At 42.4% G+C, this 72,089-nt stretch overlaps 1 protein-coding gene across 2 annotated transcripts; it reads right to left on the bottom strand.

The window, feature by feature from the left end:
• Positions 1-35,078: 35,078 nt before the first annotated feature.
• SLC18A1 (solute carrier family 18 member A1) lies at positions 35,079-59,108 on the bottom strand (the record flags this gene model as incomplete). Of its 2 annotated transcripts, XM_081076661.1 has the most annotated exons (16): positions 35,079-35,492; positions 36,280-36,413; positions 36,608-36,727; positions 36,992-37,055; positions 38,542-38,593; positions 39,507-39,585; positions 46,035-46,130; positions 46,212-46,272; positions 48,070-48,113; positions 48,353-48,442; positions 50,024-50,116; positions 51,009-51,092; positions 54,520-54,578; positions 55,191-55,551; positions 56,841-57,052; positions 58,850-59,108. In XM_081076661.1, 15 exons carry the CDS (start codon positions 56,962-56,964, stop codon positions 35,379-35,381), a joined length of 1,575 nt encoding a protein of 524 aa, XP_080932787.1. In that variant the 3' UTR covers positions 35,079-35,378. The 2 variants fall into 2 exon arrangements, with proteins under 2 accessions (XP_080932787.1, XP_080932788.1); XM_081076662.1 differs by lacking the exons at positions 36,280-36,413; positions 58,850-59,108 and having other exon boundaries at positions 35,281-35,492; positions 56,841-56,964.
• Between the last annotated feature and the right edge of the window lie 12,981 nt (positions 59,109-72,089).

Raw genomic sequence — 72,089 nt, 5'->3', positions numbered from 1 at the left:
CCACTATACAAAAATCTGTTGCATCTCTATTAGCTTCAAAAATTGTAAAATAAAATATCAAAATTTCATTTAAAATCGAATTTAAAAGCTTAGGAATAAATGAATAAAAGATGTATAAGAGCTCTACATTTAAAACTAGATCTCTCTGAGAGAAATCAAATAAAATATAAATAAATTGAGATATATGTCATGTTTATGGATTGGAAGACTCAATATTGTAAAGTTTATTCCTAAATTAACCTGTAAATTCAAGGTCATCATCGTCATAATCTTACTGTGCTGTTTCACACAAACTGACAAATTGATTGTAAACTTTCCATGGAAATGCTAAGGAGGTAGCATATCCAAACACTTTTGAAAAAGAAGAGTAAAGTTGGAGGACTCATATTACCTGATATTAAGACTTACTATAAAGTTACAGTAATCAAAATAGTGTGGTCTTTGCATAGGAAGAGACAAATTGATTTATTGAACTGAATAGAGGGTCTAAAATTAAGAGCCACCCTTTATGGTCATTTGATTTTCCACAAAGGCTCTAAAGAAATCCAGTGCAAAAAGAAAAAAAAAAAATGTAATGGTGGTGGAACAACTAGATATCCATATTGAAAAAAAAAATAAAAAGAACCTCTACTCCTGTGTCACACAACACATAAAAAATAAATCCAACAGAGTCTTAGAACTCAATATAAAAGCTGAAATGATAAGGTTTCTAGAAAAAAAACCATAGGAGAGTATCTTTGCAACTTGGGGATTAAAAGAACACATTTTGAGATAGCACCCAGAGATTAATAGCTACACAAAAAATAGGTAGCTAGACTTATTCAAAATTTAAAGTTAGTGGTCATCAAACCATACCTTTAAGAAAAAGAGTGGGAAAGGTACAGACTGGGAGGGAATATTTGCAAAATATATATTTGACAAAGGACTTGTATCTGCAATATAGACTTATAAAAACTTCTCCAACTCAATAATAAAAAGACAAAATATCAAATTAAAAAAAATGGGCCAAATATTTAAATAGACATTTAACAAAGGGTGATATGCAATTGACCAATAAGCCCATGGGAAAATGCTCAGCAACATTAGTCATCAGGTAAATGCAAATAAAACCACAATGAGGTAGCATTACCCAGCCTCCAGAACGGCAAACATTAAAAGGGGTGACAACCTCAAAACTGGCAAGTATGTGGAGTAACTGAAATTCTCATGCAATGTTGGTGAGGGTGATAAAATGATATAAGCACTTTGGAAAAGGCACTCTTAGTGTCTAATAAAACTATACTACAGTATGACCCAGCAGTTCTACTCCTAGGTATTTATACAAGAGGCTGAAAACATATGTGCAGAGAAAGATTTATATAAGAATGTTCATAGCAGTCTTATTCATAACAGCCAAAAATGGGATAAAGCTTAGTGTTCATCAACAAGAGAATGAATAAACAAACTATGGTGTATTTATACAACGTAATACTACTGGAATACTACTCACACAAAAAGATGAATAAATCTTAAAAACCATCATGTACGTGTACTGTATAAAGGAGACAAAATGTTTGGTTGTAGGGCTGGGAGCAGGGACTGACTGGGCAGAGGAATGAAGAAACTTCCCAGATCTGGAATGATGATGATGTTTTGTATCTTGACAGGCGTTTGGAGAATATATATAATTATATGATATATATATATATATATATATATATATATATATCAAAACTCATCAAATGATGTACTAAAAATGTGTACATTTCACTGTATATAAATTTTTACGTAAGGAAAAAGTTAAATAAGTATTGAAATATCAATAAGTAATGAACTCTTGTTGATGATATACACCCCAAGTGTTAGGTAAAGTAGACTGAGGTCTGAAACTTTAAAATATATCACAAAAGTAAAGGAGATGAATTGATGGATGGATATTGGATAGTATGTGAAGAAGACAATGTAGCAAAATGTTAATTGTAGAATCTGCATAGTAGGTATTTGAGTGTTCATGGTATAATTATTTTAATTATTCTTTATGTTTGAAAATTTTCATAATTAAGTAATTGGAACAAAAAGTCTTTGCTGCTGAAGTCCTAGAGAAAATGACTCTTGGTTGGATTTCTAGATATGAAGTGTATGCTTACATAGATTAGTTATAAATATTGCATCCCAGAGAATTTTTTTTAATTGTTGATAATGTAATTACTGCGCTATCTCAGTAGAAAGGAGCCTCATGAGACTGGGTAAATTTTCTACACCTTATTATATGACACAATATATGATCCAGTAACATTAGTTTGATCCAATTTGAATTTTCGAGGTATATCCCATGACATTTTACCTTAGATAGACTGGTTGAATATCTAGAATAAAATAATGTTAGTCACAGATTTATATAATCAGATTTATGTTTTAAAAGTCTTTAGAAATATTCAGGTGGAAATGTTAGCTGGTTTTAGTTTCTAGTTTCTCTGGTTTTAGTCTTAAATTAAAAATAAATACATACTTTTTAACTGTATGCCTCAGAAACATTTCCCTTGAATTTATTTCTTACATTTACCAAATTCAGTACCATATTTTCAACAATAGGAAAGTATTAGAACTGAGTGAGATCTTGTGATTTAATTTAAGTTGCTTAATTCTACCTTGGAATTAAAGGAAAATATATATCTTCTAACTTGGGGAGAAAAAAAAAGCTAGCACAAAGAAACCAATCATGGCAAAGGAGAGTGTACCACAAAGTAGAGATTTCTTCTCTTTCCCCTTTTTTAGCCATATTTGTTTTACACTAAAAAAAAAAAAAAAATCCCCAGGAAAGAACAGTAAGTGGAATTTCATATACGACAATGAAATATACATTGCTAGTCAATTTGGACATATGGAAAAAAGTGTTTCATTTTGAGGCAAAGAAGATATGAGGATTTCATAAAAACTTACCAGAAGCATTCCTGTCCCTGAGAGTGGCTAGGAAGAAACCTGTGACCCCAACTCAAACAGTCTTCAGTGTCTTGGGAAACAGGCTGTATCAGTTAATAAACATTTTCACTGAACTCTACCAGGCCATGAAAACGTAGGCACTCCCTGAGGCTACTTTATTAACCAAGGTTTACTATCCCTCTAGCTGGACTTTTAATTAGGATATGTTCAAAGAGAATATGTACCTCTAAAGGGAAAAAAAATAAAATACCCTTCTGAAGAATCAAGAAGGAAACAGGAAACAGATGAAGTTATTTACTTTTTCTATCACACACCCTTCTGTAAATACCACTAATATATACAGCTCTGAGCAAGCAAAGATTGTCCTGGGCTGACACACACTTGAGATTCAACAGGTGGTTTATATGAGTGACGTCACTGAACACAGGTCAGTTTCTGTAGCCTTCTTTAACAATAGGCCCGGCTGAACTAATTAGAGTTTAGTAAACAATTAACTTTTCTATCACTGTTTATCTTGGGATTTTATAGCTAGTTTGCCTTGGTTTTCATTGTTGTATTTTAAGTAGCCCTTTCGTTTACTCCACCAGGAGACCTCATTCCTTTACTTTCTCCTTTTCATTATTATTATTATTATTTTGTCTTAAAAGCATTAATTCATTAAGGAGTAAGAGCAACACTTGTGGAAAGACTTTCGCAATATATAAATGTTTCTAAACTGAGGCCTTTGAACAGAGGGAGTTTTTATAAGGGGCCCGCTAAGCTCACATCTACAACAGAGTATAAGTTGAAAATTCTTGGTCATGTATACTCACCAGTCTTTTAAATGCATGAAGATGCTGTTAATTAGTTATTTTAAGAAAAAAAGCATTTGGGGCAACTGATGTTCTGAGCAACATGTTTTGGCATGTGGTGCTTAGCATTCCTTTTCTTCCTCTTTCATGGCTGTACCATTCCAAGCAGATGACTGTCTAAATCTCCATAGACCAAGACTAAGCATCTCCTTGCATTTTAGTTCTATACCTCCAAAGATTAGCTTTATAGTTTTATAAAAAACTGTTGGTTCCTTAAACTCACTATTTTTTTTTTTTAGAACATGCTATTTTCTCTTCAATTCAATCCTTCTGTGCTGTCCAGTGCAATAGTTGCCAGTCACATGGGACTACTGAGAATTTGAAATGTGGCTAGTCCGAATTAACTATGAAATACACAATGGATTTTTACATTGAAATTGTATTTTGAATTAAAACATAATATTAAAATTCACTTTTACCATTTTCTTTTGCTTTCTTGTGTGTGGCTACTAGATAAGTTAAAATTACTTATGTGCCTCTCATATTGTTACTGAATAGCACTACTGTAGACTTCCCTGTATCTCCCTCACCCAGGATCAAAACCTGATGCCATCTTGAATTTCTCTCTTCAAACCCAAGACTTTTCTCCTGGTTTCTCTCAGATTCAACCTGTCTTGTAATGTATGTTGCTGGAACTCAGCACTGTGATCATCACGCCTGGGCAATTTGTCCCAATACTCTCATTCTTTCCCTTACTATTTCAACTCTAGCTCTGACATCCATTGATATATTCAAAGGGTGTTCTTCTGACGTTCTTCTGGAGCTCTTGCGATGTGTATATAATATATGTGCACGTGGAAGTACATTTTTATATATTCTTACTTAATGGATCTATCAATAGATTTTTCCACGTAAAAAGTTTCTCTTCCATCTGATAGCTGTCGACTTTTCTCCATTCTTCCTTTTTAATATCTTTCCCTGTCCCCCTCTCTGCCCATACTAGGGCGCATATTTGGTAAAAAGCATAACAACTGCTCCTGTATTCCTATTTGTGGCTTTCATCCCAAGCTGAAGGAAGGTGGTACCTCATTTAGTTGTGATGGTGATTGACCTGGAGACACCTGAGTTGGTGCCTAATGTTTACGGATCTAAAGAGAATGGCATGGGTGGGTTAGTCAGGACATACAAAGTGAGAAATCATGTCCCATCATATTTAATCTTAAATTACAAAGTTGAAATGAAAGTTTAAGTTAAAAAAGTACACACACATATACAGTATATTTTTTTAAATGCTCAAGTTTGTAAAATTTGGAGTGTACGAAAGTCTATCTCCTAAAACACGAGAAATACCACATTGGTGTCTGAAAAAGCAAGAGAGGTTGAGATAGAGAAACTTGGAGCCCTCTTATAGCCCATATTCTATGGGATTCTAATATTAACCTCTTCGACAAATGCTCCGAACAAATAGGAGTATATGGGATATTCCTCAATTTGATAAAGGGCATTTATAAAAACCGAGAGCCAACATCATACTTAAAGATGAGATACTGAATGCTTTTCCCCTAAGGTAATTCAGCCACTTCTTTTCAACCATATACTGAGGTTCTAGCCATTGCAACAGTGTGTGTCCTTCATAACATTTCCACATAGGTGTTCCCTTATTTTACATGAGCTTTGCATTGTTGAGGGATACATGCCTTCTTGAGATTGTCCACTCCATCTTTGTAGAATTCTGACTGTTAAAAAAGATCAACTTAAATCAAATTTTGTCTTCCTGAAATTTCTACCAACAGAGTTTATTTTTATGCTTTTAGGTACACAGACCATTCCTACTTCCTCTTCCAGTGGAGAGCAATTAGGACTTTGGAGGACAGCTTCACCATTCCATCTAAGACTTCAGTTTTCTAGTTCCTTTATCTGCTTGTGCTTTATGTCATGAACACAAATCCCCTCAGAATCCTGGTTGTTTTCATTTAAATCATTTCTAGTTTGTTAAGAGTCCACCTAGGAAATGTGGTGTCCAGAAGTGTATGCCCCATCTATGTGGGTTCTGCTTAGACACAACAGGAATTTTGCCTCTTCATTCTAGGTAATGTTTGTTTTTTTTTCCCCTCCTCCTTAAACAGAAATATTCTTACTATGAACTAATATCCTGAGTCTCTTTCATTCCTGCTGCAGACAAACCAGACCTTCCTATCCTGCCCTAGTAAAACTAGTTTCTTTGGAAGTAAGTGTAGGTCCTTACATTTCTTTCTTCTAAATTCTATTTTAGTATTTTTTACATAATGTCAGAGCCATCTAATCCTTTCACTGTCTCTCACAGCTTTGTGTCTTTCACAGATTTGATAAGCATATTGTTTTCTCTATCAAGTTCCTGAGAAAACTGTTGAAAAGCCTGGGCTGACTTAGTGACTTTTTCTAATGATTATAGAGGCTGCAATGTTTAAATTTAGTGGTATCCCAGATATAGTTATCATTTGAGTTCCAGCACTGACTCAGTCTATGAAGCTATGACAATTGAGTGCATTTTAGGAAATGCTCGAGTTATTTAGAGCCTATGTGGTAAAGACACAAAAGTTAATTAGCACCCTTTTTATTTTTCTGTTATTCAGATTCATTTAGTGGATACATTTAGCTATATATAATTATATATAAATTTTCAGTATTAGTTTATATAAACATTAATATAAAAATTTTGGATTTACAATTGGATCACAGTATGGACCTTTGTCTTTACATATATATTATATTACATGTGTATTGTATGTAATATATAATATATGTTATAGTGTAATATGTGTTATATATAATTGTATTTTAAATTTATTTATTTACTTTTATTTTCTCCCTGTATCTAGGTTTTTGTTTTTGTTTTCCTGTAGCTCTCTTTTTGTGTGTGTATGTGTTCAGCTTTTAGTCATCTGACACATAGGTTTTAGTTTCTGTCTCTTGCTAATAACTCAGCATTGTAGATGGTTTAGGGGAAAGTGGATGGTGAAGGGACCCGGAGGCCTTTCTTTTAGGCAGCAAGCTTTCACCGCAAGGCTTCCCAACCAGGGACCCATGTTTGTACCTAGAGAGTGACAGCAGTCTCTCTCTCGATGATACAGCCAGCCCCCGAGTCCAAATTGCCAGTCCCACTCCCCCCACTTTTTTTTTTTGTCTGCTAACTGTCCCCAGCGGTTGTTTATGTATCCTTTATATGTTTGCAGGATAAACTCCTGATGGTCCCTAGTGGCTCTGTCTGTGGGTGGTGGCCTCCTTCTCGAGGGTGTCTCCATTGTCCTATAAAGATTCTAGATCCACTTCCAAGGAGACTGCTCGTGGCCTTATCAGTCGTTTTGAGGCTCTGTGTTTTGAGCGTAAGGCCCCCTGATTGCTGGTAAGCAGCACTCTGTGGACAGTATCCCAGGACTTTAGGTGCCTGATCTCCTCAGGGCTCTTAGGCAGAGATAAAGGATAAAGAAGGCAGTGCTCCTTCTTTGTTTCCTTTTTTGTTAAGCATTGTGCCGCCTGTGTCCAAGAATGAGATCTTTCATCCCTTACCGGATCCGGGGACAACCTGCAACAGTAAGAAAGTGAGCAAGGACACAAAGTTTAAGTCCAAACAACACCTTTCACAGGGTGCCATCATTTCGGAGGTGGATGTCCTCACACTGACCTTGAGTTCTGAATTTAGGATGAGAGTTAACAGGGACACCCAGCCAATGCAATCAACAGCACTGGCAGCCACAGCAGACGCCCACACCAGCTAGCAGGGTGGCTTCCCAGCCTGCCACTGCCACCTCGTGGAACCAGTTAGTAAGGCACGAACAATCTAGCGACACCCTAGTCCGTCATCCACGGGGCCACGTTTTGTGATTTCAGTTATCTGACCTGCGGTCAACTGTGATCTGAAACTATTACATGGAAATGTCCAGAAATAAACAGTTCGTAAGTTTTAGATTGCATGCCATTCTGAGGAGCATAATGAAATTCCATGCCATCCTGCTCCATCCCACTCAGGAGGTGAATCATCTGTGTGTCTTGAGTATCCACACTGTATACGCTCCCAGCCTATTAGACACATAGTGGGCTTGTAGGTTAACAGATGGACTGTCATGATATCGCAGTGCTCATGTTCATGTAACCCTTATTTTACTTAATAATGGCCCCAAAGCACAAGAGTAGTGATGCTGGCAATTTGGATACGTCAAAGACAAGTCTTAAAGTACTTCCTTTCAGTGAAAAGACACATATATATATAGGAAAAACCCATTGTATATATAGGATTCAGTACTATCCATGGTTTCAGGTATCCACTGGGGGTCTTGGAATGTATCTCCCATGGATAAAGGGGGACTCTTGTATCTCATTGCATTTCTGAGGCTAAACCATCCTGCTCACTGCACCAATTGTTTTAAATCAAGGTTTTATTATTATTTAGATATCACAAGACCAACAGATCAGCAGACAAATGCCACTGAAATGATAGTTTGTGATACCCAGAGATCCCAAGAGAAGGAGCAACCATACCACAGAAGGCCACATGAGGAAGCACCAGGTCAGTTAGATGGCAGAGGAAGTGGGTAAAATGTGGGCAAGAGCTTTATGATGCGCTACGTTTCTATGTGTCTCTCACACGGACATTTGTCATTGGATTTAGGGCCCACCCAGATAATCCAGGGTGCTCTTCTCATCTCAAGATCTTTACATTAATGACATTTGCAAAGACTTTTATAAATGTGGTAACATTCACATGCTCTAGGCATTTGACGTAGACATATGTTTTTTCTTTTTTTGAGGGGCCACCATTCAACCCACTGCAACTACCTTTTAAATACATCGCAAATTTGACCAGATCTCACCATCTCCCTTGCTACCACCTTGGTCCCAGATGCCATCATCTCTTCCTGGACAAGTGCAAAACCTTACTGGTCTCTCTGCCTCCACTCTTGCCCCTTGAAGGGGTTCAGAACAAACATTCCCAAAATATGCCACTTTGGCAGGAGGTCTATTTTGAGCTAAAGGAAATCAAGACCCAGAAGACTCAGGAAAAGGTCTTTACCTCCCTTTTAACTGCCTGAAACAAATATAAATTTCCCTACTTGTGGAGGAAATCTGCAATAATCAAGGAAATTTGCTTTGGAAAGGGGCCTGTACCAGGAAGAGAGCTGTTAGGAGAGATAACCTGTTTACCTAAGAGACTTATCTGCATAACAGGGCAACCTTTGTTTACAGAACATTTCCTCCTCTGCCTTCCTGTGAAAGTCCTTCTTCCTCTTTACAGCCCCAGACCTCTATCTTTTTTTTAGCTCAGGGTCGTATATTAGCTGTGATTGCCTGACTGAGTCTCCTATTTGTATGGGGCTCCCATGCATGCACATGATTAAATTCTTCTCCTGCTACTCTGTCTTATATAATCTTAATTGTTAGACCAGTCACAGAATCTAGAAGGGCAGAAGGTAAAATATTTCCTCCCCTACCCAACCTTAACCACATACAGAGGGTGCCAAAAAAAAAAAAAATGCATACACATTTTAAGAAAGGAAAAAACTATTAAAATTGTAATACTCAATATATACCAATAACAAAAGATGAATACAAGTCACATTTGACTCCTGCAATTACAAAAGGTGCTCAAAGTGGTGACCATCAGAGTACTTTTAATACAGCTTTTTCCTTTCTTAAAATGCGTATACATTTTTTGGCACCCTCTATATTCTCCAAAACATAGCCAAGATCATCCTTTTAAAACCTAAGTCAAATCATGTCTCTGTTCAGCTCAGAAATTCCACAGGCTCCCCTCTCTTGAGAAATAAAATAAAACGCAGAAGGCTTATCCCGACTTCCATTATTTGGCCTCTGGATTCCTCTCCAGCTTTTGTTCTCTGCAACTTTCTCCTGTGACTCAGCCTCTCCAGCTTGCTTGCTGTACTCCCAGCAAGCCAAGAATGTTCCCCGGCCTCCCCACGTGCCCTCCCCTCCAACTGGACCTCTCTTCTTCAATATGTGTCCCTGGCTCCTCCCCTCCCCTCATCCAGGTCTCTACTTACTCAGATCTCATCTCTTCATAAAAGCCTTCCCTGAATACCTTACCTAAAACAATATCCACTCTAATTCTCTATCCTGTGACTCTTTCTGAGCACTTATGAGTATGACATGGTCCTGGCACACGTGTTCTTTGTCTGTATTCCCCAAAGGCAAGCTTTCCTCTGTAACCGGCATAATAGGGCATAGAACAGTGCCTGGCCCCCAGTAGACATTTAAGGAATACTTCTTGTTGGAAAGAATACATGGATGAATGCATGCATGCATGAATGAGTCCACTGAAGGTTTTTCTAATTAGACTCACATTATCTTTTGTCAGAGTATCCCCAGTGGCTGCCCCATTTCTGAACTAAAGCCCACATAAAAGCACCACCTATATTCAAGGGAGCAAGGAGCACATTCAAAAAATAATTTTTATTGAAGTATTCTTTTCTTGTTTTGGCCCAGATATGTTTTTTGGATCACAGGTCTTTTGGAATGTATTTGCAGGAAAATTTTTTGCTGTAAATAGAGCTATCCTGAGAGTGTGCCAAATCACGGTATCTGTCCTGGGCTCCAAGGAATCCAGGAAAACAGAGCTGATGGGTAAACGAAGTGGTTTTGTCAATTTCACATAAGTCTTTGAAGACATAACAATGTCTTACACTGACTGATCTGCTGAAAGAAAAAGTGTTTTCAGACACATCCTCTTCTAACTTTTCCCTTAACCTCCTTATGCTCTTACCGTGTGCTAGGCACTGTTTAAAGTACTTTACATGTGTTGCTGTATTCATCATGTAAATTTAATCATGTCGGTTTCCGTTAGAGAAAAAGGGTGAAATGTTCCCACTTCCCTCCTGTCCCCTACTGGTTGATCTGACAGAGAGCACAGGTCAAGCTCCCTGGGCTTCCCTTGCCAACCACACAGCTGTTAGAGTAGCTTAGGGGAAGGTCCAAGGAGCTCTCCTGCTTCTGTCAAGACCCCTCCCCCTCCCCCACACCCGCAGCCTCACCCCCACAATCTGCCCAAGACCACCAGCGCTAATCTCCTCATGCCCTAAAACTCCTGATCACTTCTCACTGCCAGATCCCTTGCCCAAATGACCCTCATACCAGTCTGGCCCAATGCCCTCTGCAGCTTATCGCCACTCATCAGGAAATGCCATTTAGTCTTAAACTCTTCCTGAACCTTACCTTCACTTTCTTGGTCTAATTGTGGTTTTTAACCCTGGCTGCACATTAGAATTGCCTGTAATGCTTTACAAACTTTTTTTAATTTAAAAATCATCCCCTCTCTCCTAATAATTCAGTCAGAATTTGGGGGGATAAGGTGAAGTTGAGGCGCTTTTTAAAAACTTCAATTAGAAAGGGGTTTCTTAAAGGATATTAGGTAGTGTACAGGGTCTCCAGGAGAGCCAGAGCACTGGCCAGGTCAGCTGGGTAGTCAGAGCAAATCTCAGCCCTCCTTCCCAGGGGCTGCCCTGGAAAGGGGGATATCTCCACTGCCATCTTCACCAGAAAATGGAGTCCACTCACTGCATGCTCCCCTGTGGCCCCAAGTGCCAGTAGGAGTCTTTTTGTGTGTGTAAGTAACGTGCAGTAAAATTGACTTGTTTGGGTATACGATTGTATGAGTTTTAACTCTTGTACACAAAACTGTTCCATCATCCCAAATAACTCAAGGATCCCTCTGTCGTCACACCCTCCTCCCATTGCCAGCCCCTGGCAACCACACATCCATTTCCCATCACTATCAATGTGCCTTTTGGGCAATGCGACATAAATGGAATCATATAGTATGCAATTTCCTGAAACTGCATTCGTTCACTCAACATGATGCCCCTGAGATCAATCCAAGTTGTTACATAGTTGCTTGCTCCTTTTTATTTCTGAGCAGACCACTGCTCATTGCATGGGTGCCCCAGTTTACTTATCTAGTCATCTGTTGAAGGATATTTAGATTGTTTCTGGTCTTTGTTTACCAGGGATGGAACTGCTATAAGCATTCATGTCTAGGTTTTGGTGTGAATATAAATTTCCATTTCCTTGGAGTGGGATTGCTGGGTCATAGGATAATAATCTACCGAACTGTTTCCAATCGCCACAGAAGCCCGTGGTGGTTTCAGTTGCTCTACATTCCTTGCAGAAGTTGGTGTTTTCAGTATGTTTGGTTCTTATCTTGTGATCAGAACTTGGGTTTTAATTGAGGTATAATTGACATATTACATATTTCAGGTGTATAAGGTAATGATTTGATATATTTGTATATATTGCAAAATGATCACCACAATAAGTCTAGTTAATGTCCATCACCATACATAGTTACAGGTTCTGTTCTTGTGATGAAAACTTTTAAGATCGACTCTCTTAGCAAATTTCAAATATACCATACAGTATTGTTAACTGTAGTCACCATGCTATACATTGTATCCCCATGAGTTATTTCTTTTATAACTGGAAGGTTGTACCTTTTGACTCCCTTCATCCATTCCCCCCCACACACTCCCCCTCTGGCAACCACCAATTTGTTCTCTATATCTATGAACTTGTGTTTTGTTTTGTTTTGTCATTATACTTAATCTCAGTCATTCTCATAGGTATGTAGTGGTATCTTATTGTGGTTTTAGTTTGTATTTCTCATTGATATCTTTTCATGTCCCCATGTGACTCTAATATGTAGCTAGAGTTGCAAACCACTGAAAAACTAAAAGTCCTCTGTTAATTGGCTCACAGCTATACACCGGCTGAACGCTCTTGTTTCTTTCTTTCACTCTCCAGCCTGCTGTCATTTAATTAGGACTTCTCAGAATTTCTCTTGTACCCACGTGCCCTGAGCAGGACTAGCACATTGAAGGAGTCCAATATGAGCTGAATAAGTAAGTGAATGCATCTTGCCTTGCATAACTATTTAGTGATGATTTTTCTTCCTAAAGCTCCCCTAAATATCATCTGAGCTGGGTTCCATGTGCATCATAACTCTTAGAGGGCCTCACGTACTGTATTTTTCTAATCACATTTCCTAGCGATGACTCTGAGTTCCTGAGGCCCTCTAGAGATGCCCTCTCTCTAAATTAGTTTATAGCAGCATCACTTCAAAGGAGAATCCTACTTGGAAAAGTCACTAGTGGAAATCAACCACAAACAGAATGCCCTGGGAGCACACACACTCGTATATCAACAACTTGGCTCTTTGGTAAACATGATATTTTGTCACCAAGTCAAAAATTCTTGTTCTTTTAGCTTCTAAAAATGTTTTAAATAAAAACCAAAGAAGTTCAAGTCCATAGGGATCCTTACTAAAACTAGTTGGCAGATTTGATATTTAAAACTAGGTCATCCGCAATGTACAAATGACTAAACACAAAACAAAATAGAACAGAACCAAAAATGCATGCATTCATGTAACAAATTTGTGTTTTTAAGATATAACTTGATATATATATATATATATATATATATATATATATATATATATATATGCACATATCATATTGTGTGTTCACCACCCAGGGTCAGTTCTCCTTCCATCACCATATATTTGAAAAGAGGGCTATCTTGAATAACCACTTTGCCAGCCTCAGGACTAGATAAGAGCCATGCCACAGTTGTCCCCACCTCAGTACCCAGATCCTTTGTTTTAGAGATCTTGGCTGATCTCAGTAACTGACCATTTGGGCTGTGGTTTTTTTCTCTACTTGGGCTTTAAATTCACCAATAGAGTGGTCCTCTGAAACCCTAAGCCCCCCACCCTGAACCCTAATAAAAACAGAACCCCAGGCCTCCTCTCTCTCTTTTTCTCTCTCTCTCTTTCTTTCTCTCTCCCCACACCCCAACTCTGTGGCCCCAAGTGTGCTACCTAATTTCCAGCACTTGTAAGTAATAAGCCTTTCCCCCCTCCCAAAGTTTCCTGATGATTATTGCTGAGATTATCTTGCAATCATAACAGAACTACAGGGCCAGCCCAGCCACCACAATGGTTATCGACAGGCTGAGACCAACTGGCACAAAACACTTTGGCACCATTCTAACAGCCTATTTCTTCCTCTGTCCACTCAATAAATACTCATTGAAAACCTACTACTTACCTGTTCTAGTGAAGAGAATTAGAGAAAAATCTCTGCCTTTATTGGCGCTTTCCTTTTCACTAGGGGGAGACAAATAATAAAATGAGTTTGGTTTCTATTGTTCCATAATAAATGCCACAAATTTAGCAGCTTAGAAACAGCACACGTTTATCATCTCATAGTTTCTGTGGGTCAGGAATCAGTGCACAGTCCCTGCCTTTTTGCAGCTTTCCATATATTAGGTTGGTGCAAAAGGAATTGCAGTTTAAAAGGTTGAAAATAATTGTAAACACCGCAATTACTTTCACACCAACTAAATAGTTATGGAAAAGAGACAAGTGAAAAGATCACTAATGATTCAAGACATTAGATAGTGAAAACAAACAAAGAAGATTTTAACAATTTTAAAAATAGGTACATCAACTTAAAACCATTCAATTTTAGTTTAGGGACAAAAAGGACACCTCTATCTTTTCAAATGTACTTCCTTAGGCCCAGACTGAATCGCTGTCATCACAGTCCCACCAGGATTGTATTTCTGCTAGTGACCCTCAGTCAGATGGAAAAGGTAGATCCTGCTGGATGCGGTCTGTACAGGAGGCTGCAATGCCATTTAGAAAATTTACAACCATTTTAGAAAATTGAGTGTTTTTTGGCTTTAATCATAGGTGATGATTGTGAACTGGATAAAAATCAGGTAAAGCACTTATAAAAAATGTCTATTATAAACAAATATTTATTATAAATATGATGGCTATCACCATCATATTTACAGATTCTTTACTCAAAGAAGGAAATGGGTTCATTTTACAGAGTTGTCTGTGTGTGTGTGTGTTTGTGTGTTCAGAAGGTATTATGGATAGAAGTCAGGAGACCTGGATTTACATTCTGACTCTGCCATCCATTAGTTAAGTGACTTGAACATGACATTGAAACTCATGGGATGTCTGTGTCTCCATTTACAAAGTAGAGCAAATAATACCTGCCTGTTCCTATTGGATCAAATGAGGTGACTTCTATATGTTTTAAGGTATCACATAAATCTATGATATTATTATTATTATTATTATTATTATTATTATTATTATTTATCGTTAGGGGCTTTCACCTGCATATCCTATACTAAAATTTTATCTCTCCCAAGACCAGAGGAGACTCTCTCTATGGTTTTGAGGTTTGTCTCAGACACACGAGGAGATAGGAAGTTGCCAGAATGTGCTACTATTCTCCTCCCCAAGACCGAATGTCCTTCAGCAAAGACTGTCAGAAACGGAACCCTCTGTGTTGGACTGAACACAACTCGACACATGACAGGACACAATATTACAATGTTATTTCTCTGACGGCCCCAGTTTCAGGCCAGATAGCTTGTCGGTCAAGTTCCTATGCCAGGGCTCTGCAGAGCAAGGCTGATTGGACCACACACTCAACTGGCTTAGTATCAGAAATGACTACATCTTTACCGTATCCAACGGGCTGAAGTAACAGACTTGTGGGGAAAATCGAGGCAGATATGGCTTGCTGTTGGTTTGGATTTTTTTTCTTGACTTGGGCTTACAGAACTGCGAGGAGAGTTTGGTTGATACAGAATTATCAGCTCCTCTTTCACCTAAAGGAAGTGTCTCTAGTTTTCTTTGCCAAATATAATGAAATTCCTTTACCAGGGCTCTCAAGGGAGGAATGGTCATATATTTGAGGAGCATTTGGCTCAGCAATTGTGAATTGTGAAATGATTTTCAGAGAACCATCAAGCAGTATCTTGTTTGGATAAAAAGTGACTGTGTTTTTGTTTGTTTGTTTGTTTGTTTGTTTTTTAGTGGAAAAGGGAATCTTACAAAATCAGGCCAATTCCCTATGCTTTCTCTAGTTCACGTCCCCTGGGGACAGGGGAGAAGCATAGAAATATTATGTCTTTATGCTTCCTAATAGGCAGGAGAAAATAGATTTTCACCAGTGAGTGCTTTAGCTCCCACATTAGAGTGATCTCTCTAGTCAACATAGTTCATCAGAATTGTATGTCTCACAGTCTCTCTGAGCTGGGGGCTTCTTGGCTTTCTTTTTGCTGTTCTCTTATTTTCTTAGTCCAAACGAGGAAAGATATTGAAAGAGCTCCTTGAACTTCTATACACTCTACCCAGGTTGTGCAATGTCCTTAATTTTGAGAGAGCAAACAAAGCGAAGAGTTGCAGCGACAACCCAGCAACAGTACTGCAAGATCTGAGACCCCGATTTAGGTTCTGGTGGTTCTTTCAGGCTTGGGGCATTCATGCAGCCTCCTGGCCAGTTTGCCTGTCTCTTCCATTTACCCTGCAGAGCCCTGCCAAAATCATCTTGGACCATCACTTTCACTGGGCTTCTTTCTCTACCACCAGTGAGATGAAGCCAGCTCCCCACAACCTCATACCACTGGCCCAGTCAGCACGCCTCTCCTTTAGATCCCATTTCTGCTCAACAGGAAACTTCTTTCCTGTCCCACTGCCTCCCTTCTGCCCACTGTCATTTGGGCTTTGCTCAAGGTGTCCGTTTCCGGCTTTCCTATGTTTCTGAGCTTCTTTGTCCAATAGGAAAGTCAGCTCCTTCTTGAGCGCAACTCAAATCTCACAGCTTCCAAGGCACCTTCCTTCACTCAAAGCGATCCCTCCATCCTATGAACTGTTTCAGAAATTTTCTGTATTTTTCACTTCTGTCAAGCCAATTTCGTACAATTGTGATCGTTAACAATGTTATGGACTGAATGTTTGCATTCCTCCAAAATTCAGATGTGGATGCCCTAACCGTCATTGTGATGATATTTGGAGATGGGGCACTGAAGAAATAGGGTTAGGTGAGGTCATGAAGGCAGGTGCCCTGATCTGGTGAGACTAGTTCTTTTATGAGGTAAGACATCAGAGTGTGCGATGTCTCTCTGTCTCTCTGTCTCTCTGTCTCTCTGTCTCTCTCTCTCTCTCTCTCTCTCTCTCTCTCTCTCTCTCTCTCCCTTTCTCCCACTGCATGCATGCAGGCACAGAGGATGGACCATGTGAGAACACGGGAAGGTGGTGACTGTTTGTAAGCCAGGGAGAGGGCCCTCACCAGGACCCCACCAGGCTGACACCATGATCTTGGACTTCCAGCCTCCAGAAGTGTGAAAAAATAAATTTCTGTTGTTTAAGCACCCAGGGTATGGTATTTTGTTATGGCAGCCAGAGCCAAGATCGAAAATATAATAGTTAAAGTCTTTTGCTGGGTAACTTTTCCTCTTGCTTTACTTCCTACCTTCCCAACAGGCTAGCTCACTCTCCTGGAAAGCAAGGGTTTAAACACCATAGCACCCTCACAGGGCTTGATATTCGTAATGTGAGTTAGTCTCATTTGAATTCAACTTAGCATTTCAGGCCAATTGAAGGCAGATCTGTTTACATATATGGAAGTATATTTCTTGGAAATGATTCAAGAAGTCCTATTTTGTATCTTCAAGATCATAGTCTAACTAAAATAATGCTTCCTAAAAATATTGTTCAAGGACACTTCTTTTGAGACTTTAATGTGTAAATAGAAATTATCTGTTGATTCCCTTAGTAACTGGGTATTAATGAGTAGTCCTTACTTTTGACAAAACTTAAAATTAATTTTTCGTCCTCCAACCTGCCATCGTGTCTGCATGATTTCTTCACAACAAGAACCTTTTCTTTATAATCACAAAGATACAGGTCAGCCCATCCTGCATCCTGGAAGCTGATTCAGAATTGGTAAGGTTTATAAAATGAGTTATTTTCCCTTATCAGTCCACGTTATGCAAAAGCTTTATCTTTTTTTAGTGCTCCCATTACTATGTGGGAAAGAAAAATTTTTAAAAAGCCAAAAAATAGTTGCTGAGGACCGATTTTCCACCCCTCCCTTACATCGAAGGTGGGATTCTGACTCTCTCTGAAACGCGTCCTGGAACAGTTCTAAGAATAACAGGAAGGAAGGGACTGACTGCTGGGAACTCATTGCATCTCCACTTAGAGATTTAAGGAGGTTAAGTGACACAGAGTCACAGCAATTCAGTGGGGCTGTCTGTCCTCATTGGGAACAAGGATTGCAATGCATGTCCTGTCCTCAAGGGGATGTTAGTGTGTTGGGGGAGTGATCCTTAGGAAGCATATTCTGAATAACTCAGTCTATTGAGGACCTCTCCTGGTTTGGGGTGCCCTTCCATTCTCTCGGCTCTATAGCAGTGGCTGCTTCCTCATGATTCTGTTTCCTGCCTCATCTCTCTGGCTGCTCCCTCTTGCTCCCTCTCTGGCTGGTCACTAATTGGCCCCAAGTGACAATGCTCAGAATCCTTGTTCAGAAACATGTGATGGTCCCTGAAGTGTCTACAATGTTAATTCCAAATATCTTCAGAATAGTGTAAGCCCGCCACAATTTTTTTCTACTTTCAACTTTCCAGACTTCTCTCTTATTGTGACCTCTCATACACGTTATTCATAACCCCTGTGGGTCTAAACATATTCTAATGCCTCCTACCTTTCCTTCCACATGTCCCTCCCTCTTTACTAGCCTAGCCAGTGGCATGCTGTGTGTCAAGCCATACTGGAGTCGAGGCAAAAGGAAAAATACATGTCCCCCATACACATTTGTCAGACATGCTCTCACATGCGGCATCAAATGCGAAAGTTAACAAAGCTCTCCAATCAAAATGCATGACTATCTATAAAGCCCTGTTGCAGGTCTGTTTGCAGGTCACTGTCAACCCTCTTAAACGCTTCCGATTAGGGGACTAGGGACCAAGAACTGATTGAAACCGACTGTTCCCATTGTCCAAGAATGCAGGGTCATGAAGCACACGTCTTGTCTTTGTGGAAATGTTGATATTTTGTTAATCGTAGATTTTTCTTGGCATTTGTTTTTATTCTTTTTAAAGGTTTCATTAAAATGTTACTAATGTCGATTGCTGAGCTTTTTAGCACTCCTTTGCATTCTGCACGCTGGTTAAGTGCTCACTCACCTTAGCCTAATCCCCAGGCTGAAGCTGGCAAAACGGATTTGAGAGCCCTGCTTACATGCTGTTTCCTCTAATAAACCTTAGCAGATTTCTCCACGTGGACTCGATCTGTCCACGTCTGATCTTTCTTACTGAGGCTCATTGAACCTCTGGTCTGGAGATTCACTCTGCTACAGAAAGGGCTCTAGAAAGGAGAACCCAGAGTCTCCAAGACCCAACTGCCCTTCATGATGAGACTTGTGTCTACTAACATTTTCCCTAGGTGATCTGAAAATATTTCTCCATGCACTTAATGACATATTTTTGCATGTTCAAGTTAGTCTGCTATGTGTAAGAATTAAAGCAAGTCATAACAGTGAAAACAAATTTCTAAACCAAAAGAATGAATTAGCAGCCGAGAAAGTCAAAGCAAAGAGACCTCAGTGATCTGTGTCCTCGAAGGTGAAATATTCCTAGACTCTGGAGAGGAAAGGAAGGGATAGTGGGCCCTGTTCTTTCCAGCAGGGTACAAGGTTTTGCTGGCTACTTCTGAAAAAAAAAAAAATCTTTCAACTGATCAAGGCCACAGAGGAATAAAATCAGGGATAAAGTCCCTGAAGTCAAGGACCCCGACTGACCTAATGCTTCTGTGAGCCCAAGAAACCTACTGGCTGTTTGGAGGTGCCTTCTTATCTCAGTGAGCAGTTGCCACTGCCTGCCACAAATTCCCCACTGCAAACGCTCTTGGCTGCGTAACACAGCTCCCTGGTGACCACCACTGATTCAGTCACCCAACATGCAGCCCAACCCACTGAGCTGAGTCCAGAAGTGCCTCAAGAGAAACAAACTACAACCCCATGAGTTAACTTGAGTTAACACCATACGTATGTGTTCTGTTCAACCTTTTCAACAGCCAATTCAACAGACACCCGGCGAATGTCACCAGGATGCCTTCTTTCTCAGCTCCAAGTTTAGAAAGCTGGGTTTCCAGGTCCCAACTGAGCAAGCCTGCTGGGTGGTTTTGCTAGAATAGTTCCCTAGTTGGCTTCTCCCAGCCAGAGACAGGCCCTGCAACAAGTCTTTCTAGGTAATGATTTTCTCAATATTCCAAAATCCACTTACCTGCTTTGTGTTCATGGGCATGGAATGAAAGTGACACAGGCATTTGGAATATTCTGTGAGGGTGGTGCCAACTTCCAAGGTTGATGGGTGTCAGACACACACTGAAACATACATGCTGGCCCACACATTCACCTGTCCTGTCCGCACACTTTAATCTGCCAGTTTATCTCTTTCCAAGCCCATTTCTATTGTTACTTCATGTTCACCTTTTCCTCTTGAGTAAATGAGCTAAATTCACTTACTCTTACTCTCACGTGTCCACCTCCTCATCAAACATGTTTGGAGCACCGTCTTTATCCAAAGCACTGGGCAAGTGCGGCAAGGGGCTCGGGCATGACTCCCAGAGCCCCAGAGAGCCCTGCCGGCTGCCACTCTCTTCTCCCTGTCAGCCCCCCTCACTGCCAGCACCCTGGATGTTTGACTCTCCCTTTGTCCTCACCCCCACCCACAATTCCCTGGATGAATTAAGTTTACCTCTTCAGTAGGAAAAGTTTTGGAGACCATATCATTACAGGAAGGGTACAAGTAAGATTCCTAAAATCAGCAGACTGGTGTTTCAATTAGGAAAACGGAAGGTCAGGTTAGCTAAATATTGCTGGGCACCAGGAATTGTGTGAAGGCAGAAAAATTGTCTTCAGGGCCTGTGCCGGGCCACTTGCCTCTCATCTCCTTGTCAGAGGTCAATATAGCCAATGTCCTGACTCGCCAGGTGGGCTTTCTGAGAAAGATGGCGGACCAGGAATTTTCTGATGAAAAAAATGCTGTTTTCCCTCTGCCTGGCTCCCCAACTCCTTCCCCTAAGCCTATGAATGAGGGAGCTCATCAGCTGAGTTTTTGAGCCCTGAGGCTGTCAAACTTTGTATTAAATATCAAGCTAATTGTAGTAACCAGAGGCTCCATTTTCTCGCTGATACACAGAAATGTGTGCCGAGATGACCACAGGTACACGGAAATGAGTAAACACCAACCGGGTTCCGGCAGCCCCTGAGAAGGAAGAAATCTCTTTGTCCTCTTGGCACTCCTTATTAGGAATAAGTGTGAAAATAAGAACCTAGAATCTATTTGCCATTTCTGAGGCAAAATTTTGGGTGTTTTCTCATGGAGTATTATTAAGCCTCATCACAATCTCTGGCAGGCAGATGTACCATCATTTACCCAGGGAGAAAACTGAGGTACCAGGGTGATCTGGCTTGCTAAGTGTGACAGTTGGCAGGACAGGGGTGGGTACCCAATTTTGTCTGATTCCTTCTCTCAGGCTTTCCCCAGAAATCAAAACCCTAACACAATCGCCTACTCTCAGACACACAGGGCTGTTCACTCAGGCCAGGGGAAGCCCACAACACTGGGCAAAATTTCAGGGGTGCTGCTGAATGAAAGTGTCCCTCACTAGCTTGTCCGCAGTGCTAGCAACTCTTACCATGATTGTTCCTTTGGTTGTTTACATTGTAAATATATTTACCTGTAGTTACTGTCGTCCCTTTTGTTGGCTTCTTCCCCTGAGCTGCGTCTGCGTGTCTGCCTGGCCTCTAATCTAAAGCCCATCCCCTCTCCTGCTCCTCTTACTTTATTTCCGATCTTGGCCAAAGGCACCACCATAGAAATCATCTCCTAAATTGGAGTCACAAAGCCATATATTTTTTTTGTTTTTTAAGATTTCCCCCCCAATAAATTTTATTGGGGAATATTGGGGGACAGTGTGTTTCTCTAGGGCCCATCAGCTCCAAGTCGTTGTCCTTCAATCTAGTGGTGGAGGGGGCATCTCAGCTCCAAGTCCAGTAGCTGTTTTCAATTTTTAGTTGCAGGGGGTGCCGCCCACCATCCCATGTAGGAATCGAACCAGTGACCCTCTTGTTGAGAGCTCGTGCTCCAACCAACTGAGCCATCCAGCTGCCCTGGCCCTATGTTTTTTGACACATCCTTCTACACCTCTCCATTTTTACAAAGTCCTACAAATTCTACTTTCATTGGCTCGTCCTGTCTCCTCCGCGATCTCTGCTTCTTCCCCGTTTGGGTCCTTCTCTTTTCTCACTTGTAATGAAAAGACTCCTAACTCGTGGCAGCTGCTCATGGTATCTCCCCACCTCAGTGGAAGCTCCATGTGGCTGTCAGAGATCTTTTAAAAATACAAATGTGGCCACATCAGGACATGAATAAAACCCTTAATTAGTCCCAACTGACTATAAATTAATGTCTGAACTCCCTGGCTGGTCTTTCAGCCTCTTTTCAAAGAAACCCTGCAATCCTTTGCCTGGTGACCTCAGCCATGTTCATATTCTCCCAGCCTTCCAAGACCTCAGAAGGGCCTGTCGCTCCTGAAAAGCCAGCCCCGCCCTCCACCCCCCAGTTCCCCCCTCCCCCCCACCCCAGCATCTTTGCTGTTTACCTCCCCTTCATGAGAAGCACACTCTTATCCACGTGTCAAGACCCACCTCGAATATCACCTCCTCTGGACAAGTCTTGTTGAACTTAGGTGGCTTTTGTGACCACAGCACTTGAATCCTTTGTGAATGGAGCCCCACCCCAAGGTCCCTCTTTAACACTGAATCGCTGAACTACGAGCCAGCTTTTATCTAATGGTACAGTAACTGATATCTCATAGGAGCCTAATATGTGATTATAAAGATCGTGAAAATATATCCATGAATGAAGACACGAGTGCATTTAAATGGTTCCTCAAGGACTTTCAGGACGCAAGGAAAGGGACGGGAGCAGGTAAAGGGGAAGCCGAGTTAGTGAACAGGTGGCATAAATGAGCTTATTGGTTAAAATGGAAGGGCCAGGTAGGTTTTATTTGGCAGAAAGCTGGCCGGCAGCTCAGCACTGGGGAACCGCAGGCCAGGTTAGAAGCGACAGTGAGCCGACTCCTGTCCTGGAGGCGATCCCCAGTCTCTGTGCGTTCTGAACGGAAAGGGGATAGAGAAGTGACCAGAACAATCCCTGCACAATGCTCCCTTGAGCCTTTCGGTGGAGTTACAACTTCCTGTGTCTGAAGAAAACGCCCTGAAATTGGAAAAGCAAAGCAGAGAAGTGGGTTTCCAACAGTGTGGTCAGGGCTCCTCCTGGTGGCGCTACGTAAAAACAAGTAAAGAATCTTCCCTAATTCCCTCCTTCTCACCTCGTCATTCAACTTTCTCTCCATCAATTTTTGTATCTGTATTAGTTTCCTATTGGTACAAACTTAGAGCTGAAGACGACACATATGTATTATCTTATAGTTCTCTAGGTTAGAAGTTAAAAATGAGTCATTGGGTTAAAGCCAAATCGTTGGCAGGGTTGTGTTCCTTCTGGGGGCTGGAGGCTCTAGGGGGAAATGCATTTCCTTGCCTTTCTAGAGGCTTCTAGAGGCCTCCCACCTTCCTTGGTTCGAGGCCCATTCCTCCATCTTCCAGGTCAACAACATGGAGTCTTTCTGACCCTTCTTGTGGTCTCATTTCCATCTGACTCTCATCTCAGCTTGAAAAGGTTCTCCTCTTTCAAGGATTCATTCGATTAGTTCGGACCCACTGAATCATCCAGATTCTTAATCCAGGTCACATAGAAAGTTATCTGAATTCCTCTTCAAATATTTCATGTGCTGAGGTCTGGTTTACTCTACTGCATTTTAGGACACCTGAGGACACAGGCTGGCTCTTACCCCTGCACCCTCTGCCAGCTTTGGTGACCACACTAGCACCGGACACATGGGGAGGTGATGCCTGTGTGTTCTGCCATGCGGGTCCCCGAACACATGCAGACATAAGGTGTTTGTGTGGATACTGAGTTGAATCGTGACTTCATGACTGCAGACAGGGGTCACCGAAGCCCTGGAAATACCTCATTTATTTATGGGACTCGTGTTTCTCCCTTGGTACTAAGACATGCTAATCACATGGCAGTGGGTCAAGCAGAGGAAGCTTCCCCCTGCTGGGCTGGACTCATCGTGACTAACAGAGGGGTCTGCAGTGATTAGTGCAACCTGTGACAATGTCTGTTTTCCTTCCTCCCAGTGCTGGCATCGTAAAGCAAGATCCGATTTTCAGACTCTGCATCTCTGTTAACAGCAGCAGATGCTGAGAGGCTAGTGTGTCCCGTACACAGGGGCTTCTCCTCCTCCTTCCCACCATTTGTCACCCCTCTAGGTGAAAAGCCAGCCTCCAGAAGACCCAGCTAAACTCACAATGATGTTCTGGAAAAGAGGAAACTTTTTCCAAAGTTCTTAGTGCCTGAACCTGTCAGTCAACAAACTCATTACATTTGCACAGCACTTAAAGTGTTCCACGTGCCTTCCCACCTGTGACCCCTGGGGCGGAGGGCTCTGGCTCAGGTGGTTGTCACACCTCCACATGCAGAGGGAAGACAGGCCTGTGGGTGACGCCCTCTTGAGGACTCAGAGTGAATGACAGGTGCAGCAAGGATTTGCTGCTGAGGTTTTAGACCCTGAGGCCGGGAGTCTTCCGTACACATCAGATGGGCTGTTGAGCACGGCTTGCCTGTCCCCTAGGAAAGGCATGATCAGGGCACCGAGGGGCTGGAATCCAGAGACAGGAATTGTGGGAAGAGGAAAATTCCAGGACATACAGGTCCAGCTGGAATACACTGGGCAGATGATAGCAGATCAGGGGGACCAAAATCAAACTTTATAGCTCACTTTGGCCACATTTTGGTGCTGGATGTGAGATAGGAGCAAGACTGTAAGTGTTGGAGAGATTCCAGTCCAATCCAGGCCATGTCCTATCCATGTATGCTAACCTGGCTCTCATGGGCCTGATGCAACAGAGCTGGGCCACTGGCCACCTAGGTGAGGCTGTCAGGGAAACAGAAAGGCCACAGGATGGCTATATGTGCCATGAGTGAGGGGCACAAGGAGGAAGGAATCATGGAAATGGAGTAGAACTTGCCAAACCCACCCAAACACGTGGCTCTTCACACTGGACCAAAGACGTGTGGTCAAATGCTCTGGAAGGGGGAAGAAGCGTGCCTGGATACGGCTAGAGTCTGACACGGATCTTGCCTCCCTTCCTACCTGTTCATTGTGTGGACCACAGCCAGGCCAATCTTTCCAACGTTCTTTTCTCTTGCTATTCTTTCTTTGATTTCTGGTGCCTGCAGTGGACAGTTCCCAGACCCTGGCCTGATGGCCACCATCTTCTGTAATCTGACCCATGCCGTCTTTCCAGTCTTGTTGCCCCTTCCTCCCTGCAATTGCCTCATCCCCTCAAGCTGGCCTGCTCATGCACTGTCCCCTGAGCCAGCGACCTGTGCCCCCCCCTCACCTTTATTCACAGCAGCCCCTCTGTGTGGAACGGCTCCACTCTCCCTCTGGTCCGTTGATTCCTGCTCATCCTTAAGCACCCACTTTTGGGGGACACAGCTGCCTGTGAAGACTTTACTGACCTCTACATCTTGAACATCATTCTCTCTTTCCAAACCTTCCAGGCCTCGACCAGACCCCTCCTCACACTCTGCTCTGCCCACAGCTTCCACTTAGGCCCTGGCAGCCTTACTGAAAACACTCAGGGGACGGGCTGGCTCTTACATGTCCTACACCTCCCTTCTAAACCGCGCTTGGTGGCTTTGTAGTAAATATGTGCTGATGAATTAGATTCACTGATGCAAGTTACAACTCTAACACCCTTTTTAGGAGAAAGAAGCACTGGAAGGAAGGAGTAAGACCTGGAGCCGACGCTGATGTTCTCTATCCCACAGTCTGTGGGCTCCATCTGTATCCTAAGCTGCGGGATAAACAGTACTCACCAGCAAAACAGGTGCTTTGCTACTCACCCCCATGGGTGCGGTGAACTGAAGATTAACATTAGAAACTGACATATTGTGGGGGCAGAGCCAGGAGAGCAGTTTCCAGGCTCTCGACCTCATCTGGGAAGGTGCTGGCTCGGGTAGTAGATCAGCTGCGACTAGTTGGCCATCAGTTGTAACCAGCTAGCCATCAGCCACTAATATAACCGCCATGGCTACGCTAGCAGGTACGTTGGTTGGCAGAGAAGCAGATGGCGGATCATGAGGATCCTATTTCCTGTGTCTTGCCCAGCCGCCAGTGAGACTGGGGTGCAGGAAGACCCCCTGTTGGGGTACTGGCGGATGTTTGCTTCCTGTGTCTCCAACCCAGCCGCCAGCGAGAAAATAGTGGTATAACTCCCCTATCCATGGCTCCGTGAGTGTTCCTTTTTGGCCTCACCGTGTCCTGCGCTCTATGTGGGGAGCGGGACCAGAGTCCCTGCATTACCCATATTGTATAGTTCCTCCAGCTACGAGCATAGACCTTCCCTCATGTGATCCTTGCAGCAATTCTGGAGCAGGCAGGGAGGGTTGGTTACCAAGTCTCACACTCAAGGGGCCGGGATCAATGAAGTGAAGCCGTCACCTCTCACAAGGGATTCAGACCAGAGCAGGCCTGTTTCCATCGTGTCACAGTCATCTTAGCAAATGAACATGCCACAACTAACCATTTCGGAGGGCTTTAATGCCCAGAAAGTGTGCCCAGTGCTGTTAATGAGTAACATCTGACCCTCGCATCTTTTCACGGTCTTCTGTGCCTGCAGCGTGGAACGCCACGGCCAGTCTCACCAACAATGAACAAGTAAATTTTGTAACAGAAAAAAAATGAGGTGAACCCTCGTAATCCAGTGTAAGAGAGCATCTCATCATAGAGTCGCAGAATATACTTGTATCTCATGATCAAAGCTCCTCAGTGAGGCATTTAATTAAATGCAGATTTTTCTTCAATTCAGTCTTATGCGGAGGAAAGCTCTGCTGGTGACTGGGCTTTTGCGGAGCCATGTTCTCCACTTCTCTGCAGCCATCTCTAGTGACGCTGTCTGTGAAGCTTCTGAAAAGGGAGGCAGAAGCCAAAGGCTTGTGCTGTAGTGAACCGCATAGGGATTTTGCCAACCAACACTTCCTGTCCCCTTTGGACTGCTGAGGACTAATCCGATATTGATATGAAAAATGGCAATGTTCGAAAACAAAAACAGAAAACAACAGAAATTAAACGGGTTTGCCAGTCACAAGCCAGTAAAACTTTCCACAATCCCCCTTTCCTCCTCCCCAGGTAACTGGCTGTTTTCAGCCACTCAGCATTTCTCTGCACAGACCCCAAAAAAGATGGAGTAGGATACATAGAATCAAGAACGTTAGCCTAAGTAAGGACCAACCTCCCTGGTTCACAGGTAAGGACACCGAGACCCAGATTGGGGAAATGCCAGCTACTGAGTGCCGGCAGTGGGGCTCCCCTTCTAAATTCCAGTCAAGATTTTCTAAGCTCATGTACCATGGAAAGTTCTAAGAAGGCCAATAAGTATGCAGCAGTATGCAGCTCCCTTGTGGAGCCCACACTCTGGCTTGGGGAGATACCATTCACACACTTGGATTAGTGAAGGTGAACACAAGGCCAGGTGTGTGCATATCCAGGTGAGTGACACAGCTCTGAAGGCTGCAGGTCAGAGGTAGGAGGGTCACACCCTCATGCAGTTTATGTAGGGCAGGGAAAGGCTCTGCCCCACTGACCCAGGTCAACACCAAGTTCATCACCACACCAAGCTCTTAAGTTGCAGAGATCACCTGCCTCAGCTGCTGTGCTGGTCCCCACGGTCTCCACCTCCTCCAGTCTCTTTGTACCGTGAATTTGGAACTTACCTGCACATGCAAGGCTACATGGGGGCCATAACGGGGCCATAACTGCCTCTGCGGGCTCCTGTGTTTAAAAAATGCTTGGCAGAAATTAAACATTACTTAAAATTTGTAAGTGGGTGTAAGGCTCCCAGTAATCAGTGAATAGTAGCTGCTCAGTAAGTCACCTACATGAAGTCTCATTGGGATTTGGTTTAGGCAGGTTTCTTCAGCTTGGAGTTCAGGGTCTAATTAGTGTTGACTCCACTGCCCTCTTCTGGAAAGAATGGGAAATTGACCTTTATTTTTGATTATGCAGGTTGGTCATAAACATTGGAAATTTGAAGGCACTGTGGAACTTGAGACAGACTTTGGTAGGTGTCTTGGGAGGAAGGAAAAGCCAGATGGGAGCAGGTGAATGTAATGTAGCATATTTTTCAAAAGATGCAGAAAAATTCCTACAGCCTGTCGAAGAAACATCCAAAGCTGTAGAGAATTTTTGAGTTTATTTGAGCCAAACTGATGACAATTGCTGGGAAGCAAAATCTCAATGGATTGAGAAAGTCAATGGTCTGAGAAAATCTGCTCCAACAAAAGGCAGTTTTGAAGCTTATTTTCCAATTAAAATCAAAGAAGGAGACGTAAGGAGGATTACATAAAATCCATTGCCGGTAGATTAATGGGGCGGGAGAAAGCAAAATGGGGATTAGATAAAAAGAAACATGGAGAGACACAGCTTCTATATTGGTGGGTATGGGATAGATAATGATGAACATTTACAGCACATAGAGATGCTATGCAGGGAACAAGAATAATAGATGAGTGTTTTGGTGGGAGGTGGTGCCCTGAGGGGTCTGGAAAAGAAGAGGACTCTGACCTTTCAAAGACATATTATCTCAGATGCAAAAAGACAATAGACAGGCTCACTTTAAAGATTGTCCTTTGTCAAGGAAGCGACAGACCTAGGACTTGGCTACTACTTGCCATGACCACTTTTAGTTAGGAAGTTTTATGTTTAGACCACCGTACTCGTATGTGGTTTCTTTTGGTCTCTGAGTTTGTAGGGCCCACTATGCTGGCCTCCCCTGAGCTTGTCAGGTTTAGTATGTGGCCCCTATTTTGTCCATTAGCCCGTTCAAAATGTAGTAATAATTCTTTGCTACAAAAAAGCATCCTGTATTAAGTTTTGTTCATGAGCAGGTGTTTGTTGAGCTATTTGTTTACAGAGGAAAGAGCTCAAACTTTGAAGGCAGTGCAATGTGAGTTGACACCTGGACTCTGCGGCTTGTTAAGTGAGAAAGTGACGGTGTGAGGTCAAGCTGATTATCTAGCCTCCCCACCTCGGTTTTCTCACCTGTAAAGTGGGGACAGTAACATTTAACCTAGGAGGATGAAATGAGATGCCCTATTCCAGAGAACCAATATTTCATAGATTTCCCTTTAAGAAATTTAGTTGAAGAAAATTATGAATTCATATTGAGAAAAATAAAGAGAGAAGTATAAATGGAGAACTACATATGAAATTCAGGAACAAGCAAAAGCAATGGATGGGGATAAGAGTCAGAACAGTGATTGCCTTTGGGAGCGGGTGGCTGTCTACAAAGGAGGGACAGCCTTCTGAGGTGAGGGCAGCATTCTGTATTTTTATCTGAGTGGTAGTCACACACACAAACATACATTTATCCAGCATACATTTAAGATTAGTACACTTTACTATACGTATTCTATACATGATTTTTAAAAGGAGGGAGGACGGAAAGAGGAAACAGAAGTAGAGGAGAAGGAGAAGTAGGAGAGGGAGAAGAAACAAATGGAAAGGAAAAGGGACAAATGACTGAGAAACTTGTGGAGGGGGTGGAGGAAATCCTAGCACTTGAGTCAAGACAGTGAACTAAGCATTTTCATGTTCTTATTTAATATCCTGGAAACTATGGGAAGAGATCCACAGGCACAGACAGACTCTGGAGAATTTCTGTTGGTACCCATGTGATGAGATGGAATAAAGGTAGACCAACCTGTGATCCCACCAAGAGAAAGCAACGCCTGTGCAGAGTGAGAGAAAGTGATTGTCATAAGAAACCCCTTGGCTCAGGGGAGCAAGGGCAGGAGGCCAAGATGGACCAAGGGGCTGCCAGAGAGGAGTTGGACGGTAAGATTTGCTGCTCCCACAGTTTCTGGAAAGTGCTCTGGATGCAGGTGTCAACACAGTGGTGATTCCCCCACGTCATCCCACCCCCACCCCACTCCCCACAGCCTTGCATGCCAGGCATACTCTACATGCCTAAACAAGCTCAGCCATTGCTTGCCCCAGCTAATTGCTAACAAAATCTTCAGGTCAATTAGAGAAGTAAAGCACTTAACTTTAGATGACTCCAGCCAATGTGAACAGTAAATACAGGTGCACAAACCAAACTCTGTACATATCTCAACTCTGGCTCTTTCCAATGTCTGTATGAGCAAATTTAAATTGAGTAATTCCCCCCCCCCCCCGCATATTCCTTTAAATGAACAGGAAAGATTTGAATAAAGACATATAAGCTCTAATAGCTACCCTATGAAAGGATTCAGAAGAAAAGATTTGGGGAAAGTAGGTGATAGCACATGAAAGATAGCAGTGATTCTTTTTGGAAATCGTTGGAAAAAAATGTAGGGTAAAAATCCCTGAGAAAATTAGCAAAGCATGGGATATCCAAATAGCATATCCAAATAGCATATTCAGGCAAAAAGAGATGCCTGAATAAAAACAAAATCAATTTATGTCATGGAACTGCAGAAATAATTAGGAATTGAAGGTTCAGGAAAAGGGGCTGAGAAAATGCAGATTGTTCGAGGAAAACTATATATAAGGACATCCAGGTCCCTTCCACCATACCCTACAGCCAGCAAATAAGCTGCTTGCCACCTGGGCAGAAGGGTTTATCCCATGGAAAAATGGAACCAGAGAGACAACAAGCAAACAAACAAAAAATTGAGGACATTATTAACAATGGAAGGCAGAGAAGACATGCCATACTTCAAACAGTGAGGATGAAAGTTGAGATCCACCCCCCACCCAGAGGCCTGAGGCCACTTTGCTCCAAAAATGCTAAATTTACATATCCCCCACCACCAGGAGGAAGTGTTTGCACTGATAAATTTAGAGTCAAGACCAACAGACACTGATACTGGGGAGTTTGCCAACGAAAGAGGGACCGTCCCGTGGGACGTCCTAGTCGTCCCAGGATTTCACAAGACCCAGTCACCACAGTCCCAGGAGCTTTTCAAAGCATTACAAGACACCTGAGGAAAGTCTCCACAGTGAGAGGCCGCTCAAAACAAGCCAACACCGGAAACAAGGAAACATACAAATGCAGAGAGCAAATAATAATGTGACCCACTCTCAGAGAGATAAAAAATATTGCAACCGTGAAATGAAATTAGGAGGCTATAAAACATGGAGAGCTCTTATAAATTAAATTATGATAGCTAAAATGAAAAAAAATCCACATATATTACAAAGAACAGCTGGATGTAAAATTGAGCAAATGTCTCAGAGAGTAGAACAAAAAAAGTGAAAAAGATTGGCTAGGAGGAAAAAGAAAATTAATCAATCCAGAAAGCCCACAGCCAACTAATAGGATTTCCAAATGGCAGAGATGGAAGAAATTACCAAAGAGATCACACCATAAAATTCCCAGAACCAAAGAACATGATTCTCTAGATTAAAGGGGCCCATTGGGTGTGCAGCACAATGAATAAAAAAGATCTCCTCTAAGAGTCACTATTGTGAAATTTAGAAGACCTAAAATAAGAGCCTAAAAGCCAAAAGCAACAGCAGATCCCACTCAAAGATGGAGAATCAGATGGCACTGGCCTTCTCAACAGCAAAGCTGAAACCCTGTAAAATTTTCCTGTGTCTCTCCACACCACCCATTCATCATCTCATGTGCCCTTTCTGTACTTTCTCTGGCTTCCCAGTTACTGCCTTAATGTGTGGTGCTGTGTATTCCACCCCAAGTTCTGTACTTTGGAAACAAAACGTCTTCTGGTTTGTTTCCAACAATGTCTGAGACTGCCCAATACGCACCATAGCTCATTAGTTCCACTATCTTCTTTGCTGTATTGTATGTAATTGGTAGTTCAGAGCCTAACACCCAATGAATATGTTTAGTGTCTGCACTTCCTCCCTTTCATTGCAGAAGTGCATATCCTCGATTTTTCCACAATAGAGGCCATCTGACACTTAAAGGTACTTTTATATTTAAAACACACACACACACACACACACACACACACAAACACACACACAAAACTTCTGGTTCATTCTTGCTGGGTTGGCATTTTCATTTTTAGAAGAACTTAGTGTCACCTGTGAATGTGGGGAGTGTACCACACATTCTTTTCTACAAGACACGAGTAAAGACAAATTCCATTGTCTATTTTTATGGGAGTCTCCTTTTTACGCTCTTCCATACACAGGCTATGTTTATGACCTATTTCTGACCGACAATAAAAAAAAGTGTCCTGACTACTTGTAGTGTATGGTGCTGACTCTTGTCAACAATAATTTGAAAGTCTGAATAAATCATATCCATTCGTTTCTCCTTAAATACATGTTTTGTATTGCTCAAACAATGGTAACAGGCAGGTCAGGAATGACTTCCTCTTTTAAAAAAAATTCTTCCTAATTTTTCAAATATATTAACTATTTCTGTAAAAAGCCCATCCTTTATTAGAAATCCTCCTCCATGAGGATGTGAGAATCAGCAGTGTACCGTCGTCAGTGCCCGGACCCCTCCACACCCCACCTGGTCCCCTTCCCCCTTTGCACGGCAGTCCCCATGGCATCCATTCCGTCCATATTTATAATTACCGCTTACATACTTTGACAAATGATTTCCTAATTTTATCTTTGAGCTCCTTCAAAATCTGAGACAAATATCATGCTGACTAAATGATGATATAAACACATCGGGTTGGCACATCAGATGAGTCTAGCAACCCCCTAAAAATATATCCATAAATCAGATATCTATTGTCCAAGCGATAAGACTCATTGATGCTCAGCTTGAATGTGTTCTGATGATTCGGGGTATGCCGAACCCACCTAACTCTTGCAAAAGAGTGCAATAATCAGAGTCAGGTATCATTCCAGAGTCCAGTCTGAACACCCCAATCTGATACACACGCACCCAACAGCTTGTGTTTGTGGGTCTTTCCATTCCTGCCTCTGTCTCCATTTGTGCCATTATTCCCGACCCAGACCACAAGTGTCCCTACCTCTTTGTACTTGAATACAGAGTGTACATAACTTGCAGTACTAATCATTTTTATACTGTGTATGTCCTGTTTGCCCAAGTAGATGAAAAGCTACTTACGAGCGGGTGCCACGTCTCTTCGAAACCCTCTCGCTCAAACACTCTTTCAAAAAAGTAGCAAAATGTCAAAATATTTATGGTACTGACTGTATTTGCCCACACACTCTCTTTTGCTACAAGAGCATTTAGTTTACCGTGTCTAAATTAGGTAATAACTTACTCATTAGCAAGTGTGAACAATGCCTCATTACGATCCTCAGGGACGCATTAGGAAATTCACAGTTGGAAGGAATTTTAGGACAGTTGCTTTGTACTTCTTCCCATGAAATCTTGGGGCTCTATGGGGACAGAGCCAGGAGTGCAGTTTCCAGGCTCTCAGCCTCATGTGGAAAGGTGCTGGCTCAGGTAGTAAATGGCCATCAACTGTGATTGGATGGCCATCAGCTGTGGCTAGTTGGCCGTCAGCTGTAACCAGTGAGCCATTGGCCACTAATATAACTGCCATGGCTACGCTAGCAGCAAATGGGGGGCTAGCAAGAAGACGGTGGCTGGCAATCGCGGATTGCAGTTAGGATGGCGGGTTGCTGACAGTGTGGCTCCTGCTTCCTGTATCTCCAACCCAGCTGCCAGCGAGACTATAGTGGTATGACTCCCCTATCTATGGCTCCGTGGATGTTCCTTTTTGGCCTCACCATGTCCTGTGTTCTTATATTTGGAGCAGGAGCTGAGACCCTGCATGACACATGGCGCAGCAAGCAGAGTATATATGAATATTCAGTCTCAGGAAGACCAGGAGGAGCAGCTGCTGGAGAGCTTGACCCCTATGGAGGGGTGGGAAGACGTGGACGGTTTTCCAACCAGCATAGGCTGGAGAATGCAAAGTTCCTTGTGGCCCTGTGGGCTGGGAAGTGCTTGCTGAGGCGCTCATCCCCAGGTTGGGGAGGACTTGGAGCCTGCGCCCTGCGGAGGGGGCACAAATTGTGAGGCTCATAGCCCTCGCGAATGACTGTGAACTATGGGGAATTGCCACCCATCCCTGATTTGATGGACTGTTAGACTGTTTGCTTGGGAATGTACCAGCATGTAGTGGAACCGATGGATGTTTGCTTCCTGTGTCTTGACCGGCCACCATCGAGAATATGTAAGCACCTTGGCTGTAAGTTGCTGTTGTTCCCACACAGTACCCTGAGAGGCCCAGAGAGAGTGGCAGTGCCCTGAGAGCCCTGGCTGAGTCCAGGCAGTCTGGCTGTGCCCAGAAGAACTGGTGGTGCCCTGAGAGGCCTGGCTGTGTCCAGGATATTGCATTCACCTCCAGGCTCCTCACACAGGGCCACTTGGGGAAGACGCTTGTCACATAGTTTGTGAGGTGAGACGCTGTAGGGGTGAAGTGTGGGGACAGAGCCAGGAGTGCAATTTCCAGGCTCTCGCCCTCACGTGGAAAGGTGCTGGCTCAGGTAGTAAATGGCCATCGACTGTGATTGAATGGCCATCAGCTGTGGCTAGTTGGCCGTCAGCTGTAACAAGTGAGCCATTGGCCACTAATATAACTGCTGTGGCTACGCTAGCAGCAAATGGGGGCTAGCAAGAAGATGATGGCTGGTAAGCGTGGATTGCAGTTAGTATGGTGGAGTGTGGGTTGTGGATTGCAGAGAAGTGGAGAAGTGGAGGGCAGGTTGCGGATAGTGTGGCTCCTGTTTCCTGTGCCTCCAACCCAGCCACCAATGAGAATATAGTGGCATGACTCCCCTATCTATGGCTCCGTGGGTGTTCCTTTTTGGCCTCACCACATCCTGCATTCTATGTGGAGAGTGGGAGCTGAGACCCTGCATGACACCTGCATGACAGGCTCGTAGATGTTTTCTCTGTCCTCTTTTATTTCTCAGAGTGTAACAGGTTTAGGAAAGGTAGAAACCCACAGGGGACATAGTGAGAATGCCAGTAACTCAAGCATAAGAGAAATGGGCTCTTTCCCTTCCGTTTGGTGATGAAGAAAAGTGGAACCTCCCATTCACTGAGGGCAAAGTCATGTTAGCGGCTGTAGGTTTTGCCATAGAAAGAAACACCCAGCTTACAAAAACCAGGCAAAAGCTTTCCCAAACTGGCAATATGGCAGCAGTACAACATTGAGGACGCTTTCTCAGCTCAGCTGGGAAACCACGGAGGGAAACTCGGCAGGGAGGATCGTGTTGAGAACAGAGCACAAACCCATGTTAGTCTGTTGGGAATGTGCCAAAGAAAATCAAACAGCAGATGAAATGAGGTTTGTCAGTCACCCCACTGGTTTCAGGGGCATATTGTGCCGCCTCCAGGAAATGAGTCATCCGTTGCCGAACCTGTCACAGCTCAAGTTTAATCAGCCTCCCAGAAGCTGCAAGAAAGCATCACTCTGTGTTCCCACAAAAGATGGGCCGCCTGAGGCATGAAAACATAGAGGGAGAGCTATGGGTTACACAGGTGAGGACAGAACCTGAGACGGCACCTGTGGGAGGAAAAGAGACGCCCATGGAAGAGGGAAGGGAAGCCTACTGATTGGCCCATGGTGATGTGGTTCCAGGGAAAGAGGTGGTCATTGACGTCTGGGCCTCATGGATCCACACGTGACAGGCTCAGGGGCCACCTTCTGCTGCTACTCCTCACTGCCAGGCTCCTCATCGCTGTCCTCCCCCAGGGGAAATGCCCTCCTGGACTTCTGGGCTGCATGCATCCGGGTCTCCATGGGGCAGTCCTGGCCCAGGATTGCCTGCAGCAAGAGGCAGGAAGAGGAATCACTGCACATCTTTAACCAGCCTCCCTACTCCTTTCCCAGCTAGTTCATCCACGTCTGGCATTGCTCAGGAAAGGCTCAAGGAGCAAGCATAGGACCCTCTTCCTGCTTTCTGTATGTGCACAGGCTTCCCAGGGCACCTAGGTGTAGCGCCCCTAGTCAAGACAAACATCTGATGTTTTCATTGAAACCTAACAGTGGTAGAGCAGGCTACAGATAAAATTGGTACCACCCCCCATCAGACCTTCCCCTATTCCTTTCAGAACATCCATCTCTAACCCACACAGACCCTCAAGGTGCTTATGCTTCAATAAGAGGAAAGTATCTTGTTAACTAAAATTGTATGATGTGGTTCTCTGCCCTGGGGTTTTGACCTGGTAAAGATAATAGTGGATGTGAATGAATGAATGAATCTACCCAGTGGAATTCTGCCAATTTTAGGGAGATAATTTGGTAATTTAGTAACTACACATACTGCAACTTCAGATTACCTTCGATGGCACCTGTTTGCAACTCTTTACAAACTTCCCTTTTCCTTCTGAGTACTCTGCTTAACTGCCTGGCGTAAGAGAAAAGTGAGGGGAGAGACGGGAAAATGAGGATGGGCACAAAGGAAAGATAAAGATGTAAAAGGGATTAGAAAACATGGCAAAGCAGAGAGACAATTAAGGAGGGAGGAAATAAGAGCACAGGATGAAAAGGAATGAGAGACATGGAAAGACACAGAAGATTTTTTTTTAAAGCAGTAATCAGAGCCCCTTACAAGCTTCTCCTCCTTGGCAGGGGGGCTCCTCAGGTAGTAGCAGAGAGGGGCATAGATGATGTTCATGACCCCGATAATGACCATGAGCCAGGGGAAGCCAATGGCACGCACAATGGCACCCCCGGTGGATGGGCCTGTGAGGAACAAATCAAAGTCACTAGTGTTTATTGAGCCTCGATCACATGGGAGACACCATGGGAGGGACAGTAGGTGACCCAGAGGGCTCCCAGGGCCAGGTATCTCTGGTACCCTGGGAGGATCAGCCTCCCAGCTCTACTTCCAGGTGGTACACAACAGAAAAGGGAGACCTCTCCTGCCCCCAACATACCTACAGCGAAGCCCAGGCAAAAAGCCACATCGGCGATGGCGTAGACACTCCCATACACGGAGCTATGGCGCAGGTCCACCAGGTGTCCCATGATGGGCATCATGGAGGAATCCACCATGCCTGTGGTCAGAGCAAACAGGACACCTGTCAGCAACACCCCCAGGCCCCTCCCTGTCGGTGCATTCTCCCTCCCCCGCCCCTAGTCCAGGCCCTTAGTCTGCTGCCCCGCCCTCAGCACAGCAGCCATTCCAGGTGGGACTACAAGCCCAGCTCCCTCCACCTGTACCAGCTGCTTCCTGTCTTTCGGTCTTTCCACAGACCTCCTTGGATCAGCCTCAAAGCCAACATTGAGGGACTTCTTGTTTCCTTTACGGGACTTCTTACCTATGGCAAAGCCAAGCCCTGCATTGGGGCCAATGAGGCCAAAAATATTATGAGCCAGAGGAACCTGTATCGGGGAGAAGGAAGAGTTCATCATGAGTCCAGCAGGGCTACGTGGGGGGCGGCACAACAACAAAGCGCTTTCCCAGGAAATGCACTTATAACAACACGTGCTCTGTGCCACACATATTATCTATTTGGATTCTCACACCTCCTTGTGAAGAAGACTCTTGACCTCCATTTGAAACCTAGACTAGTGCTGTTTGGTTAAATGCATTGTCCAAAGTTATAGAGCTAAGTGGCAAGATCAAGTTTGAGCTTCATATTTGACTCCATTCTACCATAACAATGGTCCTTTTCTATTGCATAGACCCTTCCTCCCCTTTCTCTATCCCCCTCCACCTAGACACACATTTTTGTCCTCATTCTTCACTGAATGAAGGGAGTCTCCTCTCCTTTCTATTAGCAATATCATCCAAAGATCTCTGCCAAACCCTAACTTGGTAGCCATTGGAGAGAGAAAACAGAGAGGAGCCACCAATAACGAATTACCCATAAACTAGAGGGCAGCTGGCGTCAGCAGGCTTGTGAAATTCACTGTCTTGTCTTCCCCATTACCCACAGAAGCCTTCCTTTCCTCTTGTGCTGGTTCCTTACTTCCTTCCCTGGGTATCTGTCACCCAAAACTGCTTTCCCAGCACACTCACCCCCTCAGAAGTTTAACCTACCTTTTAGATGTTAGTAGTGGATAATAATTTGGGGGAATGATTCCTCAAGGGGTATTTATATTTTATCAAGAGTATTGGCTAAGATTTACTATGGGCTCCCTATATGCCAGACACTGCTGTGGTTTATATGGATTATCTCAGCAACCCTGTGAGGTGCTATCAGAATCCTCTCTGCACAGAGGAGGATACTGAGCATAGAGAGGGGACATAACTAGGTCAGGTCACGCAAGCATCAAGTGGTAAAGCTGGGACTGAACCTGGAGCTTGTACTCCTGGCCAGGACCTCAGCCTTTCTTGAGTGCTCAGTGTTTTACAGTCTTGTTCTCAGCTCCCTCAAGCCTAGGAGGCAAGTGTGCTTAAGATCCCCATGTGAGGAGAAAAGGAATGCTTAGAGAGCTTGAACAGGGGTCTTGAAAATGGAGAAGCCCTTCTTTCTTCCACCAAACATTCTGGTGCTGGAGGTTGAGGCACAGATGATGGTTCACTTAGTGGCTTACAGGGTGCTGTCAGGGCAGGATGAATAAATGAAGTCATAAAATGCACCATCTTGCTGGCCCCAGAAATAGATACCAATATGTACTGCTTCATATACTTGTACATAGAGCCTCAGACCTCTGGCTCCAGTGGCCCTATTGGCCTCTGCCTCTCCTTCCCCACCTTTCTTCAATGGAATGCCTGATGACATCTCTCCTAGTGCTGAATTCCTACATACGCAGAAAGGGTCTTTCTGACAGTCCTTGCCAAGTCAACCCTCTGCTCATTTTAAAGGAAAGTGGTGTTTAAATGTCTGGTTTCTCTCTCTCCACTAGACCTTATTATACTTACACAAAGCAAGCTGGTACCGACTACCACCATGCCAATCAGGGAGCACAGCCACCTGGGAGAAAAGAGCTATCATCAAATGGTGCAAAGGAGAGAGATGCCTTCTGCCTGTCACCCCATCACCACCACTCTAGCTAGTCCTGCCACCCTAACTCTGGGAACCCCTTAGGACCTGAGAAGATGAACCCATCTGTACATGTCCTTTCCTTGCCCTCCTCTCTTCCCAGGCTCCATGCCTCTTTCCGTAGTAGAAGCAGAGGAGGTGCAATGGGACCTATTCTTCCTTCCCTTAGAAGAAGAACCAGTTGACTGAGAAGGTACTTGCCCCTTGGGAGTAACCCTCAAACTTAATTCATGCTGTTTCCCAACTCAGACTAGCTCTCCCCTATTCATATTTGATTGGGTCTTCAAGGTCTAGCTCAAAAACCAGACTCAAAAATACCACACGTCTTCCTGTCTCTGATTTTTTATAGCAGTGGTTTTTAAGCGTATTTTTAAAATCCTTGTGCTGAACTTCAAAGATAAAAATTAAAGCGGTTCTTACTGTAGTGAAGGAACAGAATCCAGACTCATACCTCCTAGTCCCCACCGCTTGGGGGCCTCTGACACACCTCTGCAGAGCTCCCTAAGGCTCCATGGAACATAGTTTGACAACCGCTGCCCCAAAGTACTGCTTTTTTCATACCTGTTCTCTGTGTAGTTTCTTCAACTGGACGACAAACAACTGGAAAGTCAGGGCTGTCCCTCACTGCCTTTTCTATTGCAGGCAGCTCAGGACCATCCTTTCTCTATACTGCCTTACCACCTACCCACCCCCATCCTCCCGTTGGGCAGTTTTTATCCACATGTACATGTTGTAAACTTTCAACCTCATAGAAGCTGTTCATCATCCCAGGTGCACGGACAACCTCACAACACTGTCCTATCTTACATTCCTCTTGCTCCTCCTAGATCCCCGGGCTACCTACCGACCCATCTTGTTGGCCAACACACCAAAGAGGTTGGTGCCAATGAGATAGGACACGCTGGCAGGCAGGAAAGCTAGGCCTGTAGAAAGACAAAGGTCCGCACCTTAGGACATGCCCCGTTTACCCTAAAACACCTTGTTTCCTCCTTCCAGGGAGATGGTGAAGTCTCCCTGTTACCTTCAGGAATGCAAACCACTTTGTTCTGTGGGTTGGAGATCCTTGTGCAAACCCAGAGCCGATCCTGTAGGATCCCACACCTCTGCGATCCTCAGGAGCAGTGCTTTGTTTAGCTTCGATACATTGAATGAGCTTCCAGCACCCACGTAGATGAACGGCCCTAATGAGCCATTCTCTGTATAAAATATCCTTGGCTATCAGCATAAGAACATGAGCTTTAGAGAAAGACGTACATACTTCCTGGGAAGCAAAATCCTGCCTTGCTATTTACCTGAGCTTCTATTGTGCAGGTCGTAACCTTGGGTACGTTACTAAACCTTTCTGAGCCTTGGTTTCCACATCTGGGAAAAATAAAGCTATGATTAAATCATCACAGTTTATAGTGAGGAGCAACTTAGATAAGTATGTAAAATATTTTGTAAACTGAAGCCCTGGTCACACTATTTTCTGTGACAATAGAGTCAGGAGCTCTCGAATGGGCTGGGAGCCCCACTGTTCTGGATTCACACTGTGGCTTGGCCAAGTGTTAGCTCTGTGAACTTGGGCAATTTATTTACCCTCTCTGAGTCTCTGTCATCTGTTCAATCATTCAGTACTTTTAAAGCGCTTTTACTATGTGCCAAGTATTCTAGGGGCTGAAAATAGAAGGGTCACTAAGATAGACAAAAGCCTCGTTTTGGGGAGCTTATATTCAAGGGGGAGGGAGACAGATAATAAACAAGCAAATGAAAAAAATGAAAAAGATAATTTTGAAAAACGATAAGTTCTGTGAGGAAAATTTAATGTGGTGATATGGCACAATGACCAGGAATAAGGGCTAATTTAGATTTGAGCTCAGGGAAGGCTTCTTTGAGGAGGTGACATTTAAGGTGAGGCCTGAATAATCAAAAGAGAGTTTTCAAGCAGAAATAAACAAGCCCCCCAAACAAACACCTAATGTAAATATAAAGGCTTTAAGAAGAAACCACTTAGTCTGTTCTAGGAACAGAAAGGAGGTCTGAAAGTGTGGCTGAAACACAATGAGCAAAGTGGAGAGTGATAGAAAATGTATGACCGAAATTTGGAATTTATTCCAAGGGAAATGGGAAGCTTTGGCTAGAAATAGCAGATTCTGATTTATATCTTTAATGTCCCTTGGGTTTGGTTAGAAGAATGGGTTCCCAGGACAAGAGTGGAAGGCAGGAGCCACCTTCAGAACTCAGGAGAAAAGTGACAGAGACTCAGAGGTCACTATGGAGAGAAGTGAATAAAATGGGAGATATTTTGCAAGTAGTGTCAGTGGAATTTTCTGTTGGATTGGGTGCGAGCATAGTAGGAGTGGGGCGGGAAGAGAAATCAAAGATGACTCCCAGATTTTTGTCTTAATCAGTTGGGTGGCTGGAGCTAAAGAAAAAGCTTGGGGAGATCATGAGAGGTTTGAAAGGATTATTAGACATCCAACTGGAGACGCCAGGCAGTTGCGCACATGAGTCTAGAGTTCCCAGGACAGATCCTGAACACAGATGTGAACGTTCAACTCACTGATTTATACATGGCTTTACAGCCATGGAAATGGCTGGGCTCATCTAAGAAAGATGAGACAGAGAAGAAGGTCTGAGCCTTCAAGGACTCCTACCTAAGGAGAGCTGACCGAAGGTAGTGAGCACACAATGTGATATATAGATAATGTATTACAGAATCGTACACTTGATACCTATGTAATTTTACTAACCATTGTCACCCCAATACATTTTAATTACAAAAAAATAAGTTAGCAGAGGAGGATATTACAAAGGGGAAAAAGAGCAGTCAGTGGAGCAGATGAGAGAGGATGTAATCTAGAAGATGAAAAAACAAGGAGTTTGGCCTTTGATAGGAGCTGAGGTGCTTCACCCATAAAGAGAAAGCAGTGATGTGGATACAGGTGCAGGAAAACTAGGTATTTTTAATGATGGGAATGTGTGAGTTCCCTTCTATTTCCTCAACAACTAGGAGCTGAGAATGATGAAGGTGAAGAGATAAGGGTGTATAGGAGGTCTGAATGGAGAAGTATAACAGTCATTTTGGAAAGTGGGAAGGAGACTAAGTCAGACAGAGAAAGACAAATACCATATGATCTCACTTATATGTGGATTCTAAAACAGAATAAATGAATAAACAAAACAAAAACAGACTCGTAGATATAGAGAACAAACTGATGGTTGCTAGATGCGAGGGGAGTTGGGGGGGATGAGTGAGAAAGATGAAGGGAGTAGGAAGTACAAGTTGGTAGTCACAAAAACAGTATGTGGAATATAGTCAATAATATTGTAAAAATTGTGTATGGTGCCATATGGATACTGGACTTATCAGGGGACTACTTCAAAAATTATATAAATGCCTAACCACTGCACTGTACAACTGAAACTAATATAAAATAATTCTGAATGTCAGCTATGATTATGAAATATATATAGTCATGGATGTAAAGTACAGTATAGGGAAGATCGTCAATGGTACTGTAATTGCTATGTACAGTGTCAGAGAGGTAGCAGACTTGTTGGGGTTATCACTTTGTGAAGGTTGTAAATGTCTAATCATTATGTTGCTTTGTACACCTGAAACTAATAATTAAAAAAGCCAAAAAAAAAAAAGAAAGAAAGTGGGACTTATAGAAAGATTATTGGACAGTGTAAAAACCTACTTTAGTCAACTATAATTAAAAATAAATTTATAAAAAAGATTATAGAGGAGCTAAAAACAAAAACAAAAAACCTACTTTAGGTTTGTGGCCATAAATCTAAGGTGAGACCCAGCCTGGTTGTGTGTTTTTCTACAGTCCCATTGCATTGCTTATGTGCAGGCAAGGAGTTGGTAACCAGATAGGCTTAAGCAGAGTCAAAGCTTGGCCATGTGACAACCCCACGGGAGAGTCAGAAAAAGAATACCAATGGTCTCAAAGGAGTGACATTAATAATGGATTTCGATCCATCATGATGGACTCCAAGCTGAGTAAAGAAAGAAGTGAAGACATGAGTGGTGATGGAAATAGAACCAGAACTGAGGCCCATGGATTGGTGATCTCAATGTGGCCAAAATGTGTTGGTATAGAGGTATTAGAATACCTGAGTAGGGAATATGTAAGGTGATAATTAGAGTGCTTAGAATTGAGGTTTCAGAGGCGAGACAATTAATGATAATGTCGAGGTCAAGATTATACAGAGGTTTGCTTGGTTAAGGTGGAGAGGAGAAAAAGATTGCAAGACAGTAGACTACGGAACAGGCCAAGATGTTCGTAGGATTATCCACCTGGACACTGAAGTCACAAAAAACGGTGACAGGAGTAGAATTATAAAGAATACACGCCAGGTGTTGACAGCTTTAATGAATGAAAAGATTACTAAGGGTTCGCAAAGAAGAGGGGTGTCAGTATACTCTAACAACATGATCTCTAAAGGAGTTGGGGTCTTTGAAGGAGAATAAAGAAGAAATGAGTCAGAAGCAGCAAAGGAGAGCAAAATCTGGAGGAACGTGGACTTTCCACCAACAGGGCTGCAGGAAATGGTGTTCTCGTGTCTCAGTTAGGGCGAGAAGATGAAGGACATGTTCAGACAAGAGGCTGAGGGTACAGGATGCCTGTCCATGACAGGGCGTTCCACAAGGCCCGGGGTTGGGAGGCAATGGGAAATTGGGTCAGATGAAGAAACTTCTGAAATATGGGGATAATATAATTCCTACTACGTAGGTTGGTTGTGAGACTTAAATGACGTAACATATATCAACCATTTGGCACAGCCTCTGGCCCAGAATAAATGTCACCTGTGTACTTAATTATTAATTATTAATAATTATATTAATTATTAATTATTAGCATCATAACCGCTGAGGACAGGGTCAGGAGTTGGACCCACACCTTCTCACGCCAACTCTGGGTGTTTCTACCACTTGCACCATCAGTGTGGCAGCACAGATGACTCTGGCACGAGGCACTGCCTGGAATCAGCAGTGTGAGTTTCGGTGGATCTCATCAGCCTCTCTCACTCTCTGTACTGAGAGAAAATAGTGCTGCCTAATAGAAACTGTAGTGACAAATACAATTAAACCCAAAGTCAACAATTCACCAGTTATTGGCTGATGGCTTGTTTGCTTTTAATATTCTCTTCTCTGGGGCGGAAGTGAAATATACGTTAGTGGCTTTATCTACTCAATCTGTACAGGTGGCAGTCTGTTTCAAACTGTACACATTTGTTTATGTTTACTTGCTTTAAAATTCTTAGAAGTTATAGCTAATTAACTGTTTACCTGATATCTGGAAACGAGCTCCTCTAGGAAGCCCACTAGCCTTCCAATATCATCTTCAACGTCATTTCAAATGAGGTGGAATTCCCTGAATGAGATTTTCCTCAGTGTGGCTTATTCTTTAGCACCCGAGTGTAGTTTGCATTTCAGTGGCATTCTGTGCAAAACAGGTGTTCCAGACTATACGTCCATAGACATACATGTATTTTTCACAGCACATCGAGGATGGGGATTACACATAACTATGACTATTGGGGTGATTTAAACAAAAACAACCACAAAGGTAGTAATGATTTTTGTTTACTGAGTGTGTCCTGTATTCCATGCACTGTGCTGATTAATCCCTTTATCATTCAGAGATCCATTGAATTCTGAAAACAATGCTGGAAAGCAACTCCATTTTTACAAATGAAAAAAATGGAGTCCATGAGAAGTTAAATAACTTACCCAAGGTCACAACCAGTAGGAGGCCATCAGGATTCAAACCCAGGCAGGACTGTTTTCAAAAACTGAGCTTGTCCTCCACTCAGAGGGAGCAGCGGGCACACAGGGGCCATTCAGGGAGTGCTCGGTCACACGTGACAACCACTCTCAAAAGCCTCACCTCCTCTCCTCCCAATACGGAGAGGTGTTCTGCATTTAGGGCGATATTTTTCAAAGTGTGGTCGCTGAGGCCATCTCAGCATCACCCGGAAGTTCACTAGGAATGCAGACTTGTTTCACTGAATTGCTGGGTGGGGACCAGCAATCTAAGTTTTAACAGGTTCTTTAGGCGATTTGAGGCAGACAGCACTGACGAAGGTGTAAAGGCTAGAGGAAGACAAAGCCTCCTCCTGCTCAGACTGACTGTCCGAGGGCTTTCTCCTGCAGCTTCCATTGCAGGGGGGGGCCCCCCGCGTGGAATTACCCTGTGAGCTTCCTCGGGACTCACCTGCCTGTCTGCTTCTCTGCACTGAGAGAAAACAGTGCGAATAGAGACTGTTGTGACGATTACAATTAAGTCAACAATTTACCAGTTACTGGCTGATGACTAGTTAGCTTTTAACATTCTCTCCTGTGGGTGAAGAAAGCTGGAGAAGGGCCACTTTGGGCGGAGGTTCCCACCTGCATGGCTGGAGCCTCTGCAGGGGATATGCTGGTTGCCACGAGCACACAACTAACTCGATTAACTGTCATGGTCAGAGGCAGCTGCAGCCCAGAAAAATTCAATTTGGGGCTGGAAGACTTGCTTAGAATCGTGCCCTAAAAATTAGATTTGGTGCTTTTGGTTGCATGTTGATCTATATCAGGTTCTGATCAGCTTCCCCGCCGGCCCCATAAGACCGTCCTCCCTGCAGTGACTGAGCGATTTGCACGTAGCCTTCTCTGTCCCCTGTCCTCAGGCTGGAAAGGGCAAGCACTTCCTCTCTAAGGTCAGATGGATCACAAGGACATCTCTCCAAGGAGCAGAGGAGGCTGGAGGCCTCTCTCCTGGGCCCAGAGCTCTCTACTGGGGCACAGAGCCCAGCAGCTTCCCTAGGTGAGGGCTACAGAACAACATACTCCACAAGCTCCCTTTTCTAGAGTGAAAAGATAGTGAAAGGGTAATCTGGGGGAAGGGGCGTTGAAGAGACAAAATGTGATGGTAATGGTGGGACACATTAATATTCTACAGGTGCAAAGCATTTCCACATAGAAGGCCATTTGTCCCACAAATTACCCTTTGAACTAGATAGTACTCTGATACCTATTTTAGAGATGAGGAAAGCGATGCTCAGAAAGTTCCCGTGATTTGCAGTTTTCATAGCCAATCAACGGAGCCTAAATGAAAACCTAGGCCCTCTGACTAGAAGTCATTAATGGGTCTACCACATGGGAAGTTACTGCTCCATCGCCCCCATCAACCCCATCCCACCCTGCCCTGCTTGAGCTGCTTCTACCCACCCAATCGGGCTTGATTCACAGGTGTGAGTGGGCAGGTAATTCTACAAAGGAAGCACATTGTCCCTCTTTGACCCTGAAGAACTCAATCTGATGATGTTTCTTAATGACCTCAGAAAGGGCCCACGGTGCACACTTCTGCTCAAGCCTGAGTTGAGGACTGAGGTCACTTACCCAGCTGCCACTCAGGGGAGCACATGGTCTGCATCATCCAGATGGGCAGTGTGGGTTCCAGCATGGCCACTCCCATATTGGCAAAGCAGAGGGAGCCTGGGGGACAGTTCTGTGAGGCACCATGGCTGCCCGGAAGCCCACAGTCTCTGAACCCCAAGGGAGGCATTGTCAGCTTACCTGCAGCCACCAGGATATAAGGGTCTTTGAGAAGTGTAAGGAGCGGAGTCCCCTTGGCACTCTGAGAACATGGACAACACAAACTTCCATTTGTACTTTGTATACATTTCCTATTTTCACAGAATCTGAGAATGTGCACACCTGGAGTTAGTGCAGCCCCACAGGGTCAGGGCTCAGTTCCACAATGCTGCCCCACTTCAGATGCCAATCACAAGCAGTGGGTCCCTAGGTTACCTACACTTTGGTCTGACTGGGCTACAAAATCAGGATATTTAGATCAAACTTTCCCATTTGTTTTGCACTTTCTTATCTTTCTTCATGGGATAGGGATTTCTCAGAGCCATCTTTGGCCTAGAGTCAGACAAATACCAGCTCTGATATTTGACTGTGATAGAATGACAGTCTGGAAGGATGCTCTTGGAAGAGAGGTTGCCTGGGTGGCCTCCAAGGGCTTCTCTAGCTCTGAGATGTTATCACTATGAATACTCAGATCCCAAAGTCATTATCTCCTTCTGGTTCTGAGTTAAATATACATATATATACATATATATACACACAAACATACATATACACACACACACACACACACACATATATATATATGCCAAAAAACGTATACAAGTGGACACTTTGGTCAACGTGGCTCAAGCAGTAGTTCGCAATAATCAGAAGTGTCTGGGCACAGATGGTAACTCTGAGCACCTCTTGTCATTGCAGGAGTCAAACGTGACTTGTGTTCATCTTTTGCTATCGGTATATATTGAATATTACAATTTTAATAGTTTTTTCCTTTCTTAAAATGTGTATACAGTTTTTGACACCCTCCGTATATATATAAACTTAGCACATGACCACACACACACACACACACACACACACACACACAGTCACATGCTGCTTAACAATAAGGATACATTCTGAGAAATGTGTCTAGATCATTTAGTCACTGTGCAGACATCATGGAGTGCCCACACGATCGTGTCACTCACTACACACCTATACAATGTGGTGTAGCCTATTGCTCCTGGGCCACAAGCCTGTACAGGATGTTACAGTACAAAACAGCACAAGAGCTGCACAGGAGAACATGTTGTAAACAGGAGGTGCGGTAAGCACCAGATGTACGAAGCTGCTGCCAGCGTAACACAGCGCAGTGTTTTACAGCAACTCTTGTTTTTACAAGTAGAAAGGGTACATTCTAAAATAACGATAAAAAGCACAGTATAGTGAGTACATAAACCAATAACAGAGTTGTTGGTTATTATCAAGTATTATGTACTGTACATACTTGTATGTGCCATACTTTTATATGATGGGCAGCCCGGGAGGGTTGTTGACACCACAAACACATGAACGATATGTGGTGCTGTGACATTATGATGGCTATGATGTCAGAACAGCTACAATGTCACTAGGTGATAGGAACTTTTCAGTTCCATTATAATCTTATAGGATCATCGTTGTATATGCGGTCTGTCTTGACCAAAACGTTATGTAGTGTATGATTCTATCTATCTATCTGTCTGTCTGTCTGTCTGTCTATCTATTATCTATCTATCTATCTATCTATCTATCTATCTATCTATCTATCTATCTATCAATCTCATACGGTTTCTTTGATTCTTCATAAGGCCCTTCCTCCATCTTCATCTAACATGAAGCCAAACTCCCTTTGAACCCCTCACACTACCCTAAATATGACTCTATCTGGGAATCCACGTATAGTTCTCTTTCCTTGACTCCATTCCTCTTTACCTTTCTTCTCATGGTTTGACAGGGATGACCTAGAGATGCCTGGGTCGCTGTACTTAGCCATTCTATATGTACCTCTTGACAATGGAGCTTGGTGTCTACTTACCTCAGGAGAGAATTTGGAAGGTTGTAGGATACAAAGCTGGAGTGCTAAGAAAGAAAGCAGGAGAGTGACAGTTTAGTTTGTCCATTGATTAGTTGGAGGCTTTTAACAGCCACACTGCTATCACCGTATCAAGCACAGATCTAACTCCCTGAGTTTCTTTCTTCTTTCCGTGTGCAATCCTTGATCCATTCGAACATGTCCAGACTGACACCACACCATACATACTGCATTCCCAACCTGACCTGGACTATCACCTTCCTGGTGGTTTCTTATGGAGACTCACCTCCATCCAGTAGGGCCAAGAAGGCCAAGATGAGGAAGGGTGAAGACTTCCCAACAAACTCATACATCACACTTCCGAAGGGAGCTCCCACTGGAAGACAAAGTAGACACAGATTCCAGAGGTGAGGGCCAGTTCCCAGCAGGCGTGACTTGTCCACATTGATCCAATGAGTATTTATTGGAGGCCTACTTGGGCTGACCTCCACATGTGGTTCTAGAGATTCAGAGATGAAGACCCGGTTCCAAGGGACACACGTTCTGGTGGAGAAAACATGCATGATTGGTGGGGGCGGTGGGGGGGAGGGAAAATAATTAGAACATGGTGAAAAGTAAAGCTCAACAGCAAAGCTTCTATCTCCAAAGTGCTGTTTAAACACAGTGGAGTGAGTTCAGGTAGCTACTTGGGCTTTGTCAAGTGGGTAACACTGGTGGGGAAAAATCAATACTGGTGTGAAGAATATGGAGGTGGCAGAAAAGAGAGTGGGGTTGGAGAAGAAGTAGAAGAAAGTCAGTGCTACTAGAATATGAGTACTTGGGAGAGAAAGAGTAGAGGTTGGGAAGGTTGATTAGCCAAGGGCCCTGCACATCAAGATAAAGCATCTACTTGGTCTCGTGGCCTAGAAAGAAACATCAGTGATTTTTAGCAAGGGAGAAATACCACCAGCTCTGGACATAGGGGAGCTTCTTCTAGAGTACCTTGGACGAAGGAGAGACTGTGCTAGAGTTCAGGCAGAAGGCCATATTCCAACTGAAATGTGATGAGGAGATAACCTTGAAGAAGTGCCTTCCTTGTAGAGGATATAATGGGCATATTCATTTGGGAGTGAGAGGTGAGAACGACCAGAATGCACTGGTTTTAGCTTGTGTGATTGGGTAGGTGGGTCCTAACAAAGAGCAGGAGTTCTGTTCCATCTACCCGTGGTGGTAGAAGGCAGGGTATATGCCAGTGAAGAGACTTGTTTCTTCCTGAATTAGCTTGTAAGCTCCTATAGGGTAGGAACCATGTCTGAGGCTTCTTTCCTCTATCCCCTCTGTGCTAGCATTGTGCTTGTATATAATAAGTGTTCAGTAAAAGTATGTGGCTTGTTCGACCAGTCAATTAAATCATATGAGGGATGAACCTTAACAATAGTACAACCTTATGGTTTGGAGTTTGGGATTTGAGCCCAGAAAATCTGTCTGTGTCCTGGCTCTGGCATTTCTAGGCTGTGTGACCTTGGATGACTATCTTATCCTCATCTTATCCTCTCTTATCCTCATCTCCAAAATGAGGGCAATCATTCCTCCCTCACAGCATGGTGCTGAGGACTGTAGGAGTTTCTGTCTAACACATTTAGCACAAAATCTGACGAAGAGCCTGCTCTCACGTTGAAAGCTGGACACGTCTGGAAGCCAAGGTGAGGCAGTGGCGGCTAACATGGGGAGATCCACCCTTGAGTAGACTAGGTTTCTGGGCCATTCCCAGGCCCTCATAGGCTATTCAGCTTCTTAAGGGGAAAGAGATTTGCCTTTCCTGGGCAAAATTTTAGAAGGACTCAAACATGATTGGAGAGAAGAAAAGAAAAATATTGTCTTTCCTGACCTTAGGAAAACCTACCTCCTGGAGCCATCTTCAGAGAGTCTGCAGTTCCTCACCCTCCTGAACCCAGATCTGGGGCCAGGTGCCACTTACCCAACAGTCCCAGCGCCAGGCCCCCCAAGGCAATTCCCATGGCACGGCCTCTCTCGTCGTCATCGGTGTAGATGCTTGCCAGCATCCCCAGACCTGAGAGTGACAGATGAAGTTGGCACTGCAGGAGTTCTCTCTGCTCCTCCCACAGGGTCCCTGGCCTCCGCCCTATTATACCTTTAGGGGTCATCTTAGCTAGAGTTTCAGCTTGAGGGGTTTTACAAAACTGAACCCATAGTATTTTACAAACACTGCCCCACCATTCCCTCAAATACCCACATTGCTCACTCCTATTCAGAATATTGCTGGAAGTGCAAAAATCTCTGGGCAGGGTAACACAGTGTACGGTTGTCCCATGACACTGCATTTCATATCATTTTAGCATTTCCTAGTACTTTTCCCTGAATGAAGAGACATGGAGTAAGTCAAAGAAGGGAAAATCTATGAACATAGGAGCTGTTTTATTTAACAGGGGTGCCCTGAAAGAGCATGGAAGTCCGAAGTGCCTGGAAGAGAGCATGGGCTGGGCTCTCATGTCCATTCATTCATGTGTAAAATGGCATAGGATTACATTCAGTATTGTATTTGATAATACTTTACAAACTGTGACAGTGCTACTGGTAGTATTAACAGTACCGTGCCTATAAAAGGGTAAGAGGGGACCGAGAAAACACCACAGAGGGGCATTAAGTAAAAGCCTGGCCTACTTCATGGCTTTATCTTGGACTTGCTCTGACTTGAGCTAGCGGCATCTAAACATGTTCAGAGCAAGTTAAGTCAGGAACTTACAGACACTGACAGCAATTCTACAATTATCTTGTTTTTGAATCACAATTCCTGCCTCCTGGGATATTTTCCTTAATTTCTTCATGTAAATCTTATAGGGTCTGAAGGTAGTAAGAGATGGTAGGAGAGGTGGTATATGCATGTGCGTGTGCGTGCGTGTGTGTGTGCGTGCGTGCGTGTGTGTGTAAAATGTCAGCATTACCTGCAACCGATGAAAATGAAGACCCAATGCCTTGAAGGGTTCGAGCCAAAAACAGCAGGGTATAGGTACCAGAAAAAGCAAACACTGGGCAAAAAGAATAGCAAGAAGCCCCCGTTAGTAAATTGCCTTTGTTCACTGGCCACCAAGAAACGCGCCAAGACATTACAGAGGTGAGCCATTACGCATATGTTTTAATCAAGCATGCTCACTGATCCCTGTTTTTGGAGTTGCCTTTCTAATCTCCCACCCGTTCATCAGGATTGCATTTTAATTGGCACGAAGCCCGAGAAACCACAGAAGCATAAGCTGATTCACTGCGCAGTGGATAAAAGGCTGGATTTCCACATTTCCTGCCCGAAGTCTGACGTCCAACATTCTGACCGCTGAAATTAAGGCTGTCCAAGAAGTCCAGTGCCCTGGTCTTGGAACTGGATCCTTCATGTGCAACACCCAGATTTTGACCTTTGCCGTTGTTGGGCTCCATTGGGAGACCTGGAGGTCGGGCACAAAAGCTATGTGTAGCTGATTGGGTAGATATTAAAATGTCTTGCTATCCAATCGGATCCTTCCCCTTACCTTATATTGAAAGATCTTTTAGCCAAATGAAATCAGGGAGTATTTACTAAGTAATACTGAACATGCAGTTGTGCTAGACTCTGCAGCAGATATGAAATAGACATCCAGTTCACACTCTTGAAGAGGTTGAGTCTACTAGAGACTAACCTACACAAAACTGATAACCAAACAAGAGTGTGTTATCAAAAAGTAAATTACAGGGTATTGGTGTAAGGTTGGTAAGTGCAGACATGTCTCACCTCCAGTTCCAGGGCAATACCTCCGAAAGACAGAAGACTCCCTCCCAGGCTGTCTGCATCAGCAGAATGGGAATCCCTTTGCCCATTCATTACAGAGGTTTTTGCTTGTTTGACGTCTTATAATCTTCTCCCACTCCTTCCCCACACAATCACACGGTCTCCCTAACATGCACATGCTTGGTCTGCCCTTGCCAGGCCTCTAGCACCCTCTCCTAGGCTTTTTGATTTCCAATCTGTTCAAGGTCAGCTCTTCCTATATCTTTTGAGAATACAGTGACCAATACATCTCGGTTTGCCTGCGCTTTCCTGGTTTTAAAACCGAAAGTCTGGCATCCTGGGAGGCCCCTTAACTCCAGGCAAAGGAAAATAGTCAGACATCCTATTTAGGAACACCAAAGCAATTTCTTTTTCACTTTGCATCTTGACACCATTTAGCTCCTAATCATATTAAGCAATGTCCCCAGCTGGGGGCCTTTAAGGTGGTAATAGATAGCAGCAATCTCGTTTTAGTATTAATATTTCCAAAGCCCTAACCCTCCTATGACATAGAAGACCCGAAACACCAAACCTTTGCTAGAATCAGGCCAACTCAGTATAACAACACTGGTTATGGGGTGGCAACAATAATTATTATTTAATATATACAGTTTGATAGATAAGAAAAACTTTCAAAACATGAGTTTTTGGCAGCGAGTCAGGCAAGGACCTTATGCTAAACAGTCTGGGATTCTTTAGCATTATCTTATTCCGCAGGATGTTTGTCACGTTTCCCCAGGCAAGCACTGAAACCCAGGGTCCTTATGACTTTGATTAAATTTAGCTTTAAACCCTAGCTCTAGAAATCACCTCTTTCTCTCTGTCTCTCTCTCTCTCCATATATATATATGTATGTATATATATATATATATATATATATACATATATATATGAAAAAAATGTACACACATGACTTGTATTCATCTTTTGTTGTCAGTATATATTGAATATTACAATTTTAATGCAGTTTTTTTCTTTCTTAAATTGTGTATACATTTTTTGGGCACTCTGCACCCTCTGTATATCCCTCGGAGACCTAGCCTTTTCCCTGGATAATCAGCAGCCCCCAAGGCAGCAGGAGACAGTAGTGCAGACTGACTAAAGATCACAAGGTCCGGACTTCTGGCAGGCTAAAGATAACATCTTGAGCTAAGTTATGTTTCAGCTCCTGAGTCCTAAGTTAGAATGATTCCCCAGGCTACTTTTCCATGAAAGCAGACAAGGGGACGCTGAAACAGACCTCTGAACTGTCCTCAAGACCTGAAGAAATGATTTATTACCCTTACCTCACCGTTGTCCAATCAACTCCAGCTCTACCCGAAACCCCTAACCGACGATGTCTTGTGCATTTGCTCTATAGAATCTGTAACCTACGCACCGTCAAAGAGTTCGGGCTTTTGAGCATTAGCTGTCCCTTCTCCTGGGTGGCACCATTCATAGTAATAAAATAGCCAGTCTTTCTCCACTGCAGTTCTCCGTGTTTAGTGTTTGGCTCTGCTAGCGCTGGGTGGATGACCTCTCTGGATGAACTCATCATCAACTCCTGGGGAGCTGGAAATGTGTCTTTTCATTCTTTACATTCCTACAGAGACTTTTACCATTGAGGCATAATATATGCAAGCCATAAAGGGTTGTAGAATGAATAATGTTTCATTTTGGTGAAATAGACCATCTTATTAGTATTTAATTACTGTTTAGCATGGGCTGCGCTTCTAGAAGTTCAATAAACGTTTCTAACTTGAATTTCCTCATGTTCTTGGATTCAGCTAGAATTTTCTCCAGTAAGCTGCAGTTTCCAGAAAGAACATCACACAGTGAGCTTCTGTCCTTTGCAGCCTTACAGCCCTGAGTGCGACAAACTCCTGTGTAAGCCTTTGTTGCTAAAGAGTCAAGCCCTATGCTGGAAGGGAAGAAAACCTGAGGAGAAGCAATAGAAAAGGCAGAAAAGCAACAGGCAGATAAGCAAAACAGGAGGGAGAAAAACGTGTGTCATTCCGAGCAGTCAGCAGAGGATCAGGAGCCACTAGTGGGGTCCACAGCACCCCTCTCATTCCTTCTTATTTGAATTCTCAGGGTCAATTGCCAGACATGTTTTTTTCACTCACTGTTCTTATTCCATCTCCATTTATTTAGGAATATTGATGGGCTACTGGATAGACTGTTTACCTTTCTCTTTCTTGTTTCTTTAACAAATCTGTTTTTCTGTGCAAGAACATTTTCTAACCTTCAATTGTTCTTATTTGAAATTGACTTTTGGGAATTTTCCAGTTACTCTTGTCCAATTCAGGTTCTTTGTTAGTTGCCTTTTACCTCTGGATATCAAAATAATATGATCGCTTCCCAAAGATGGGAGGTTTGTACTGAACTCACTCAAGGGATTACACACACACACACACACACACATACACACACACACGCACACAGTAAAACAGCCTCCACAATTTTCCCCAGCTGAAGGAAGTGAACTATTTATTCCACAGCAGAATATACAAATTCCAGCCAGACTGAATTGCCATGATTATTCTAGGCCCCATGCCCAAAACTGCAAAACATTTAAATCAGCATCATAGGCCACTTAGCTAACTCAACCCAGCCTCCTTCATTGCAGTGCATGTGATAATATCAAAGAGGAGGGGGAAAAAAAGAAGCAAATTACTTACTAACTGTGGAGAGAAACATGATAACAAATCCAGCAAACATGGGAATATGATATCCAATCCTAAAAGGGATTAAAAAAAACACTTATAGTTCCACTAGACATCCTTATACTCAGACTATATATTTTCATGTAACCGGCAAGAGTCGTTTGAGTACATGGTAAAATATGTCTATGAATGCACGTGTAGAGATGGGATATGATATGTGAATGCACATAAGCAAATAAACAAACTTGCAAATTTATCCACAGACCAGGACCAAAGTATTCGTTTCCAGAAAGGATAGCCTAGCTAGAGTGTAAGCCCTCTGAAACATCAGGATAATTCCAAACACACCTGCCAAGAAGCCAGTGCTCTAGATTAGAATAGGCTTGTCCCATTTGCACCCTCATCCCATTGGAGCCACGTTCCAGAACACTGAAATAACATCAAAGGTATACTTCTGTGCACTGGTTCTCTTCTTGGTACTCAGTAGTCATTATATCACTAAGAAAGTATGAAGCCCATGGCATTTCCTCAACATCATGCTACCCTCTGGGATAACCAGCTTTCCCAACAGCTGACTGTCCTGGGGCACAGAAAACTGAGTTTCTTTCTTTTTCCCTTCTAACCACCTTTGTGATATCTTAGCCCATCCTCTTACTGCTGAGCCCCTGAGCACCCTGTTGAGATACCTGTTGGTGAGAGGCCCCACAAATGGGTTGACCAGAAGTTGCATCAGAGCCTTTGAAGCAAACAGAACGCCGACCCGTATGTTCTCTTCCTCCAAGAATTCTGTGTCTAGCAGACAGTTGTTTTTATGGGCTGAGATGGCTCCAGTGACTGGAGGGCTGATGGTACCAGAAGTGCCATTTGTCCATGCTGTGCCACTGGGCGCACTTTCTTCAATAGCCATGGTGTTGTTATCAAAGAAGGAGAAAATGGTGGAAAAGGCAGGAGAAGTGAGGCCATGCTGGGAAGTTGTGACAGGGCCGAGGTACAAAGTGTTGACTTCTTTAAGTTCTGTGGCATATAGAAAGGTGGGCACAATGGGCACTGAAAGTCAAGAAGGACAAGTCATGAGGGCTAAGAGCAGGTTGTCTTTCTACCATTAGTCAGTTCAGGGGCATTGCTATGAGGTTCAGTTTCATGCTCAAGGCAGGTGTCCTAAGTGACATGATTTGAAACCCACGAAAAGACTGCGCCTGCCCCAAATTATCCTATTAGCGAAAGTACCTGAATTCCAACCGTCATACAATTGGTCCTCATTATTCATGGATTCCGTATTGGCCAATTCACCTACTGGTTAAAATTTATTTTTAATCTCAAAATCAATACTCGCGAAGCTATCGTGCTTTTTCTTGGACATACATGTGGATAGTGGGGAAATTTTTGAGTCATCAGATGCTCACTTTCCCAGCTGAGGTTGAACAAGGCAAACTCTGCTTTCCTGTTTCAGCTCCCATGCAGAGATGGCAGAGCATGGAGACAGGAGCAGCAGGCCAGTGTGGGGTGAGGAGCTCCAGCTCTGGGGCCAGATGGACAGAGCTGGGATCCCAACTTGGGCACCTGTTAGTGACGCGGCCTCAGACAAATCACTCACTTAACTTTCTGAACTTCATCTTCTCTTTTTAAAAGAAAATAGAATCTACCAGGATGCATTGTTTTATGGGTTTGAGATTCTCATCTATATGGGATGTGATCTGTATCTATTTCCCGTAGGAGCAAGGATTCAGTATTGTCTAAATTCAGTGTTTGCAGTGACTTTAGAGAACCTAACCACACATAACAAGAACTGACTATATTGGATTAACAATTTGTCTCAGAAAGCTTCTTGTTTAAAAGCATACATTTTACTCAAGTGGGGAAACGTTTTAGCACCCATTTATATACTGGCATAACTGAGTGTAAAGAATAGTCTACCAACTAAAAACAGCAGGACTTTGTGGGAACGCACCGCCAGGAAGGCGGGTTCTGCTCAAACCCTGGATATCGATAGAAAGTATGTTATTTTGGTAGAGCAGACGCTGGAAAGGCAACACAGTGAGAAGACACTCACTGTTGCAGAGGCCACTGGAGACATGAGCACCTTGGGAAGACAGCATGAGGAGGAAGAAAAGTAATGCCCATTCTGGCTTCAGTCAGCCTATTTTTTTGGTCAGATGTTCTCTGATTTTGAACCTCTGGGCCTTTCAGCAATGGTTAGCAAGCTCCAGACTCCATTTCCTGCTGTGTCCTCCACTTTTCAGCAAACTCTGTGTGAAGTCCGTTCACTGCTGAAAGCACTCAGCATGTGTGTTGTGGGAGCCCAGAGCAATTACCCCAACACAAAGACCCCGACGTACCCACCACAGTAAGCAGCATGTTGTCCAGGAGCAGTGCCACAAACACCACTATCAGCACCAGCTTCCGGGACTCTCTCCCCTCCTGCAGCAACCTCCGAGGGGCATCCAAAACCGCCCTGAGCATGGTGAGGACTGGGCTGGGTTCTCAGGGAAGGTTCTTCTGCAGCCTTTACCGAAGAGGGGAGAAAGTCTGCCCAGGCAAGTGAAACTCACTATTAAAATAAAAAGTACAGAGTTGCATGTAGTACCTAGGATGGTATTTGGAAATATTCCTGTGCCTGTGTCTCTGGTCACTTCTTATACATCTTAATAACTAACTTCACCTGGTTTCCAGAATACCTTCCAAGTAAGTACTACACTTACCAGTTTTTTAAAATGGGGAATTCTGCCTAGCATGTTATGAGGGTTCTGGAGATCACCTAGCTTTTTGTTTTTCAAATGTCAGCCATTTGCCTATCACCTTGATGGTTATGGCATATCTGAGGACTACTTGTACTATTATTATTTACTTAGTCTTTCCCTCTAACTCCATTAAAAACAACTGAAATAAATTATTGTTTGAAAACATAACTATGTGCGATGCCAAAAAAAACCACCACAACAAAAAACAATGGTATATGTCTGTATATCACCTCAAAATATCTCATGTGCCACCAATGTGACTCACACTGCCCACTGAGAATCACCTAGACCAACCCTTTTCTCTCACAGATGAGAAATCTGAGACTCTAGGCTGGGAGATTTGTCTCAGGTCACAGAACTGCAGGAGTATACCTTGCCATCTTCCCATCTCTGTGGTACAAGAAGCACGCCTATCCTTTTGTTCAAGCTATAAATCCCTTCTCAGAAAGGTGTGTTACTCTGTGTAAATGAAATACTAACTTTCCTGCTTAGTTTTACACTTAGGATTTCATGTCATTAGGCAGCATTAAGTAACAGTATTTTGTGAATCTCCAGGTAACAACAGTTTCTGGCAAGAATTTCATTTTCTTTTGTAGGGCTTTTCTCTTATGGTATCAACAGTATCACATAACTTTTAAAATAGATTACTACCATGCAATTCATCAGGCTCCAAAAATTGGATAGCCTTTGATTTGGTAACTCTATTTCTAAGGATGTGTCCTAAAGAAATGATCAGAAGTATAGTCAAAGACTTATGTTTAAAATTATGAATTGCCGAATTGTTTATATTAGTGAAAAAATGAAACATTTTAATGGTAGAATGTAAACAGCTCTTAAAATCGTATTTTCAAATAATTTCAATGATGTAGAAAATACTCTCAGTATGATGTTAAGTTTTAAAAAAGATATTAAACTGTATAGTTTGACCTCAGTTATATAAAAAAGAAATTTATGTCCATATTTTTTAAAAGACTAGAAAGATATATACCCAAATGTCAGCTGTTATAATCAATGACTTAAATTATCTTCTTTTTCTTTTTCTGTAATTTCTAAATATTTCATAATTAACCACTTTCATAATAAAAGAAGTAAATAATGTTAAATGTTTATTACTGGGGTTTAATAGTCAGCCTCAAATGTTGGAAGTATCCAAGCACTGAACTACTATATGACTCTCTTCTGTTCTAAGACCAGGGCTGGGAGAAGAACATTGTCCACACCACAATTCTAAGTAACCAAAAGGTCCCACTGCACCAAATCCCAGTTAAGTTTTAACCAGGAAATGTATGCAATCATTTAAGCCCTTCATTTCTCTGTATCAATAAGTTATTTCTACATACAAATTTACTTAGGAGACACAAGGAAGAAAGTAAAGAGACTAAAAGCAAAACAATAGAAAACTAAAAAAATGCAAAATAGGATAAAATAAGTACCATAAAGATAGACCAAAAAATACAAACAAAACAAAACCAACCAAGTAGCCAACCAACCAAATAGGAATTTGCCAACAAATGACTCATCAACTTTACATTAGAATCAAAATTCTCTGCTGAGAGACACATATTACAAGGAAGGATTGCATTTGTCCAGAGAGAGAAATTTCTTACCTTAGAGCCCATCTTGTGTGAGGTACTCAGTGAGCCACTGGCACCTACTAACAGTTCAGTGGGGACTCTGTTCTCTGAAAGTGGCTGTGCTGATGGATTTATTGCCACCTGTTATCTGAGGAAGCCATGTGTGGCCTTTGTCCACAAAAATTTAATTGGAACATGTTTCATTCAGACCCTTAGCTCCCTGCGTCAGAGGCAGGAAAGCACTGAGGAGAATAAAGGGAGAGGAGAAATTATCCTAAGCAGAGATGTACTGGGCTGCGCTGTTTTTCATCTGTGCTTATCTAGCATCGAGTTCTTTAACCCTTGCCTAGGCCTGAATGCACACTGGAAGACAAAATGGAACCAGAGTGTAATTCCTGTCCCGGCTACGTAGTCAGAGAGGCTCCCATGTACCTCAGTTGCTTTCTGGAAAAAAAACAAATCTTAGAACAGCCACAGGACAAAACAAACAAACAAACAAACAAACAAACAAACAAAACTATCCATCTTGTTCTCAAGCCATAAAACCCAGTATCTCTGGCCTCTGTGAAGGCATAGATTGTGTGCTGTCACCTTCGTATCCCAATACTAGCTCAATGCCTGGCCCACGGTAGCCTTCAGCAAACATTTCTTGGATGGATGACTGGATAGATGGCTACATGAGAGAGTACGGCTCATTGTGGGATCTCGGAGTGGCACTATTGATCTATATTTTTCTGCTATTAAAAGTCAGCAGTGGGGCAAAGGCCATAAACACAGTTTACAAAAAAGCAAATGCAACTAATGAGTAAGTGTAGCAGCAGAGGTTCCCTAACTGTGGAACTGGTAGGACCCTCCTGATGGTATGAATTCACTTGGGAACTTTCAATTTTGGCCTAATCAAGAAGGAAAAAACTTTAGAGGAAACCGGGAACGAGAAATAGGGGGAGGAGGCAAGAACGTTAGGGATTTCTTATGGCTGCTATAACAAATTACCACAAAATGAATGGCTTAGAACAACACAAATTTATTATGTTAGAGTTATGGAGGTCAGAAGCCCAAAATAAGTCGTATTGGGCTAAAAATAAAGCTGTTGGCAGAGCTGCAATCCTTCTGGAAACTCGTTGAAAGAATCCATTTCCTTGCCTTTTCCAGCTTCTAGAAGCTGTTTGCATTTCTTGGCTGCTGGCCCCTTCCACCTTCAAAGTGGGCAGCACAGTATTAACTCTGTCATTTAACTTTCTCTCTCTCTGCCCCAGCCTCCTGTCTCCCTTCTTCACTTATAAGAACCTGTTGGAGGCCAGCCAGTTAGAGCACAATGCTCGTAACACCAAGGTTGCTGGTTTGATCCCTGGCCGGTGTGGGCTGCACTCTCTACAACTAGATTTAAACAACTACTTGACTTGGATCTGATGGGTCCTGGAAAAACACACTTAAATAAATAAAAGTTTTTTTAAAAAAAGAACTTGTTGGGCTCACCCAGATATTACAAAGTAATCTCCCTATCTCAATATCCTGAATTTAACCAGATCTGCCAAGTCCCTTTTACAAAATAAGGTAACATATGTGTTTCCCTGAAAATAAGACCTAGCTGGACAATCAGGTCTAATGTGTCTTTTGGAGCAAAAATTAATATAAGACCCGGTATTTTATATTATATTTATTATATTATATTAATTATATTATATTATGTTACATTATATTAAAGACCCGGTCTTATAGTAAAATAAGACGCATTAGAGCTGATTGTACAGCTAGGTCTTATTTTGGGGGAAACACAGTATTCACAGGTTCCAGGGTTAGGGTGTGGACATCTCTGAGGGGGCACTGTTCTGTCTACCACCGGAAGCTTGGCATACCATCCTCTTTACACACCTTGTGGCCTGAGCCTCTATGGAGAGAGGGGGTTAGGGCCAAAAGATGGAGGAGTCGTGTTAATAAAGACATTTACAAGACTCTGGGCATAAGGCAGTGATGTGTTTGGAGACCAGGTGACACTTCTGCCACCATGATCTCCACCCTAAGTGCAGTTTTGGTACTCTGAGGGCTTAGGGCAGCTACCAGCAAAGCAAAACTGTGTCTAGTAGAGAACATCAGCAGCCAAGGGCTTGGGTAAAGAGCCTCCACAGGGAAAAAAACCCTGTTTTGAGATATCACCAAACTGGGAATGCCCCAAATTATTGGAAAACCAGGGTTTGGGGGAGCTGAGAGCCTGAGAGAGCAGGTACAGGCTGAGAATAATCACACTTCGGGCATTAATGGAAACAACAACAATAATAATAGTCATCATTTATTAAGCACCAAGTACATGTCAGGCTTGTTTCTAATGTATATATTATACATTATGTATGCTTCAGTCAACTGTAACCAGACTAGTATTTACAGGTTAGCTAAGCCTAGGGTGTCCTCACAAATGCCTGTCACTCTTAATAATTAGAGTGTTGTCCATTAAACAGGAATGAGCTCTTATGTTCTTCCTGTTTAATTTTTTAATGGAAGAAACACAATGAAGCTGGTGTGAGTGTGATGAAATGGAAATTCATATACAGACTATTAGTAGCTGTGCAAATAGAAACACTTCTTTTAGAAAGTAATTTGGTTTTCTATCTTTTGTCTTTTAAAGTCATAAAACATTTATTATTCATTACCTTTTTTACTAAGCTAAAATATAGGGGGGAGACTATCATAGGTACAAAATTATTATTATAACAATTAGGGAAAAAATAGAAATGTCTCAAATATCCAACTGTAGAAGGACTGTCATGTTACTATTAAAACAGAGAAAAAAGAGTGTTATGAAGACTACGTATCAACCTGGAAAAATTTATATATCTATATCTATAGATAGATTATCGATAAATATATCTATTTATAAATATATCTATCAATAAACATCTATCTATAGATATATACATACATAGATTTTGTAATGGAAAGTGGAAAGGTCGGATATAAAACTTTATGTACATTTATAGCAGCATTATGCATATTTGCCAAAAGGTGCAAACAACCCAAATGTTCACTGATGGATGAATGGATAAACAAAATGTGGTATATGTAAGCAGTGGAATATTACTCAGCCTTAAAAAGGAAGGAGATTTTGACACATGCTGCGACATGGATGATTCTTGAGGACATTATGTTGAGTGAAATAAGCCAGTAACAAAAAGACAAATACTGTATGATTTCATTTATATGAGGTATCTAGAGTAATCAAATTCATAGAAACAGAACAGAAAGTAGATGGTGGTTTCCAGGAAATGAGGGACTGTTGAATGGGTTTAGTTTCAGTTTCGCCAGCTGAAAAACTTCTGGAGATTTGTTGATTGCCCAACAATGTGAATATGCTTAGTACTACTGAACTGTACATTTAAAAATGGTTAAGATAATAGATGTTTTGTTATGTATATTTTTCCACAATTAAAAATGTTTTAAAAAATTCTAAGTACATTGTAATTATGTACCCCTAAAAGCTCCATATACATTGGACAAATACACCTTAATTATGTTAGTGGTTATGCTAAAGGGCAAAATTATGGGAAATTTATTATTTAAATTATAGTGGGAATTAAAAAAAAATAAAACGTCACCAGTAAAAAGCCACATCTCAGTCTGTATGTATAGAGACTAGTGGACCTTGAGCCCTTGATAATGACTGATGATTTCTAGCTGGAGCAGGATGTTGAGAACATTTGGGACTGCAAAGGAAGTTGGAGGCTCTTTGATGGTGGTTCTGTTTTCACTCCAGTGAAAGAGGCTGGCACACAGCATCATCAGCCGCATAGCTTTTGCTCCAGACTAAATAACGTGTGTAACCTGACTACACTTTCCTTTGCCTGACATGGCCAGCCAGAGTAGATGGTCCTGTGACTCAGGCCTAGAGGGTGCTTTTGTTTCTCATTGTTTCCTGCTTCCCTTGCTGTTCAAATATTTAACAATCAGTTCAGAGTTCCACTTATATCGAGCATATGTCTGTTTGAGCCTCGGCCTGGAGCCTGTTTGAGCCTGGTTTGGTTTCTGTCACAGGCTTCTGTGAAAAGAAGGCCAGGAAGCTGTTACTCAGGGGCTATGACCCACGTGGCACTGTAGACCCTGAGGGGTGGATCTGTGTTCAAAAAATGCAGAGAATTGCTGGGCTTGGTAAAGCGAGGGAAGAGCTTACTTCAGCTCTTACTTCAGCAAAGGAGGTGCTTTAGAAGCTACTCAGTGTATAGAGGTAGAAGGAGATTTGACTCTGGGTGGCGAACACACAATGCAATACATAGATGATGTATTAGAGAAATGTACACTTGAAACCTATATAATTAACCAAGAAATTTAATTTTAAAAAACACACAACTAAACTCAAAATAAGTGGGAACCTCATTGAACGATCACATTGTAGGGACACCAGAGGCAAACTCAGCCATAAATCAGTGGACGGGGATTAGGAAAATTCAGTACCCCTCCTCCCACCAGCTTCCCTTCACCCCCGATGCTCTTGAGGAGATGGCCCCGTCTATGGAGGCAGCAGACTTAGAATCGTTTAAAGCCAAAGAAGATATAGAGTCTGCCTCTGTGAAACGGGATTCCTTATCCCTAGAGCCGGTCCCTTCACATTCAGTAGCCAGGGCTACCAGAGGGAACCTGTCCCATCACAACACAGAAGCTGGAAGTAGGTGGCCCTGGTAGAACTTGTCCTTGGGGGGCTGTTGCCTCTCACCGGCTACCTCAGTCATTTCCTTCGCATCCTCGGCATCGACCTAAGTCTCATGTACACAGTCCTGCCTATCTTGTCCCTTCTCTCTGCTTTCAACCCCCTTCATGCCCTGGTGAGGCCCCTCTCTTCTTTCTAGTTCTTCCCTGCTTTTCAGCATGATTTTTCAAAGATCCTCTTTCGCTATCAAGTTTCAGCCTCATCGTCCCGATTACCAAGGCGTACCCTCTCTCTCTGCTTACTTTGATTCAAGCCTGCTCTGCTCAGGAAATGCTGCCCCAGCTACATTCACCCATCAGTGCTCCCACCTCATTTTCTTTAGCGCTCACCTCAGAACTAGGTAGGAGTTGGTTAAGAACAAGACTGGCCAAAAGCCAGAAGCTGAGATATAACATTTTATGACATTTGTGACATTTTTTCTTGAATTACAGTTATGTGCTTCTAGACTATAAGCTACTTAAAGGCAGGGTTTTATCTTTCTCATCTTTGTATTCCACCCAGCACCTGGCATCTTGCCCAGCAGAGGGGCTCACTATTTGTTGTTGTTATTGATGATGATGAGAATGATGATATGATGAAGAAGAACATTCTTGCTTCTGAGCATCACATAAGACTGGCTGATGTATCGGAGCCCTGAAGGAGACTTGTACTTTCCAAGAGCCTCATTGCTTTAGAACAGGAATAAGACTATTCCACTTTCCATTTGGAATTCAGCTCCCAAACCTACCATCCTTGAGTGTGTGAGCAGAATTTTACAAGCAGAGCCGAGGGTTTTGAAATCCACTGCTGACCCTTGGGATCTTAGTTTCAGCCATGGCTCCTTATTCGTCTCCATTCGTGGACCAGGGATGGAAAATCTACCATCCCACAAACCATTGTGCTGGGTGAGAGAGCCTGTGAAGATAGCCATGACTTCATTGGGGTATGAAAGGCGAGTGGTAGGAATGTCTCTTAGGAACAAAGGCCATGTTTTTTAATAAATATCTTTCTAGAAACACCAGAGAACAGAAATTAACAGGGTTTGGGTCCTGGTTGTGCCATTCTTGATTTCTCATTGCCTCGGTTTGCTAACTTACAGAATTCTTGTGAAAGTTCAATGAGTATATTAACAACAAGCATTTAGAAGAGTGTCTGGCACACAGTAGGCATATAATATTGGATCCCATGTACTTGTTTATCAGAAAAACAATAAAACATTGACTCTGCGGTGACCGGACTCCTCTCTTTGTTGAGGGAATTTCCAAACACTAAGTTCCCTAAAACAAATTCCTCTTCTAAATGCAGCCTCCACCATGAACTGCTTCAGAACTATTACTTCTTTGTAACCATGAGAATTTACATGCCTTTCTCAAGATTCACATAGAACACCTGATATTGTTTCTCTAATCCAAATTCCCCCGTCCTAATTCTGTCTAAAAGAAAAGATCCACCTTTCCGTGGGGACCACCCTGACCAAAGCCAATCCTACTGACCTTTTCTCTTACCAGTTAGACAATCCAGGATATCATCCTATGTTGTGCATGTTCTCTCTGTCAAATTGTGTGTGTGAATCTTGTCTCCACAATATAGCCTTTACCTTCTTAGGAATAATATATTTTACAATAATGTCGCCTTTGCTTTAAAAATGTGACACTGGCCTCGTGAAACTGTCTGCCTGAGGACATAGCTCAGTTCAATGAACTTACCACTCGTAGGTGGGAGCATGTCTTTAGTTCTTCCAAGGCTTTCCAGAGCCAGTCACCATGTTGTGTTCATTAATGCTCACTGAATAGAAAATGTCATTCAAGCTTTCACTGCACTCTCTAATGAGTACATCATAAGTAAGCCAGGAAACAGTCTTTCCTGGCAATGGTCAGATACAGATATTGAAACAGTGTAAGCACATTGCCATGACAACTAGTGGGAAAGTGCAGATGACCCAAATTAGACTAAATCCCTAGAATTTTTCCTGAGACACCAGATTTCTGAGCCTAGCTTGCTACCAGGTCATCTTTGACATCAGAGAAGGGGCTTTAGGCAGACACCAGGTCAGAGCCTGAGCCTTGGATTCTTATTTCAGAGGATCAGAAGCCCCCACCTGTCTTGGAATTACTTTGTTCTTCTAAAATGACCCTAGATGGGGATAGAATAGACTTATCCATTGTATAGACAGGTGACACAGCCAGAACTGGGCAGCTATGGAGCTATGGAGGAAAAAAAAAAGCATGGTCTAAAAGTCTGAAAAGGTTAGAGTGTTTTCCTAGTCCTGACACTATCTTGCTTCTGGAACTTGGGGAAATTGTTTTACTTCCTTGAGCTTCAGTGTTCTCTTCTGTAAATTAGAGACTTAAAGCTAGTTGAGACCAAAGGTCTGCTCCAGGTCTATCAATCACAAACGAGTCTTAGAGGTAAAACGATGAGTTCCCATTGAATGTTGACTCACTCTATCATCACCACTTTCTCTGACCCAGAATCTTTCCAGAACATTTCATTTGCCTGATCACATGCTTATTTACCACTAGTAGAACCTGCTGCCTGTTAAAATGAAAACTGTACCATTTTAAACAAGCACCTTAATAGTCCTCATTTTATTTCTGATGAGTAAAACAGATGCTCATGTGAAGTAAATTTTGACAAATCATAAAGAATATAAAACATCCCATAAGTCAGAGGTAGTTACTGTTAGCCACTGTGTATATGGATTCAACATTTTCTCTGAGGGCATGTGTACACATACCAATAACAGAGATTATACTGTGTGTGCCATTTCATATAAGAATATTTTACTCAATACTGTATTGTGAAATGTTCTCCATGCTTAAAATATTTTTCTGTCTTAGTGTCTGAATAATATTCCATCAAATAGATGCATCAACATTTATCCTACCGATTCCCTTTTGTTTGGTACATTTGAAATGAGAAAGGGCTGTATGATCTGGCAACAAAAGAAAGACTGTGACAAAGGGCACTAGAATTTCAAGGACACTTTCTCCCACTTTACACTATAAGACAATGATACAGAAAACACCTGGTAAAGGAACTTCCAGCCATTGCCTCTTCTTGGGTTCACAGGTTTAAAATTTGCAAGGTTTGCTCTTAAGTAGCCATTGCTCTGATCATAGGGGGCCCTCTGCTGTTCCCTTTCGTTCCACAACACAGAAGTGTGACCTTAGTGACAAAGAAAATAATGTGGAATAAAACCAGAGGTCTCAGTTTTCAGGAGGTCAAAGGACAGTTTTTAACCTATAACGCTTACTCTGCATCTTATGGTCAGCATTGAAAAATAGTCAACACAACAACAAAGATAGAAAAAATATATATAAACATATAAATGAATGAATGAGTTTCCTCTCCCATCTCATGCTGGAAATTGTATATTGATGATATTATACTGGTTTACACCTTGTTATATGGAAATGTACAGGCCTATTTATTTAATCTATAACAGTTTTTAACCTATAACGCTTACTCTGCATCTTATGGTCAGCATTGAAAAATAGTCAACACAACAACAAAGATAGAAAAAATATATATAAACATATAAATGAATGAATGAGTTTCCTCTCCCATCTCATGCTGGAAATTGTATATTGATGATATTATACTGGTTTACACCTTGTTATATGGAAATGTACAGGCCTATTTATTTAATCTGCTGTGGTTTGTCTTCATAATGTTTTCCTTGATCATGATTTTCCAGCAAATGAAGAGATGCACATTGTACGGAGAAAATTAGGTCACTGGCATGAGCTTTTCTTTCCATTCCCTTCTCTAGTTTTCTTCCCCAATATACTTTGTAACAAAAGAACAGGTGTTTGTGTTTCTGTCTGAGATGTTGATTTCTGGAAGCCTTCTTTTAAATCCTTGAGAACCATGACATGAAATCTTCCCAACTGGCAAATGGTGACTCAGAGACAGAAGGAATTGAGGATTGGCCCAAAGTCAATGGGGCTGGTAGCTCTGAGTCTCACGTGCTGACTACGTTCCTTACTGCTGGGGCCAGTCAGTCTTGCATTCCTTGGGGGTAAAGTAAGGATAGGATTTTAACAAATAATGGGAAGATAATAACCAGCATGCTATCTGAATACGGTGAATGTTCTTTAGAAAAAAACCTTCCAGATGAAAATGTAAGATTGGTGGAGAACTGTTCATCCTTAAAAAAGAAGTAACACACTTTCATTCTTCTAATCCGTATTTATGCTATGTGCAGGTTACCTTACTGGGTACTATAGATAAAAGAAACAAGAAAATTGTAAGACATAGTCCCTGCTTAATACAAACTAGTCAGAGAGATAATGTCATTTATAAAAGCTCTTAGAAAAGAGCCTGACACATAGTAATTAACATGTAAATGTGTGATCAAGCAATCCATCAAACTAAATAATAATAATGCTAGTTAATACATATTTAGCCTTTGCTATGCCAAACGCTTTTAATGTGTACAAGTTTATGAAGAAGGTACTATTCTGATTCTCAGTTTGCAAATGAGACCTAGAGAGAGTAAGCAAACAAATACATTTTTGTTAAAGGTTACAGAACTAATAAAATCAGGACTTTCACTGTCTGGCTCCAAAGCCTCCTAACCATAATATTGTATTCCACCTTCTCCCCCTGGATGATGCTCTCTGTGTGAGTGGATGTGACTTTGGATTTTTAACGTCCATTCTAGAAGAAAAAAACGACACCCCCCAAACTTCATTATCAATTCTTTATATCACTGCACAGTGTCTTCTGATTTTTATCAGTGTGCAAAAGTGTTTTACATTATTGCAATTGGTCTATATCTGTGTTTAGCTCTGTTCACTCAATATTATTTCGTATAGGGAGGTATAGGTCTCGGGAAGGAGGAAGATGGCGGCGCCAGGGAAACTCCAAGAGAATAAGAATGAGAGGGAATTCCTCCAGAGTATTTAGAGGTCCCTTGATAAGTCCCTGGTTAGGCCATTTTCGTGGTGTAGGCTCCAGACTTTGCGTTCCAAAATCAAAGTGCGATGGGGGTAGGATTGACCAGTTTCAGGAAGCAGAGTCTATGCGTGTTTTTCCTTAACCATTGGTGCAGAACCTCATCTTCAGATACTTGCAAAATAGATCTCGGATTCAGGTGTGGCTATATGAGCAAGTAAATATGCGATAGAGGGCTGTATCATTGGTTTTGATGAATATATGAACCTCGTATTAGATGATGCAGAAGAGATTCATTCTAAAACAAAGTCAAGAAAACAGCTGGGTCGGATCATGCTAAAAGGAGATAATATTACTCTGCTTCAAAGTGTCTCCAACTAGAAATGACTAACGAAGTGAGAAATTGTTGAGAAGGCAATACAGTTTGTGTTTTTTAGGTCTCCTTTGTTAAAACATAGTTCTTAAATGTTTATTCATATTGCTCCGATTACCCTTATGTTATTACCAGATGACAATAAATGCTGAGGAATTGTTTTTATTAAAAAATATATATATTATTTCATATAAATAATTCCATATATTGAAATTTTACTAGCTACATATCATAGGCGTGCCTGTATCCATTATATATAGAATCCTTGTCCAGTCTACTGTGGTTAGATATTTAGGTTACTACCTCATTTTTCACTACGATGAGCAATAGTATTGCCATAAGAAGCTATAAATGTATTCCTTTGGTTAATAACCCCATTATTGAGATTACCGAATCAAATTATGGCAGCAAACACAATGAACAATTATTTATGATCCCTGCCCCATACCGGATTGCTCTCTAGAAGGACTGGCCAATTTACAAAGCCAGGAGAAATGTGTTGGTACAGCGCTCAGTCACTAACTCTGCCAGTACTTAAAGAAGAATCAGTTGGTTAGTTTTGCTAATTTAGTAGATACAGTAGAACCTCATAGTTGTTTCAGTTTGAATTTCTTTATTAAAGAATTTAATTTTCCATAATTCCCTACTTGTATTTATGTGTAAAATATTTGTTTTATCCGTTGTCTTTCTTATATGTTAAGGAAGTATTTTTTTGGAAAACGTGAGGAAATGTTTAAAGATTAATGCTTTAAATATCTCTGAGAAACCGTCACGTTCAATTTCAGTTGACTAATTTTTGAGTTACCTGCATTCTACACAGACAACATCATAAGACCCCCAAGAAATTATAAAATAAAAATAAGTATAATTTATAAGAAGTTGGAGATGGTGCCAAGTAATACCACTGTCTGAAGAGATACCACTACCATACATAGAAATTTAACTTAATACCTGTGATTCTATAAATGGAAATACCATTTTTCCAATTACTCAATGTTACTGCGCTTTTTTTTTTTTTTTTTTTTTTAGTTTCAGGCTCTTTTGGGAATCTGATAGAAATCTTGGGTCATCTCCATGGGAAATGCTCATATGCACACATTTTTCATAAGGTTTCAGATTGTTTGTTTAATGACACCTGTTTTACAGCAGTCTTGGCCTTATCCATTTTTCCTTCAAAATGTTTCTCCTAACCACACTCTGCTCCGATCCTCACTGCCAATCCCTTTGTTCTATATTAGGTTATAGATCGGAAGAGCAGGGGAGAAAACATAAATGGACAGTTACCAATGCTGTCGTGACAGTGCTGAGTTCTGTGATGGGAAGTAAGGTCAGTGTCACATGCGGATGTGCTGGAGGACAGCCATCACTCTGAGTCATCACCCAGACAATTACAACAGCTTCCTAACTGGTCTCTCAATGTCTCTCTTGCCTTCTGCCCCAGTTCATTTTTTGCCCAGTAAAATCCTTTTCAAAAGCCCAATCAGGTCACGTCATCCCTCTGTATACTCTAATCACACTAAGAATAAAATTTGACCCCCTATCCAGAGCTTCCAAGGCCCTGCTGACCTGGCCCAGCTCTCTCTCCTACTGCTCTCTGCTCAGCTTAATCCTTTCTAGCCTCACTTTCCTTCTCCTTCAGGGCTTTACCACTTTCCCCTCTACCTGAATCACATGATTCCTGGAGCTTCTCACAACTTTCTCTCTTCATTTAGGTCTCAGATGGCTGAGAGGGGCATTCCCTGACCACACTATCTAAAATCTTCTCCATCCTGATCACGCTTTTACTCCTCACCCTGTTTTATTATTTCTCTTCATGCTTGTCTCTATTAGGTAGTTTAGTAGTATGTTTGTTTTCTGACTTTTCCCCTTCTGTGAGGGCCATGAGGACAGGCACTTTGTGTATTTCTAGGACTTAGAACAGTAGCCAGTACACATAATAAGTTGTTCAAATATTTGTTCAATAAATGCTGGGGTTAATACTTTGTTTATGTACTATATAGACTATAACTGGATTGTGCTCGCAGAGTAAAAAGTTAAAGAACACATTTTAAAAAGTAAAAATCTTGAACTACTGAAAAAAGGATAAAATGTGTAACGATAGCTAACAGTGTGATATGCATATCTGAAACTTACCTATTATTGTGAAAAATTAGCATGAAAAGACCAGATTTATAATTTTCATTTAAAAGCTGTCATACATTGTACTTGAAAAAATATCAGTGCAAACACATACTAGAGGATTGAAACAACACATAAATGTTATTAAGTTAAAAATAGAAATATTTGTCCTGTATACTGACATATATATGTAATTTTCCTAAGGGTAGGTTAAGTTCCTAGCAATGAAATGTTTGAGTCTGATACCACCAAAGTGCTCTTCTAGATATCATACCAATTATACTTTTAGCAATAAAATATGAAAATTCTTGTTTCCTTATACTCTTGCTAACTTTGGACATTAGTTAAAAATTGTAGTCAGTCTCATGAATTAAAACAAAATGGTGTCTCATATTGTTTTGCCTTTCTATTTTTAATTATAAGCTATACTAAATAATGTTCAGTCGTACTCAAAATTAAGGAATATTTGCTTCAATGGTGTGGTTCAAAGGGCTGTGGCATTTATACCCAAGGGCATGGAAATGAGACACACTTAAGAGATTTTAAACAACTGAGTAATGCTCACTTCATTTGTAACGTACCACCATTACATACAGTTGAAACCCTAAAACTTTCACCTCTGTAAGAAAGTTTATCATTCTTCATAAAGCACCTATCTTCCCATTGTGTAACAATGGGCTTCTCTTGGCCAAATACAATGGATATTTGTAGTGCTCCTGTTACTTGCTTTTCTTTGGTTTTTGGCATTATGCAATAACCCCGCCTTGAGATTTTTCTCTTTTTGCTTCTAGGGCATGTGCTATGGGTTCTTTCCAACTTTAATATCACTCCAAGTCTGACTGCAGGGTACTCGTCCTTTGTCCTTCCCTCAGTCTTAGTGAGCCATTTACAGTTGGTGTTCAGCGTCTTCCCACACTACACACGCTCCCTGTTTTCTCTCTTTTATTTCCATCTCCCCAACATGATAAGCCACAAAGTTTGAGCTCAGTTCAGCCCAGATGTCTTCTCCTGGGGTATTTACCGATATAGCCCAACAGAAATTTCCTTCTGAACATTCCACAGGAAGCGTCACTAGCCAGGTCCCCACATAATTAACCTGTCTCTTTTCCTTCTCTACCACGAGCAATTCAGTTCAGGTCAATCGCTCAGGTCCCACGCCTGGGCTGTCCCCGTCCACAGCCAGCGAGACATCCTTGCAGGAGTGCTGG

Source organism: Rhinolophus hipposideros (assembly GCF_964194185.1).
Source record: "Rhinolophus hipposideros genome assembly, chromosome: 16".
NCBI lineage: Eukaryota > Metazoa > Chordata > Mammalia > Chiroptera > Rhinolophidae > Rhinolophus > Rhinolophus hipposideros.
Note: the sequence above shows the minus strand (reverse complement) of the source record. Positions and strands in the feature narration are given on the sequence as shown.